The sequence below is a fragment of the Scomber scombrus genome, chromosome 10 (assembly GCF_963691925.1).
Source record: "Scomber scombrus chromosome 10, fScoSco1.1, whole genome shotgun sequence".
In the NCBI taxonomy this organism is placed as follows: domain Eukaryota; kingdom Metazoa; phylum Chordata; class Actinopteri; order Scombriformes; family Scombridae; genus Scomber; species Scomber scombrus.
The window spans coordinates 29,944,682-30,016,770 of record NC_084979.1 but is presented as its reverse complement, the minus strand read 5'-3'; the positions used below and the strand labels follow the sequence as shown (position 1 = coordinate 30,016,770).

The 72,089-nt window shown below is 35.5% G+C and overlaps 3 protein-coding genes and 3 long non-coding RNA genes across 6 annotated transcripts; 5 read left to right on the top strand and 1 right to left on the bottom strand.

The window, feature by feature from the left end:
- Nucleotides 1-11,561: 11,561 nt before the first annotated feature.
- Nucleotides 11,562-15,680, bottom strand: LOC133987202 (uncharacterized). The gene is made up of 6 exons (XM_062426488.1): nt 15,620-15,680; nt 13,565-13,939; nt 13,091-13,255; nt 12,002-12,103; nt 11,875-11,915; nt 11,562-11,705 (listed from the first exon to the last, which is right to left on the bottom strand). Exons 1-6 carry the CDS (start codon nt 15,657-15,659, stop codon nt 11,562-11,564), a joined length of 867 nt encoding a protein of 288 aa, XP_062282472.1. The 5' UTR covers nt 15,660-15,680.
- Nucleotides 15,681-41,563: 25,883 nt separating this feature from the next.
- On the top strand, nt 41,564-48,510 carry LOC133988152 (uncharacterized). The gene is made up of 7 exons (XM_062427704.1): nt 41,564-41,603; nt 42,898-43,272; nt 43,582-43,779; nt 44,490-44,588; nt 45,163-45,200; nt 45,302-45,430; nt 47,756-48,510. The coding sequence occupies exons 1-7, from the start codon at nt 41,564-41,566 to the stop codon at nt 47,876-47,878; spliced, it is 1,002 nt and encodes a 333-aa protein (XP_062283688.1). The 3' UTR covers nt 47,879-48,510.
- Nucleotides 48,511-54,418: 5,908 nt separating this feature from the next.
- Nucleotides 54,419-58,730, top strand: LOC133987200 (CMRF35-like molecule 8). The gene is made up of 7 exons (XM_062426486.1): nt 54,419-54,473; nt 56,197-56,577; nt 56,887-57,009; nt 57,426-57,521; nt 58,025-58,062; nt 58,351-58,479; nt 58,590-58,730. Exons 1-7 carry the CDS (start codon nt 54,434-54,436, stop codon nt 58,728-58,730), a joined length of 948 nt encoding a protein of 315 aa, XP_062282470.1. The 5' UTR covers nt 54,419-54,433.
- LOC133988274 (uncharacterized) lies at nt 57,496-58,901 on the top strand. Its single transcript, XR_009925609.1, has 4 exons — nt 57,496-57,521; nt 58,025-58,062; nt 58,351-58,479; nt 58,590-58,901. It is a non-coding gene; the product is annotated as an uncharacterized LOC133988274 (long non-coding RNA).
- Nucleotides 58,902-63,061: 4,160 nt separating this feature from the next.
- On the top strand, nt 63,062-65,448 carry LOC133987134 (uncharacterized). The gene is made up of 4 exons (XR_009925560.1): nt 63,062-63,147; nt 63,778-63,815; nt 63,917-64,045; nt 65,300-65,448. It is a non-coding gene; the product is annotated as an uncharacterized LOC133987134 (long non-coding RNA).
- Nucleotides 65,449-68,052: 2,604 nt separating this feature from the next.
- On the top strand, nt 68,053-69,668 carry LOC133987127 (uncharacterized). The gene is made up of 4 exons (XR_009925559.1): nt 68,053-68,073; nt 68,906-69,001; nt 69,407-69,444; nt 69,546-69,668. It is a non-coding gene; the product is annotated as an uncharacterized LOC133987127 (long non-coding RNA).
- Nucleotides 69,669-72,089: the final 2,421 nt, after the last annotated feature.

Sequence of the window (72,089 nt, the reverse complement as noted above, 5' to 3'; positions counted from 1 at the left end):
GATGCCCATATAAGTAGAATCCGTGGGTTTATTTTTCCCAGCATGCACCTGAAATTTTCAAGGTGGCGCTGCTCAGATCCGATACTATTGGCCTCCGAGCAGCAGTCCACAAACCAATGGGTGACGTCACGGATGTTACGTCCATTTCTTATATACAGTTTATGTTTGTGACCAAATATCTGCAAACTAATCACATTCCTAAAGTTTGACTTTGTTTTTGGTGCCATGAAGCAAATATTAACATGTTAACACACTAGACTAAAACTACTAAACATCAGCATTGTAAGCGTGTTAGCATGCTGACCTTTATTTCAAATCCCTGCTGTACACCTGGTGACCTTTCAACTATCAAATATTTAAGATTATTTATCTTTACAAAAGGTTAAATTTGTCTTTAACAAGTCATTTTATTTTATGTTTTTATTTGAAAACTCACATGCTACACACAAGTAGCCCTGTTTAGGCTAAATGGAAGACTGCTGTTATTGTAACACTCTGTTAGCTGGATCGACAACGGCTCATAATATGAAGGCTGAATGTTTCTAACACTGTAGTTCTCTGCTTGTATCAGGGCATTATGGACAAAGCTGCAAATCAATGACTGTTACTGTAATATTTAAATCTCTTTATGTGATATCATCCACTATTAGAGGTATGTGATTGTCAGTTTTGTTTTATTTCTATTGTTGCACTTTCCTTTATTTTATTATGTCATTTCTGTCACTTGTTGCTCTATGTGCAATATTTTAATGCAAATCACTCTGTGCTTAAATCTGTAACATGCCGTAATTATTATGGATTTTAATAAATTGCTACGATATGTTTGACCTATACTGCAGTTGTTGTTATTCTCATTATTAATATTGTTTTTAGAGTTTATTTGTTTTTATTTGATTGCACATTAAAATAAACAACAACATGATACAAGAAAAGTAATACATGCAGAATATTTTGAGTTTGAGAAAATAAAACAATAAAGAGAAATGTGCAGAATGAGCTGATAAAACTCCTCTGGTGAGACATACAACATGAAAACTGGTAAAATGTTTCTTTGTTTAAACAGAACATACAACAGATTATTAGATTATGTGTTGTAGTTGTTTCTATTGGCAGAAGATCCACATTATTGGAGAAAACAGGAGTTCCTCATGTTAATAGAATGAACAGTACCAGTGTGAGTAAACTATTCTGAGCTGGTTTAATCCAGTAGTGTCACTTTGCTTTAATTATATCTCCTCTTTGGTTGGTTGGTTCATGTTTGATGAATGTGATGTTTATAAGGTGAGAGGTCAGTGCAGCAGCTTCCTCTGTGTGTTTGTGTGTCTGATGTGAGCTGGTGTCTGAGGACAAACTGCTCATGTTGCTTTTTGTTGGATGAATATATAGATGAAATAAAATCTGATGTCAAACCAAAAATGTTTACTGCGTTGTCTTGAGGTGTATTCTCCGCCCCCTGCACTTCTCCGCCACCGAGAGAAGTGGCGGAGAAGTGCATGGCCTGCACTCCTCCTCTCGTCAGCGTAGAAGTCTCGTCAGTGGATAGGTGCAGGGCCCCGCCCTCCTCCCACGTGGTTCTGTCCAACCAATGATCGAAAAGAACATAGGATGCAGGAAAACAGATGACAAACACTTGAAGCAGGAGGTTTGAACACTTTATGTGAAAATGAATGAAATCTTTGCGACCGTCCTGTGTCTTTTATCGTTGGCTGAAGACGTGACAGGTAAGTTCAGACTGCATTAATGATAATTTAATGTGCTTCCTCATATTTTCTTTCTAATAATTGCACCCTTTTTATTTTTATTATTTGGGTTTAATTTTTTTGTGTGTGTTAAATTTATATTTTCTGAAAAGTTACCACTAACATTTCACTACACATTGTACTGTGTATAATTGTGTTTGATAATTATAGTCTGTTTTTATATGTTCATATTTTCATACCTTTATATTGTTTTTAAAACATTTAAAAATAAATAGGCATACAATTTTAAAAGTAAGTATTTAGGATTTTTGATACTTCAGGAGAGATGAAATAGAGACATAGGAACATTTTGAAACTAGAGACTTATTATTGGTTTGATCCATTAGTGTCACTTGGCTGTAATTATATTCTCCTATTTTGTAAAGTTGGTACATGTTTGATGAATGTGATGTTTAAAAAAGTGACAAGTGAGAGAGGAACTCAGTCCTCAGGAAAGGCGTGTCCGAGTTCAGGGGCGGAGTTTGTCAGTCTATTTATATACAATCTGGTAACCAGATTTCTAACGGCGATGCGACGACTCACTTCATGGGGACTAACCAGAGTGAGTCAGTGTGCAGAACACACCGTAAGAACACTTCTGCAGTAATCAACTGCTGTAGCGTCACCGTAGTTGTTAACTGACACAGAGGTGCAGAACACGCGCATGCTGCAGGAGATTTCCAGGATAGGATATAAACCGTAGTTTATCCAAGTCAGAGAGACAGTAGGACAAACACTTGAAGCAGGTGGTGTGAACACTTTATCTGAAGATGAGTAAGATCTTCGTGATGTTTCTGTGTCTCTTATTGTTTTCTGAAAACCTGACAGGTAAGTTCAGACTGCATTCATGTTAGTTTAGTTTGCTTCTTAGACAAGTGCTGTTTATGATTTGTGTTTTGTGGATGGAACAAGACACCTGTAGTGATATTACAGTTAGTTAATTTGTTCATAATGGCTGTTTGATCCAGATGAAAGCAGCTGTAGAGGTATAGAAACTGCACTTTTTGGCAGGTAGTCACTTTTTGGCACGACACCTGTCTGAACTAATCGATCGATAGGCCTAATGGTCTCGAATTTATAGTAAAACACACGGAAAAACTGATTTTGCACGGGCACTGCACTAGTAGTAGTAATAAAAATAGAAGATGAAATAGAGACATAGGAACATTTTGAAACTAGAGACTTATTCTGAACTGGTTTGATCCATTAGTGTCACTTTGCTGTAATTATATTCTCCTATTTTGTATAGTTGGTACATACAGTTTGATGAATGTGACGTTTAAAAAAAGTGAGAAGTCACACTGAGGTAACACCATGGTAACACTGAGAGGAACTCAGCATAGACATAATAGCTCCACCTCCCATAACCCCGGTGTCAAAGCTGTGCAAGCGTTTCTGAAAACGTGACAGGTAAGTTCAGACTGCATTCATGTTAGTTTAGTTTGCTTCTTAGACAAGTGCTGTTTATGATTGTGGATGGAACAAGACACCTGTAGCTACTGCTACGGACTATTGTGGACTTGAGCAGAGGTGTGTTGGTGTGCTGATGTTTTTATTTGTGCTCTGTAGCATTAGAGTGACATTGATCTGATTTACTGGCTTTCTCTCTACCTCTGCACCTTTCTTTTTCACTCTCTCTGTGGTGCTCTCAGCTGTCTCTGTTCCTCTCCTCTTTTATAAAAAATAAGTCTTGAAGCCGACAGCAGAGTGTAATTTTACTTTTAACGTGAACAAAAGGAAAGTGTTATCCCCTTCTCTCAGTAATGTGATGTCAGGGTTGCACAGATCTGATCATTTTACTGCTGACTGCCTGAATACTGTGATCACTATAAGATCCCTCGCTCCTCTGCATGTTGGTGCGGCTCCAGCCTCGCAGCCTAAAACACCATCAAATGAATGAGAGGACTGACCAATTACCAATGCAGCAATGTAAAAGTGCAGGACAGAAACATCTCAAAAAACGGAAGTGGAGAGGTGTGTCCCTTTGTGCCCCTTAGTTTAAACAGAACATACAACATTATGTTATGTTTTGAAGTTGTTTCTATTGGCAGAATATCCACATTATTGGAGAAAACAGGAGTTCTTAATGTTAATAGAATCAACAGTACCAGTGTGAGTATAGTCATAAAAATAAAAGATGAAATAGAGACGCAGGAACATTTTAAAACTGGAGACTTATTCTGAGCTGGTTTGATCCATTAGTCTGATTTTACTTTAATTATATCTCCTCTTTGGTACTGTGGGTACTGTAATTATGTTCACTGAAGAATAGTGGCCAAATTAATGCACTTGAGAACGGGCGAAGTTCCTTGACAGTGAAAGTGAGCCGCAGTGTGAACTCTTGCCCGGGGGAGCAGGCCCACCCATTTTGACCCAGCCCCATAGTGAGTAGTGAGTGATTTCGGACACAGCATTAGTTTTCATTCTAGCGGTTCATCAAATAAGCAGCCTGAAGAAAGCTTTGAGTGAAAGCTTCTCAGCCAATCAGCGCCTTCTACCCCGAGTCACCAGCAAGGCAAGTAACAGTTAGGCTAACGTTAACGTTAGTGTCTGGCTGTCTGTATGCACATTTTCTGGAGGGAAAAATAATATTGGCAGTAGAGCAGAGGTAATTTATGATAGTGTTTTATGTGTTATAGGAGACGGGGTTCAGTCTTCTTGCTGTGTTCAGCATGAAACCCCGCCGTCTCCTGCTGTAACAAGCCCCAAGTCCCACAAGCAAATTTGAATTGAATTGTGTGCATGTGTTATTTATCAGCTATCTCGGATTGTTATGCTGTTGTTTCTATGGTTAGATATGTTATTCATTTAATTATTCTGAAGAAATAAGCTACAGCATAAATAATTTTGGATCGTTTTCCTGCTGTTTGTGTTTATCAGCTGTATTGGATTCAATGCTGCTGTTATTTCATGTCGATACCGTTCTTCTGTCATTCTGAATGTATAAGAAACAGTTAAATACTTTTGACAGTTCCCTGCCCGCCGTGCTTGGTAAATAAATGGAGAGAGAAACAGACCCCTCCAAATATATAATTCCGTTTCAGTCTTTTTGTGTATTGTGAACGTCCAAGAGAGATAAATGAAGCTTATTGCCTCACATCTGAAATGTACACACTGCTTTTTGTAAGACGTGTATTTTATATTTTAAAAGCTTGTTATATTATCCATTGTGTCAAATCTTCATCTGAAAAGTTACTAAAGCTGTCAAATAAATGTAGTGGAGTACAAAGTATATAGTAGCATGACATGGAAATACGGTACAGTAATTGAGTAATTTCCACCACTGATCAAGGAGAAGTTGTTCTTATTTACTTGTACTTTATATGGAAGTGCGTCTGTGCTGTTAAAAAAGGTAATATTTCTGCTGCCAATATGGAGAGAAAAAACAATTACACAACCAATAACCTCTTTGAGTGTACATTTGGGTGTGTCAGTGTTATAAAAAGATGATCCTTGATAACAGTGTGGAGTGAGAGACATGAAAAACCAGAGAAAACAATTGATTGAACTGTTTCTTTATTATATTGAAGGAAACAGCAAAAGCAGACCTTACTTGTATGTTTTAAAACATCTAAATGTTTATGTTTGTTTCCTCAGGAGTTTTTCACGCCATTTGCCCAACTCAGCCAATAGTGGCAGAAGAAGGCGATGAAGTCACTCTCCCCTGTCATCTGGACCCACCGATCGACCTGACTGATTATACATCAGACTGGGAGAGAGTCGACCTCAAGGAGATAGTGTACTCCTATCGACATAAGTGGCACCACTATGATGCACAGGTGAAGAGATACAGAAACAGAACCACCTTCAACCTGGATGGGTTGACCAGAGGAGACGTGACACTGCGGATCTCCTCCGTACAGCTGGATGAGAGTGGACCATACAGATGTTTTGTCCCAAAACTAAATGCCCGCTGTGCCTTGAACATCATCGTTGGTGAGCAAGTTGAATTTAACACTTAACAAATCATTTAAGGATTATTTTTCATTTAAACTCTATAGAATAAAAATGCAGAAAATGTAGACTTTTATTTTGTCTTGTATCTCATTTGAAACAGTACCAAAGGGCCAACTGAACACGTCAAAGACAGGTGGTGACGTCAGCACAACCAGACCTCCAGCGACACATGTGACCAAGACAAACATTAAAGGTAAATGTCTTTGAGATGATGGAGAAAACAACAGTTTCTTTAGCACACTTCCTCTTTCTTTGAGTGCATCATTGTGGGATTATGTCATTAAAATGTGCAGAATAGGTTAGATAGATGTTATACTACACTCACACACATACAGCGGTAATTTTCCACATGTGTAAAATGTGATTAAATTGCATTTTGGTGTTGTTAACAGGAAGTCAATACTATTAACACTATTTTCTGCCTCCCTGGTGAATTTTTTTGACGGTACTCTGAAGTGGATACATTTCCACTATATTAATGGATTATTCGTTTGGTCTGTAAAATGTAAAAGATGCAACCTTAAATGTCTTGTTTTGTGCTGAGCAAAAGTTCAGTTTACTGTCATAGAAGACTAAAGAAGCCAGAAAATATTCATATCTAAGAAGAAAGAATCAGAGAATTTGGGTTGTTTTTTTTTTTAAACAACTCAAAACAATTTGATCACAATAGTTTGTGACTATGTTCCTGTCGATTGACTAATCCGTTAATCGTTGCAGCTGTAGTAACAGTACATTATGAGCTCTATCAGTTTTATGCGGCACATGGTTGTGAAAAGTGTCCAGAGGAAGAAGAGTGGTTTGAAAGTAGTTTGATATCATTTGTTTGAATTCAAATCCAGTGTTGACTCTCAATCCCATCAAATCTTATCAGGTTTATAATTTCAACATTTGCACCTGAAAATGAGCCGAGCAGCATCATATGAAATGTATCTGACACAGCTGATGCTTGCTGTATATTACCAGTTACTGAATTTCACACATGTGGTTTCCTTTCTGTGTTGTGTGGTTAAATAAACTGAACAGTTCAAAGACTTACAACGTCACTCATGTGTCTGACTCATAAATGCATCATCAAACATCTTCTCCAACATTCATTTCAGATGGTGAAAACACGACAGCTATTGCCATGTATGCCTGTCTTCCTCTTGTTGCCGTTCTCTGCATCATCGTTGGAGTTCTGTTTAGACGTGAAATCATCCGTAAGTTATAAAACAAACTTCTGCCCCCACAGATCTTTACTATTAACATTAAAATCTATGTTCTCATGGACCGGGGCAGAGCAAAGGTAAATTATTGGAACTTTAATCCACATATACCCATGATGAGATGTGATTCATTTATACTCTACTGCTTTACCCACACTGTGATTTCCTTTTAACAAGAGTCTGTTCTCTGTTCTCACAGGTATGATAGTGGAGAGGCTGAGAGGGAAGGAGGAGGCAAACAGACCTGGAGAGATAGAAGAACTGCAAGTAGAGTGTAACATCTGCAAGTAACAGAAATGTGATGAGGATCTGTTCAGTGCTGCAGCAAACGGCCCGAAGGGGTTGTGGTGTTTGGTGGACTTGCTGCTGGAGTGAGAAAACAAACAAAGATTATTACTTGACAAAAAAAACCATCATACCTCTGTATGTTGATTAGAACAAGTTTATACAATCAGATATAACAACAAAAATTAAAATGAAAAAACTTAAAATAGCCAAAAGCCATTTTATAAAATAGTTTTAATTATGTAATAATAATAATATATAAAGAAAGTTACAGGATAAATTCAATCTCAAATGGGAAGCTAATTCAATAAGATATTTAGGCATTAATTTGACTAAGGATCTCTCAAAACTATCACAGGCAAATTATGGTCCACTGTCCTCAAAAATAAAATCTGATTTGCACAGATGGAACCTCATCCCCTTTCTCAGTTTGAATTCAAGGGTAAGTGCAGTCAAAATGAATATCCTCCCCCGCCTATTATACATTTTAAGGACTCTACCAGTAGAGGTGAACGACAATCAGTTCAGGGAATGGGATAAATGGATTTCCCGCTTCATCTGGCAGGGAAAGAAGCCACGGATTCGGTTTTCCACTTTACAACTAGGAAAGGAGAACGGTGGGATCGCACTTCCTTGTTTAAGAAACTATTACTATGCCTCACAACTTATTCCCTTACTGCACTGGTGCAGCAGGGAATACAAGGCCAGGTGGAAAGAATTAGAATCTGGTTTGAACACTACTTTTCCCCTTGAAGCCACAATTGCTGATAGAGGACTTGCAGCTAAATTGGAAAACATAAACAACCCCTGGATTAATCAAACACTGAAAATATGGCAGAAAGTAGTTAAAGATTGTGGAATCCAGAAGATGCTAAAACTTTTCAGATGGTGTGCCTATGACACAGATTTTTTACCCAATAGGGGAGATAAAAGATTCGTGTCCTGGGTCGAGAAGGGTCTTACAACCTATCTCTCCTTTACACACAAAGGCGCAATACAAAGTTTTCAGTGTTTAAAGGCCAAGCATGATATACAACAAAATGACTTTTTCAGATTCCTCCAAACTCGAGATTATTTCAACCAAAATTGTAGAACTATAGACTTATCAGCAACAGAATTAGCATTCTACAAAATCTTGAAATCAGCCTCCAGCTCAACTCTTAAAAAAAGCATTTCTAGATTATATGACTCACTTTTGCATGCTACTAATGAAAATACACTTCATATTAAAGACAAGTGGGAAAAAGAGGGAGGAATGAAGCTGTCTGAGGAAGATTGGGGGGAGATTTGCACTTTTCAGTGGTCGTCAACAAACTCAATGGACTGGCGGGAGCACTGTTGGAAAAATGTTATAAGATATTTTAAGACCCCGTATCAAGAAAAGTACAAGAATACAAACTCAAATTGCTGGAGAAAATGTGGTTCCTCAGAGGCAAACCATTTCCATGTATTCTGGGGATGCCCCAAACTGAATCAATACTGGAGTGGCATCCACAACACATTAAATACAGTGTTTAAGTGTCAGTTTCCCCTCAATTTCGAAAATCTGTATCTGGGTCGTGTTGTATGTGTGACACTAAGGAGGGATATAAAGCTGCTTCAGGCCCTTTTGGCCGCAAGTAAAAAATCCATCACCAGAAAGTGGTTAAATCCATCTCCACCTACAATTAATGATTGGCACGGAACAATTCTGGAAATTTTCAAGATGGAAAAGTTGACCTATTGTCTGAGGACCCAAAAAGATAAGTTTGACCAAATTTGGGAAAGATGGATTGAATTCATAACTCCAACCCGAGCAGACTTTGTATGATCCCTCTGAAGTACATATTCATTTATTTTCCACCTTTTCCTGGATGAAAACTTAAATATGTAAGCTCCTTCACTTAATTGTATATAGTTATCATTTCAAGACTGTAAGTCTGTTGTTTACCGAATGATAACCCCAGGTATGCAGGCTGTGAACATGTGGGTAAAAGGGAGGGTCTTATGTGTGAGTTAGTACTGTACCTGAATGTACTAAACCTTCTATACTCGACGGACTATACAACAACAAGTTTCCAGGATTATAAATATGGAGGTTCATGAAGGACCAAATGGATGTTCCTCTATCACACAATCTCTGACTCCAGCAGACTTTTTTATATGAGTACCTGTATGCACGACTGGATGGGGGAAAATTTTGAAAAATTGGAATAGGTTTATGGAAATCTTTGATTTTATATCTTTATGCTGATGTTTGTTTGTAAATGCCTTTTCCAAACAAAATAAAAAATTACAAAAAAAATAATAATATATAACCTTTTTTATTGTCATTTCTGGGCCAAAATATGAAGGAGTATTTTACATATGCCAAAAAGTACACATTTTTAATATCTTAATCATCATCTCTTTAATAAACTAGGATTTATACATAACGTATCATATCATAGACAAGGCCGTAGCCAGGATTTGTCAAATACCGAGGTCAAAAATAAGACCAAGACATGTATTTTAATTTGCTGTAATCCATGATGTATTTATACCACTTTCTTGCTGTGTATTTCTCAGTCATGGTCACTCTTGTGGTCCGGTTCTTTCTTATCATTTCCAATTTTGCAACTTAAATCAACTCCTATTTCAGTATTCTACAATTTCCATGGTTGTATATTAAAAATGATAACTGCAATATATTATTTTTCTTTGTTTGTTCTTAAAATGTGGAATGGAGCACGGCCTGCTGGGAAAGGGAGAAAAGGGCTTGTCCAATGAATGAACAGTTTGCAAAATTGGGTCAAGTCCAATTAACAATATTTTTTCTGGAAGTGAGCATTATATAACTGCGACTTAAAAATCTCCAGTAATATGCTGTGTATATTTGTGAATTTGTGACAAATCTGCTGACGAAGCGCAACACAGCTGGAGCTGTTCGGTAAGGGAAACCAGTTGAATTGGAAACCAGTTGGGACACCGGGGCCGGTGAAAAAATTCCCGGTGGATTTCAAAGCCTCACACCGCCGCTGGCTTTATAGCCGACTACTTTCATTTTGACATGGCAGCGGTATCTGCAAGAACGTGTCACGTGAAGGTCCGTTGATGTAAGGATAATTGTGTCGTCGGCTATTTTCACAATGAAACGAAACTTCAAGAAAAAAATACCGAGGACATGACCTCGGTGTCCTCAATGGTAGCTACGGCCATGGAAGCAGCAGGAGCATGCGGAGAAAGTTTGAGATTTAAAACACTGCCAGGCGTGTGTGCGCTAGTGATTTCAGTACCAAATCTGATAGAGCTGCAAATAGTGCCTTTATTCAGATTTTCAGCATGAACCTAAGAATATGCCACTTTCGAATAAAACTCCTATTGGGACCCAGCAGTCTGCACCTCTCTCTCTCTCTCTCTCTCTCTCTCTCTCTCTCTCTCTCTCTCTCTCTCTCTCTCTCTCTCTCTCTCTCTCTCTCTCTCTCTCTCTCTCTCTCTCTCTCTCTCTCTCTCTCTCTGTGTGTCTGGAAGCCTATATGGTGTTATTTCTGTGCCACATGTTGTCATTATGTACTTCGCTCATGTTACATTTTTGGTCCTGCAGGGGGCGTTGCGCTGTGCTTGCTGCTGCTTAGTCTCTCTCTGGCGCCCTCCCTCCACCTCTACCTGTATTCTCTCTCTCTTTTTTTTTTTAAAGGAAGAAGCACCTGAGAGCAATTGTAATCATCTGAGGGAGGATTTGAGGAGGAGTAGAAGGAATCCTCATTTTGTTTGTTACTTTGTTTGTGAGTACTTCATTGTTGATTCGAAAATAATAACTGTATTTCTTGTGGTTAATTTTGAGGTCTGAACATCTTTTCCATGTGTTGTTGTCTCTAGTTGAGCCTGTTTTTAAAGGGACTGTAACAATGCAGTTTATGTAGATGTTAATATTTTAAATGACGTGGAATAAGAATAACTAATTTACAGTTCAGTTCTTTATTGCCCCATTAAAGCACAGTTCCAGCAAGGCAGCATTAAAACACAAATACAATAATGAAACAGTAGGACAATCAAATACATTAAAAGCAGTGATACTATACATTATACAAGGAAGGATGCATGTTAACAACAAAGAAAAACAGCAACAAGGAGAATAACGATAATACAAATAAACTGAGTAAGCAAAAGTCAGTTTATAATGTATTTGAATTAAGATCACTTGTTACACATGGGATGAATGAAAGATTGAACCTGTCGTAAGAGGGTTTTAAGTTATGAAGCCTGTACTGAGCATCTTCGCCTCTACACCAGTCGGGCCAATGCCAACACCGGTGTCTGCTGACAGACCGACTGTAACCTTCACTGGACGAGCAGAGGCTGAAGCAGTGGCTACTATTTCTTTGTGACACAATTTATCCAAATACAAAAACAAGTATTATATTTGCTGTCCCAGTGTGGAGTACACGTCATGAGCCATTGTGGTTGTATTGAGGGTCTCGTAGGTGGAGGATGGATTGTAGTTTTCGTAGACAGGCTCCGCCAATTTGGAGACTTTAGCACAATTCTCATAGATGACAGACTGAAAAAAACAACAGTATAATTTACCAAGGTGACAAGGAATGATAATATACATGAGATATACACAGCCATTTTAACAGCTCAGACACTCCTCTGTTATTTAAACATTTTGAGCACAGATACCATGATGTAAAGTAAAAGAGGAAAACAAAAGGTTGGAAAATATTCACCTCCATATTTGTGTCGGTTAAGTAGACCCTGCTGTTCAAATCTGTGGAAGACAAAGTACAACAAAGGTTTTTTCATTGCTCTTGATTTGTGATTATATAAGGAGTTAAAACAGGAAGGGGAACTCACCACTGGAGCTTTTTCTTTTTATACACTTGTACAGGAGCGGTAGAAAAACAGCCAACAGGACAACAACCCCAGTCACAGAAACAGCCACATACAAGATGTTACCTGGATGAGAAACACAGTGTTCAAATTAGTTACAGAGAATATTATGTTTTATTATGTAATTGACTAACATTAAAAATCTTTACTAAAAAGTCTAAGGTACAAGGCAAAACATTTCAGGGTAGACGTTAACGACTTCTACAAAGGTGCATTTCGACAAGAAGCAGCCAATCACTGAGCTTGAAAACATTCAGTTCTTGAAATTGTGTGTATTGACTGACCATCATGTTTTAATGTTAATTTACTTAGTTAAGGGGTTCTTGCTATAGTATGGGTTACTATAATAGTCCAATAGGACTTTTTGCAGTATATCAACACCTGGCGCACCTATTACCTGAAAACCATTCCAGGTGGCCATGAAGCTGGTTAAATTTAGTTTTTTCTTAAGACTTTGTTATTTTATAGTTTTGATTACTTACCAGTATGTTTTTCTACATATTTCCTTGTGTTATTTTGTAGATTTGATTCAGTATGTTTTATAATGTATAAAATAGTAAAACAATAAAATAAAGAAAGAAACAAAAACTCTTGAATGAGTAGGTTGAGTCCAAACTTTTGACAACCTGCATAAATTGACTCCAGCCTAACAGCAACTGAGGTGAAGGAAATTACTCTGTGTTCAGTCCGTCTCACCTCAACAACACTGCAAACACTCAGCGTTTTGGACAGTGATGTCTTTCCTGGAGCTAATGATGCATCAGAGAGGCTGCTCTCCACTGATTAACGTTAATTAATTAAGTTAACTTTTGGCTTTAACTATCAGTTATGTTTCATATATTCATCAATATGCAAGGTTATTGATTTGCAGAGATGATAATAAGTTGCGTTGTAGGCAAACTTTTTTCTACATAAATAATTGATTTGGAATTGATAAAGAATACCAATAAAATCTTATCAATTCTGATCCCTAGTACTTATGGAAAAAAACACATTTAACTTATCTCGGAGAGCCCTCTGTCTTATTGAGGTTATCCTTAAAAGTAAATGTACCTCCAGTTGTTGTCTCAGTTTGCTGCCGGTTGGTCGTTTTAGGGGAAGATGAAGGTTCTGTGCTTCTTCTGAAACTCTGTGTTGTTGTTGTTGTTGTTGTGGAAGCTGATGGGGCCGATGTTAAAAAGGGTCTAGTAGTCATCTTTGGTGTTGAAGTGGACGGACCTGTGAACAATAAAAAAGACACATTGATACAAAATAAATCCTGATGAGAGAAATAAAATGTTCTTTTATCTGACCGGCTGTTTAAAAAATGATGGCAACATTTAAATTAAATAATCAGTATATCATTTTTATTTCTAAAAACACTGATACAGTAAATGGACACTAACTATCAATCTCCACAGTGATTAGTTAGACCAAATATCAGATTATTAAACTACTGTCAACTGCAGTCAGAAGAATATGTGAAAACTTTTCTCTGACCTCCAGAAACATGAAGAAACATTTTCATGACTTTCAGTAGAAACTCACCATCTGTGACGATGATCTTAAACTCCTGGTATGGATCTATAAAGAATTTATCCAAAGCACAGGTGTAACGTCCAGAGTCAGATTTGTTCAGATGTGTGATGGTCACATACAGACGACTTCCTGTACGTGTGGTTTTATATCTCATGCTGTATCTGCCTCTTTGAGCACTGACACCATCCATTTCAAGAATGCGTTCTGCTTGAACACAGTCATTATACAATTTAGGACTGGTTCTTTCTTCAGATTTGTGTTTACAGAAGTACCTCCTGTCTCCAGTCTCTGTAAAGTTACATGGAACTGTGATATTTTGTCCTTCAGTTTTTGTAAAACTGGGGAGTTTTGCATTGATGAGACCAATGTTTCCATCCTGCAGCACTGCTGGGGGAAAAAATCAACAGTCAATATTTCACTTTTACATTGATCCAGAGTCACACTGGGAGCTGCCCAGTTCAACCAGTCTGTGACTTGATTTAGTTTCTGTCAGGAAGGACTCGATGGACGCAGCATAAATTCTGACATTTTTCCAATGATTTGATTCAATTTTAATGTTTTCAATTACATCTTTGTCCTCATTAACTTTACTTCTGCTGCTGTCTTTAATTCTCATAAACTATTGTACTTCCTTTTAAAAACATTTTGTTCTTGATGCCTTTTATGTTTTATGTAAAGTACATTGAATAGCCTGTTGCTGAAATGTGTTATTCAAATAAACATGCCAGTATAATCACTTGTTCCTTCTATTTCAGCAACATAGTATAAACTCCCACTAACTACATCTTTATAAATATCAGAAATGCTCACTTTTGTCTCATTTAGTTTGTGTGTGTATAACCATAAGCATAAAACTCACTCTGTAATGTTAGTTTGTAAGAAGAGCCAGTCATAGTTATAAAACTCAACGCTGTAAAGTAAGTTTCTACCCCTAAAGGGGGTTTAGTTCAGAGGCATGCATTGGTGGTTATTAAAGTTTTAATGATGTCATAGATACTCTAAACTTGGAGGGGCAATTCCTAGGACATTTACCTAAAGGGAGAGAAAAGAGTTTGCTTGTTCTTGAAGTTCTGTGTAACTGAAAGCATTGAGACGAAATGCAAAGTAAATATATTACATAAAAAACAGAAAAGAAAAAAACTCAAAAGAAAAGGAAGGACAAAAGTAAAGTGTTCCGCTTCACAGAAGTGCGGTTTCTGTGGCTGCTTAGCAGACATTCTTGACGTCAGGCATTGCGACACTCGCTGTATGTGTGAAACAAGTCTAAAAATGTGTGAAGGCGTGGGAGTGTCTCTATTTTAGACTCAACAGTCTATGTGGTGTCTTAAACAGAAGAAGCTAAAATTGGTAACTATTGCTTGTACTCAGTTTTGGCCAAATGAAATGGTGAAAGTTAGACTTTGTCTGAAATAATTTCTTTTTTTACAGGTATTTGTTTTATCAATCCACCACATGATTAGGTCTTTCTGATAATAATGTACTTAAGTTATAAAACACAGGAGGGAATTAGTGAGGAACTGAAAAGACCTTCAGAACTCTGACATAACTTTTAGTTAAAAAAAACTTACTGCATTACAAGATAAACAGTTATGTTTGTGTTAAAAGGGTAAAATATACAAGCTGCAGCTTCAACCCACACCTGTTTTAAGTGTGATGTCAAACTAACACAGAGACTCAGACAATGACTGAACTGAAAACCAAAACCTACAGTATATAGACATGAGATGATTACAACAGGACACAGGTGAGTGAAACAAGACACAGGTGAAACACATAAGGAAATTAACTAAGGTGGGAAAACACAGGACGTAAAACTAACTACACAAGGAGAACATATCTTCAAAATAAGACATAAACTAAACAACAGAGATGTGACAGTGTGACTATACCTAATAAAAACATACCTAGTTATTACATGACCGGCTTTATTACATTTAAAACTGGCAAAATTATGTTATAGGCCATTATTAATTTATTGGCTGCTACACTGTGTAACACCAGTAACACCTTTACACATGGCAACACATTTTACTCAGCAACAACAGACGGGTAATTGGTACTTACCTGATAAGAAGCAGAAGAGCAGAACAGGGTGGATCTTCATTCTGAAGTTGTTTCTGATGAAGAAAAAATATTTAAAATGAAACTATGACTTCTGTCTTCGTACAATTTATGTAGTTCCTCACTTTAAGTTCCGCATGGCACCACGAAGTTGCAACACAGTCAACACAGTTTCCTGAACTCCCATGCATTCTTAGAAATGAGCTAAATACGATCTTCCTTGCTTATAATAATTAATTCAAAATGGTGACTTTGATGTGCCTGGAAATGCTCTGAGAGGTAAGTGAAAAAAATTCTGCTGAATTGTTTTTTTTTTCTCCTCCTGTGCCTATAAACAGGTAAAACAAATCTGTATCATATGCCAGTAAAGTTTTTTTAAAAAAAGGGGACCATTTTTTCCAAGTTGTAATATTTTAAGTTAAAAATAATGTTTTTCAAAGTTCTGCTAAAACAGTAGATTGTCTTTTGTGTGGTCACTGTTGTAATGCTCATTTTGGCTCATGTCTTAATTTCTCACTACATTCCAAAAACAAGTTGCATATATTGTGTGTTACCAAGTTATATAACATTACTGTCATGTCTGTCTTTTAGGTAGAACTTCATTTATAATCAGTGCTAAACTTTATGTTAACAGTTTAAAGATTCAGTACAATGAAAATAGCATTTTTCAGTCTGAGTGCATTTTGTAACAGAAGGTATGTTGATGTAAACTTGCCTAAGAACCAATCTGCTTCCTTGAAGAGATTATATAATCTACTCGGATTACCTTGATTAGCCCATTAGTCAATTTGTCAATAGGTGTAAAGGATATCAGTTTGTTATTCCACAAACAAGTAATGGAAGTAGTTTGCACCAATATAGTCAATAGGAGTGGTTCAAAAACAAGCAAAAGGGACAATTCATCACCTTTTAGCACAGATTAAGCAATGCTAATCTCTCATAGCAACCGATGAATGTGCTCACATTTGAAAGCTTTATATGTTATGATACTAAACTGGCATTTCTTTCAATGAACAGGAGTTTCTATAATTGGCTGTGCTCAGAGAGGGTGCACAAATACATTTATAACAAATGAAATGATACATATGGAAAAATGACCATCCACACACTAACATTATACTAAGTCTTTAAGGCCTCAGTCTGAAAGCATCCGATAGCATCTATATTGATAGCATAAAACAACCTGCTTTATCAGAAAACCTAATTTACGGAAGTAAAGAGTTGTGGAACACCTCTGGTTTTGTTGCAATGTTCTTTTAGCTTTTCTGGCGAACAACTGTAGCAACATGTGGTAAAAAACCCCGTCACTTCTGGTTTCTATTGTTTGCAACATTCTGTAGAAAACAACAACAGCAACAATGAATTTCAATCCAATGCAGCATATTATGAGCATGTGAACATGTAGAGTTTAGATTGAAAACATGTATAATAAGGTATAGTCCAAAAAAACAACAGCCAAAATATGTTTTACTGTTCATATTTATTTACTGTTCATACAGTCGTTATGTCTTCCAAAACTTTAGGCACAACTCATATTAACATATTCAACAATGAGTTTATGATTTTTCCTCTCTCAGTGAAGGAGAAGAGATTTGAATGCCAGATGCCAATCACAATGTAATGTTAAACCTGAGAAATGTATAATAAGTGTCTAGAAGAAATAACAGAAAGGGTCCTGTCAGTTCTGTATTTTGAATATGTGCAGAGCCTCTTTGCTGGTTGGAGACACATAACCATGGTAACCTGTGCCAACCATAAAGTGTGATCTGATTTTAAGAAATGATATATCATGCCAAGCAAATTGAAACCTTACTTGAACTAAAATGTTATAGATGTTACACCAGAGCTACCTTGGTCGTTGTCCACCATTGTCTGTTTGTTATTGTTGTGGTCGTCAATACTGCATTGCATTGTGGGATATTTATGCTGGCATAGTGTCCACCGAAAAAATTCAAACTGTTTTAGAGCATGTTAGTGCAGCTCGTCTATCTTAGTGTAGAGTAAAGTTGATTCTGATCCCTGGTGGCTGGATTGAGGTTCTGGTAGGTGGAGTCTTCACATCTTGGGACTGAAGGCCAATTTTCATAGTTGACAAACTGATTAAAGTGAAAAAAAAGACAAAACAACTTAATCTCTATGACAGTACACCACAAATACCATCAGAGCCAGAATACTGATACCAAATACTTTTTAATTTAATAACATGTACCAGTAATAGAAGCAAATATCAATGAGGAAAACAAGTATATATACAACTAACTTAAATACTTTATTTCTTTCTCCTCTCCTTTTTTCATTGCCATTACCTACTGAATGTAATAGTGGAAAGCTTAAAGGACAGGTTCAGAGTTTCTCAAGTTTTTCTTAAAACAACAGTCTGGTGTTCATATGAACAGTGAAATGTGTTTTCAATGTAAAGTGATGGAGGACAAAATCCACAGTGAGTAAAAGTAGATGATCAGCTTCTATTCAGCTTCATCAGTCTGAGTTAGTCATATCAAGTGATATCTGACATATTTACAGTCTCTTTAGCATCAAATTCCCTATTAGTGTTTCCCTGTTGAGCTGTGGTGGAAGTATAGTAACAAAAAGAGAGACTTTGGTACTAAAAACACTGTAATGTTGAAACGTATCTTCTTGATTTGACTCATTTGGACATATGGGAGGGTTACTTTTAAAATGTATACCCCTACAGATTACTGATTACATGTCCTAAAATGTAATCTGTAATGTATTCCCTTGGATTACTCAAGTAAAGTAATGTATTCTAAATACTTTTGGATTACTTTTAGCTTACTTCAAAATCGTCTAGTTGAACGTGTTTATCTGAGACACTGATTTTAGTTAACACTTGCTTCAGAGAACGATCTTATTCCTGTCTTCAGAGAAAAAGTTATGCAAATGTGGAACGTTTTGTCCTGCAACTGATTAAAGAAAAATGACATAAAAGAGTGAACATTCCCCAATTTATTTTACCTTTATTAATTTCCACAGCTCAGAAATTAGGGAAATTAAAATTTTGATTATTAAAATGAATGAAGAAAAAATTGGGCTCCAGCAGCAAGTTCACGCCCTCTAGAGAGTAGCGCAGTTGGCTAAATCAGTCACAATAGCACAGTTCAGCCACCAGATGGAGACAAAAACCGTGTGTCGCATTGAGGACAACGAGGCAGGCTGTCTTCAATTCATCCCCCATGCCATGTAAATAAATGGAAACTGGCTTGAATCGACTCAAAATGATCCAGAGACATTGGAGTAGCTGTTACTGGGAATATTATGCGACCAGACACAACTTTTAATCATAAAAACAGCGAAGGTATGACATCATTTGTAGTTGTAAATTTACAATGGGAAGTTTGTTTGATTTTTTTCTTTGACGGTTTATTCCGCGAGTTACGGTGTCATGACTATATTCGTGCTTGTTTAGCTGCCCTGAGACGTTTTTAATTAATGGGGGGGGGGGGGGGGGAGCTGTTACTTACGGAGCCCGTAAAGAATCATGGTAAAAAAAACCGAAATGGTTCATATAACCTATGTGTTCCCTCAGCTGAGAGTTTGACACACATGATGCTACTTTCAAAGGAGATGATCAGGGGGAAAGGCTTTTTAACTTGGGTAAAGTTAGAAAGAGATTGGCAGATTCGAACTTCAGCGATCAATAGCTCATAAACGAAACATTGTTAAAACATAAAAAATGTCTCTTTCCTATCGTAGTAAGGTAGACTATTGACTACAAACTCATTTTCGCCAAAACGAGTCGTCATCCAGGCTGCAGGAAGTATATTGCTCTCTATGCGCTGCGGGCGGAGAGGCGAGCGCTTAGGGACCGTCTACAAAGTGCAGTACCAAAGCAAAAAATATTCAATGTCTCCACTTTTATTCACTGTAGTCTCACCAAATTCACTCCACACACCAACGGTCACCTGATAATCACACTACAACAGTTATTTCAGAAAAATGTGTTTTTGCATATTTTTGGGGAATTTTATTGTGAAAAATCGTCAATAGCGTTAATATTATACAGTGTAGGATGACCAAAATCATGCTACACAACAAGGGTCACCTGATAATCATACTACAACAGTCATTTCAGAAAAAAAATCTTTTTGCATATTTTTGGGGAATTTTATTGTGAAAAATCATCAATAGCGTTAATATTATACACTATATACTCACCAAAATCATGCTATACAACAAGGGTCAACAGATAATCGGACTACAACAGTTATTTCAGAAAAATGTGTTTTTGCATATTTTTGGGGAATTTTATTGTGAAAAATCGTCAATAGCGTTAATATTATACAGTGTAGGATGACCAAAATCATGCTACACAACAAGGGTCACCTGATAATAATACTACAACAGTCATTTCAGAAAAAAAATCTTTTTGCATATTTTTGGGGAATTTTATTGTGAAAAATCGTCAATAGCGTTAATATTATACACTGTATACTCACCAAAATCATACTATACAACAAGAGTCACCAGATAATCGTACTACAACAGTTGTTTCAGAAAAATGTGTTTTTGCATATTTTTTGGGAAATTTATTGTGAAAAATCGTCAATAGCGTTAATATTATACAGTGTAGGATGACCAAAATCATGCTATACAACAAGGGTCACCTAATAATCGTACTACAACAGTCATTTCAGAAAAATGTGATTTTGCATATTTTTGGGCAATTTTATTGTGAAAAATCGTCAATAGCGTTAATATTATACAGTGTAGGATGACCAAAATCATGCTACACAACAAGGGTCACCTGATAATCGTACTACAACAGTTATTTTAGAAAAAAGTGTTTTTGCATATTTTTGGGGAATTTTATCGTGAAAAATCGTCAATAGCGTTAATATTATACACTGTATACTCACCAAAATCATGCTATACAACAAGGGTCACCAGATAATCGTACTACAACAGTCATTTCAGAAAAATGTGATTTTGCATATTTTTGGGCAATTTTATTGTGAAAAATCGTCAATAGCGTTAATATTATACAGTGTAGGATGACCAAAATCATGCTACACAACAAGGGTCACCTGATAATCGTACTACAACAGTTATTTTAGAAAAAAGTGTTTTTGCATATTTTTGGGGAATTTTATCGTGAAAAATCGTCAATAGCGTTAATATTATACAGTGTAGGATGACTAAAATCATGCTACATAACAAGGGTCACCTGATAATCATACTACAACAGTCATTTCAGAAAAAAAATCTTTTTGCATATTTTTGGGGAATTTTATTGTGAAAAATCGTCAATAGCGTTAATATTATACACTGTATACTCACCAAAATCTTGCTACACAACAAGGGTCACCTGATAATCGTACTACAACAGTTATTTCAAAAAAATGTGTTTTTGCATATTTTTGGGGAATTTTATTGTGAAAAATCGTCAATAGCGTTAATATTATACACTGTATACTCACCAAAATCATGCTATACAACAAATGTCACTAGATAATCGGACTACAACAGTTATTTCAGAAAAAATTGTTATTGCATATTTTTGGGGAATTTTATTGTGAAAAATCGTCAATAGCGTTAATATTATACAGTGTAGGATGACCAAAATCATGCTACACAACAAGGGTCACCTGATAATTGTACTACAACAGTTATTTCAGAAACATTTGTTTTTGCATATTTTTGGGGAATTTATCGTGAAAAATCGTCAATAGCGTTAATATTATACACTATATACTCGCCAAAATCATGCTATACAACAAGGGTCACCAGATAATCGGACTACAACAGTTATTTCAGAAAAATTAGTTTTTGCATATTTTTGGGGAATTTTATTGTGAAAACACATCAATAGCGTTAATATTATACACTGTATACTCACCAAAATCATGCTATACAACAAGGGTCACCAGATAATCGGACTACAACAGTTATTTCAGAAAAATTAGTCTTTGCATATTTTTGGGGAATTTTATTGTGAAAAATCGTCAATAGCGTTAATATTATACAGTGTAGGATTACCAAAATCATGCTATACAACAAGGGTCACCTGATGATTGTACTACAATAGTTATTTCAGAAACATTTGTTTTTGCATGTTTTTGGGGAATTTTATCATGAAAAATCGTCAATAGCGTTAATATTATACAGTGTAAGATGACCAAAATCATGCTACACAACAAGGGTCACCTTATAATCATACTACAACAGTCATTTCAGAAAAAAATCTTTTTGCATATTTTTGGGTAATTTTATTGTGAAAAATCGTCAATAGCGTTAATATTATACACTGTTTACTCACCAAAATCATGCTATACAACAAGGGTCACCAGATAATCGGACTACAACAGTTATTTCAGAAAAATGTGTTTTTGCATATTTTTGGGGAATTTTATTGTGAAAAATCATCAATAGCGTTAATATTATACAGTGTAGGATGACCAAAATCATGATACACAACAAGGGTCACCTGATAATCGTACTACAACAGTTATTTCAAAAAAAAAATCTTTTTGCATACATTTGGGGAATTTTATTGTGAAAAATCGTCAATAGCGTTAATATTATACAGTGTAGGATGACCAAAATCATGCTACATAACAAGGGTCACCTGATAATCGTACTACAACAGTTATTTCAGAAACATTTGTTTTTGCATATTTTTGGGGAATTTTATTGTGAAAAATCGTCAATAGTGTTAATATTATACAGTGTAGGATGACCAATATCATGATACACAACAAGGGTCACCTGATAATCATACTACAACAGTCATTTCATAAAAAAATCTTTTTGCATATTTTTGGGGAATTTTATTGTGAAAAAGCGTCAATAGCGTTAATATTATACACTGTATACTCACCAAAATCATGCTATACAACAAGGGTCACCAGATAATCGGACTACAACAGTTGTTTCAGAAAAATGTGTTTTTGCATATTTTTTGGGAAATTTATTGTGAAAAATCGTCAATAGCGTTAATATTATACAGTGTATACTCACCAAAATCATGCTACACAACAAGGGTCACCTGATAACCGTACTACAACAGTTATTTTAAAAAAAAAATCTTTTTGCATATATTTGGGGAATTTTATTGTGAAAACTCGTCAATAGCGTTAATATTATACAGTGTAGGATGACCAAAATCATGCTACATAACAAGGGTCACCTGATAATCGTACTACAATAGTTATTTCAGAAACATTTGTTTTTGCATATTTTTGGGGAATTTTATTGTGAAAAATCGTCAATAGCGTTAATATTATACAGTGTAGGATGACCAAAATCGTGCTACACAACAAGGGTCACCTGATAATCGGACTACAACAGTTATTTCAGAAAAATGTGTTTTTGCATATTTTTGGGGAATTTTATTGTGAAAAATCGTCAATAGCGTTAATATTATACAGTGTAGGATGACCAAAATCATGCTATACAACAAGGGTCACCAGATAATCGGACTACAATAGTTATTTCAGAAAAATGTGTTTTTGCATATTTTTGGGGAATTTTATTGTGAAAAATCGTCAATAGCGTTAATATTATACACTGTATACTCACCAAAATCATGCTATACATCAAAGGTCAACAGATAATCGTACTACAACAGTTATTTCAGAAAAATTTGTTTTTGCATATTTTTGGGGAATTTTATTGTGAAAAATCGTCAATAGCATTAATATTATACAGTGTAGGATGACCAAAATCATGCTACACAACAAGGGTCACCTAATAATTGTACTACAACAGTTATTTCAGAAACATTTGTTTTTGCATATTTTTGGGGTATTTATCGTGAAAAATCGTCAATAGTGTTAATATTATACAGTGTAGGATGACCAAAATCATGCTACACGACAAGGGTCACCTGATAATTGTACTACAATAGTTATTTCAGAAACATTTGTTTTTGCATATTTTTGGGAAATTTTATCGTGAAAAATCGTCAATAGCGTTAATATTATACAGTGTAGGATGACCAAAATCATGCTATACAACAAGGGTCACCAGATAATCGGACTACAACAGTTATTTCAGAAAAATGTGTTTTTGCATATTTTTGGGGAATTTTATTGTGAAAAATCATCAATAGCGTTAATATTATACAGTGTAGGATGACCAAAATCGTGCTACACAACAAGGGTCACCTGATAATCGTACTACAACAGTTATTTCAGAAAAAATTGTTTTTGCATATTTTTGGGGAATTTTATTGTGAAAAATCGTCAATAGCGTTAATATTATACAGTGTAGGATGACCAAAATCATGCTACACAACAAGGGTCACCTGATAATCATACTACAAAAGTCATTTTAAAAAAAAATCTTTTTGCATATTTTTGGGGAATTTTATTGTGAAAAATCGTCAATAGCGTTAATATTATACAGTGTAGGATGACCAAAATCATGATACACAACAAGGGTCACCTGATAATCATACTACAACAGTCATTTCATAAAAAAAACTTTTTGCATATTTTTGGGGAATTTTATTGTGAAATATCGTCAATAGCTTTAATATTATACACTGTATACTCACAAAAATCATGCTATACAACAAGGGTCACCAGATAATCGGACTACAACAGTTATTTCAGAAAAATGTGTTTTTGCATATTTTTGGGGAATTTTATTGTGAAAAATCGTCAATAGCGTTAATATTATACAGTGTAGGATGACCAAAATCATGCTATACAACAAGGGTCACCAGATAATCGGACTACAACAGTTATTTCAGAAAAATGTGTTTTTGCATATTTTTGGGGAATTTTATTGTGAAAAATCGTCAATAGCGTTAATATTATACACTGTATACTCACCAAAATCATGCTATACATCAAAGGTCAACAGATAATCGTACTACAACAGTTATTTCAGAAAAATTTGTTTTTGCATATTTTTGGGGAATTTTATTGTGAAAAATCGTCAATAGCATTAATATTATACAGTGTAGGATGACCAAAATCATGCTACACAACAAGGGTCACCTAATAATTGTACTACAACAGTTATTTCAGAAACATTTGTTTTTGCATATTTTTGGGGTATTTATCGTGAAAAATCGTCAATAGTGTTAATATTATACAGTGTAGGATGACCAAAATCATGCTACACGACAAGGGTCACCTGATAATTGTACTACAATAGTTATTTCAGAAACATTTGTTTTTGCATATTTTTGGGAAATTTTATCGTGAAAAATCGTCAATAGCGTTAATATTATACAGTGTAGGATGACCAAAATCATGCTATACAACAAGGGTCACCAGATAATCGGACTACAACAGTTATTTCAGAAAAATGTGTTTTTGCATATTTTTGGGGAATTTTATTGTGAAAAATCATCAATAGCGTTAATATTATACAGTGTAGGATGACCAAAATCGTGCTACACAACAAGGGTCACCTGATAATCGTACTACAACAGTTATTTCAGAAAAAATTGTTTTTGCATATTTTTGGGGAATTTTATTGTGAAAAATCGTCAATAGCGTTAATATTATACAGTGTAGGATGACCAAAATCATGCTACACAACAAGGGTCACCTGATAATCATACTACAAAAGTCATTTTTAAAAAAAATCTTTTTGCATATTTTTGGGGAATTTTATTGTGAAAAATCGTCAATAGCGTTAATATTATACAGTGTAGGATGACCAAAATCATGATACACAACAAGGGTCACCTGATAATCATACTACAACAGTCATTTCATAAAAAAAACTTTTTGCATATTTTTGGGGAATTTTATTGTGAAATATCGTCAATAGCTTTAATATTATACACTGTATACTCACAAAAATCATGCTATACAACAAGGGTCACCAGATAATCGGACTACAACAGTTATTTCAGAAAAATGTGTTTTTGCATATTTTTGGGGAATTTTATTGTGAAAAATCGTCAATAGCGTTAATATTATACAGTGTAGGATGACCAAAATCATGATACACAACAAAGGTCACCTGATAATTGGACTACAACAGTTATTTCAGAAAAATGTGTTTTTGCATATTTTTGGGGAATTTTATTGTGAAAAATCATCAATAGCGTTAATATTATACAGTGTATGATGACCAAAATCATGCTACACAACAAGGGTCACCTGATAATAATACTACAACAGTCATTTCAGAAAAAAAAGCTTTTTGCATATTTTTGGGAAATTTTATCGTGAAAAATCGTCAATAGCGTTAATATTATACAGTGTAGGATGACCAAAATCATGATACACAATAAGGGTCACCTAATAATTGTACTACAACAGTTATTTCAGAAAAATTTGTTTTTGCATATTTTTGGGGAATTTTATTGTGAAAAATCGTCAATAGCATTAATATTATACAGTGTAGGATGACCAAAATCATGCTACACAACAAGGGTCACCTAATAATTGTACTACAACAGTTATTTCAGAAACATTTGTTTTTGCATATTTTTGGGGAATTTTATTGTGAAAAATCGTCAATAGCGTTAATATTATACAGTGTAGGATGACCAAAATCATGATACACAACAAGGGTCACCTGATAATCATACTACAACAGTCATTTCATAAAAAAAACTTTTTGCATATTTTTGGGGAATTTTATTGTGAAATATCGTCAATAGCTTTAATATTATACACTGTATACTCACAAAAATCATGCTATACAACAAGGGTCACCAGATAATCGGACTACAACAGTTATTTCAGAAAAATGTGTTTTTGCATATTTTTGGGGAATTTTATTGTGAAAAATCGTCAATAGCGTTAATATTATACAGTGTAGGATGACCAAAATCATGATACACAACAAAGGTCACCTGATAATTGGACTACAACAGTTATTTCAGAAAAATGTGTTTTTGCATATTTTTGGGGAATTTTATTGTGAAAAATCATCAATAGCGTTAATATTATACAGTGTATGATGACCAAAATCATGCTACACAACAAGGGTCACCTGATAATAATACTACAACAGTCATTTCAGAAAAAAAAGCTTTTTGCATATTTTTGGGAAATTTTATCGTGAAAAATCGTCAATAGCGTTAATATTATACAGTGTAGGATGACCAAAATCATGATACACAATAAGGGTCACCTAATAATTGTACTACAACAGTTATTTCAGAAAAATTTGTTTTTGCATATTTTTGGGGAATTTTATTGTGAAAAATCGTCAATAGCATTAATATTATACAGTGTAGGATGACCAAAATCATGCTACACAACAAGGGTCACCTAATAATTGTACTACAACAGTTATTTCAGAAACATTTGTTTTTGCATATTTTTGGGGTATTTATCGTGAAAAATCGTCAATTGTGTTAATATTATACAGTGTAGGATGACCAAAATCATGATACACAACAAGGGTCACCTGATAATAATACTACAACAGTCATTTCAGAAAAAAAATCTTTTTGCATATTTTTGGGGAATTTTATAGTGAAAAATCGTCAATAGCGTTAATATTATACAGTGTATACTCACCAAAATCATGCTATACAACAAGGGTCACCAGATAATCGGACTACAACAGTTATTTCAGAAAAATGTGTTTTTGCATATTTTTGGGGAATTTTATTGTGAAAAATCGTCGATAGCGTTAATATTATACAGTGTAGGATGACCAAAATCGTGCTACACAACAAGGGTCACCTGATAATCGTACTACAACAGTTATTTCAGAAAAATTTGTTTTTGCATATTTTTGGGGAATTTTATTGTGAAAAATCGTCAATAGCGTTAATATTATACAGTGTAGGATGACCAAAATCATGATACACAACAAGGGTCACCTGATAATCATACTACAACAGTCATTTCATAAAAAAAACTTTTTGCATATTTTTGGGGAATTTTATTGTGAAATATCGTCAATAGCTTTAATATTATACACTGTATACTCACCAAAATCATGCTATACAACAAAGGTCACCAGATAATCGGACTACAACAGTTATTTCAGAAAAATGTGTTTTTGCATATTTTTGGGGAATTTTATTGTGAAAAATCGTCAATAGCGTTAATATTATACAGTGTAGGATGACCAAAATCATGATACACAACAAAGGTCACCTGATAATTGGACTACAACAGTTATTTCAGAAAAATGTGTTTTTGCATATTTTTGGGGAATTTTATTGTGAAAAATCGTCAATAGCGTTAATATTATACAGTGTAGGATGACCAAAATCATGCTACACAACAAGGGTCACCTGATAATAATACTACAACAGTCATTTCAGAAAAAAAAGCTTTTTGCATATTTTTGGGAAATTTTATCGTGAAAAATCGTCAATAGCGTTAATATTATACAGTGTAGGATGACCAAAATCATGATACACAATAAGGGTCACCTGATAATCGGACTACAACAGTTATTTCAGAAAAATTTGTTTTTGCATATTTTTGGGGAATTTTATTGTGAAAAATCGTCAATAGCATTAATATTATACAGTGTAGGATGACCAAAATCATGCTACACAACAAGGGTCACCTAATAATTGTACTACAACAGTTATTTCCGAAACATTTGTTTTTGCATATTTTTGGGGTATTTATCGTGAAAAATCGTCAATAGTGTTAATATTATACAGTGTATACTCACCAAAATCATGCTATACAACAAGGGTCACCAGATAATCGGACTACAACAGTTATTTCAGAAAAATTTGTTTTTGCATATTTTTGGGGAATTTTATTGTGAAAAATCGTCAATAGCATTAATATTATACAGTGTAGGATGACCAAAATCATGCTACACAACAAGGGTCACCTAATAATTGTACTACAACAGTTATTTCCGAAACATTTGTTTTTGCATATTTTTGGGGTATTTATCGTGAAAAATCGTCAATAGTGTTAATATTATACAGTGTATACTCACCAAAATCATGCTATACAACAAGGGTCACCAGATAATCGGACTACAACAGTTATTTCAGAAAAATGTGTTTTTGCATATTTTTGGGGAATTTTATTGTGAAAAATCGTCAATAGCGTTAATATTATACAGTGTAGGATGACCAAAATCGTGCTACACAACAAGGGTCACCTGATAATCGTACTACAACAGTTATTTCAGAAAAATTTGTTTTTGCATATTTTTGGGGAATTTTATTGTGAAAAATCGTCAATAGCGTTAATATTATACAGTGTAGGATGACCAAAATCATGCTACACAACAAGGGTCACCTGATAATCATACTACAAAAGTCATTTAAAAAAAAAATCTTTTTGCATATTTTTGGGGAATTTTATTGTGAAAAATCGTCAATAGCGTTAATATTATACAGTGTAGGATGACCAAAATCATGCTACACAACAAGGGTCACCTGATAATCATACTACAACAGTCATTTCAGAAAAAAAAAATCTTTTTGCATATTTTTGGGAAATGTTATTGTGAAAAGTCGTCAATAGCGTTAATATTATACACTGTATACTCACCAAAATCATGCTATACAACAAGGGTCACCAGATAATCGGACTACAACAGTTATTTCAGAAAAATGTGTTTTTGCATATTTTTGGGGAATTTTATTGTGAAAAATCGTCAATAGCGTTTATATTATACAGTGTAGGATGACCAAAATCATGCTACACAACAAGGGTCACCTGATAATCGTACAACAACAGTTATTTCAGAAAAATGTGTTTTTGCATATTTTTGGGGAATTTTATTGTGAAAAATCGTCAATAGCGTTAATATTATACAGTGTAGGATGACCAAAATCATGATACACAACAAGGGTCACCTGATAATCATACTACAATAGTCATTTCAGAAAAAAAAACACTTTTTGCATATTTTTGGGGAATTTTATTGTGAAAAATCGTCAATAGCGTTAATATTATACAGTGTATACTCACCAAACTCATGCTATACAACAAGGGTCACTAGATAATCGGACTACAACAGTTATTTCAGAAAAATGTGTTTTTGCATATTTTTGGGGAATTTTATTGTGAAAAATCGTCAATAGCGTTAATATTATACAGTGTAGGATTAACAAAATCATGCTATACAACAAGGGTCACCTGATAATCGTACTACAATAGTTATTTCAGAAACATTTGTTTTTGCATATTTTTGGGGAATTGTATTGTGAAAAATCGTCAATAGCGTTAATATTATACAGTGTAGGATGACCAAAATCATGCTACACAACAAGGGTCACCTGATAATCGTACTACAACAGTCATTTCATAAAAAAAATCTTTTTGCATATTTTTGGGGAATTTTATTGTGAAAAATCGTGAATAGCGTTAATATTTTACACTGTATACTCACCAAAATCATGCTATACAACAAGGGTCACCAGATAATCATACTACAACAGTTATTTCAGAAAAAAAAATCTTTTTGCATATTTTTGGGGAATTTTATTGTGAAAAATCGTCAATAGCGTTAATACTATACAGTGTAGGATGACCAAAATCATGCTACACAACAAGGGTCACCTGACAATCGTACTACAACAGTTATTTCAGAAAAAAAATCTTTTTGCATATTTTTGGGGAATTTTATTGTGAAAAATCGTCAATAGCGTTAATATTATACAGTGTAGGATGACCAAAATCATGATACACAACAAGGGTCACCTGATAATCATACTACAACAGTCATTTCATAAAAAAAATCTTTTTGCATATTTTTGGGGAATTTTATTGTGAAAAATCGTGAATAGCGTTAATATTATACACTGTATACTCACCAAAATCATACTATACAACAAGAGTCACCTGATAATCGTACTACAACAGTTGTTTCAGAAAAATGTGTTTTTGCATATTTTTGGGAAATTTATTGTGAAAAATCGTCAATAGCGTTAATATTATACAGTGTAGGATGACCAAGATCATGATACACAACAAGGGTCACCAGATAATCGGACTACAGCAGTTATTTCAGAAAAATGTGTTTTTGCATATTTTTGGGGAATTTTATTGTGAAAAATCGTCAATAGCGTTAGTATTATACAGTGTAGGATGACCAAAATCATGCTACACAACAAGGGTCACCAGATAATCGTACTACAACAGTTATTTCAGAAACATTTGATTTTGCATATTTTTGGGGAATTTTATCGTGAAAAATCGTCAATAGCGTTAATATTATACAGTGTAGGATGACCAAAATCATGCTACACAACAAGGGTCACCTGATAATCATACTACAAAAGTCATTTAAAAAAAAAATCTTTTTGCATATTTTTGGGGAATTTTATTGTGAAAAATCGTCAATAGCGTTAATATTATACAGTGTAGGATGACCAAAATCATGATACACAACAAGGGTCACCTGATAATCATACTACAACAGTTATTTCATAAAAAAAACTTTTTGCATATTTTTGGGGAATTTTATTGTGAAAAATCGTCAATAGCTTTAATATTATACACTGTATACTCACAAAAATCAATCTATACAACAAGGGTCACCAGATAATCGGACTACAACAGTTATTTCAGAAAAATTTGTTTTTGCATATTTTTGGGGAATTTTATTGTGAAAAATCGTCAATAGCGTTAATATTATACAGTGTATACTCACCAAAATCATGCTATACAACAAGGGTCACCAGATAATCGGACTACAACAGTTATTTCAGAAAAATGTGTTTTTGCATATTTTTGGGGAATTTTATTGTGAAAAATCGTCAATAGCGTTAATATTATACAGTGTATACTCACCAAAATCATGCTATACAACAAGGGTCACCTGATAATCATACTACAACAGTCATTTCAGAAAAAAAATCTTTTTGCATATTTTTGGGAAATTTTATCGTGAAAAATTGTCAATAGCGTTAATATTATATAGTGTAGGATGACCAATATAGTGATACACAACAAGGGTCACCTGATAATCATACTACAATAGTTATTTCAGAAAAATTGGTTTTTGCATATTTTTGGGGAATTTTATTGTGAAAAATCGTCAATAGCATTAATATTATACAGTGTAGGATGACCAAAATCATGCTACACAACAAGGGTCACCTTATAATTGTACTACAACAGTTATTTCAGAAACATTTGTTTTTGCATATTTTTGGGGTATTTATCGTGAAAAATCGTCAATAGTGTTAATATTATACAGTGTAGGATGACCAAAATAATGCTACACGACAAGGGTCACCTGATAATTGTACTACAATAGTTATTTCAGAAACATTTGTTTTTGCATATTTTTGGGGAATTTTATTGTGAAAAATCGTCAATAGCGTTAATATTATACAGTGTAGGATGACCAAAATCATTCTACACAACAAGGGTCACCTGATAATCATACTACAACAGTTATTTCAGAAAAATTTGTTTTTGCATATTTTTGGGGAATTTTATTGTGAAAAATCGTCAATAGCGTTAATATTATACAGTGTAGGATGACCAAAATCATGCTACACAACAAGGGTCACCTGATAATCATACTACAACAGTTATTTCAGAAACATTTGTTTTTGCATATTTTTGGGGAATTTATCGTGAAAAATCGTCAATAGCGTTAATATTATACACTATATACTCGCCAAAATCATGCTATACAACAAGGGTCACCAGATAATCGGACTACAACAGTTATTTCAGAAAAATTAGTTTTTGCATATTTTTGGGGAATTTTATTGTGAAAACACATCAATAGCGTTAATATTATACACTGTATACTCACCAAAATCATGCTATACAACAAGGGTCACCAGATAATCGGACTACAACAGTTATTTCAGAAAAATTAGTCTTTGCATATTTTTGGGGAATTTTATTGTGAAAAATCGTCAATAGCGTTAATATTATACAGTGTAGGATTACCAAAATCATGCTATACAACAAGGGTCACCTGATAATTGTACTACAATAGTTATTTCAGAAACATTTGTTTTTGCATGTTTTTGGGGAATTTTATCATGAAAAATCGTCAATAGCGTTAATATTATACAGTGTAAGATGACCAAAATCATGCTACACAACAAGGGTCACCTGATAATCATACTACAACAGTCATTTCAGAAAAAAATCTTTTTGCATATTTTTGGGGAATTTTATTGTGAAAAATCGTCAATAGCGTTAATATTATACACTGTTTACTCACCAAAATCATGCTATACAACAAGGGTCACCAGATAATCGGACTACAACAGTTATTTCAGAAAAATGTGTTTTTGCATATTTTTGGGGAATTTTATTGTGAAAAATCGTCAATAGCGTTAATATTATACAGTGTAGGATGACCAAAATCGTGCTACACAACAAGGGTCACCTGATAATCGTACTACAACAGTTATTTCAGAAAAATTTGTTTTTGCATATTTTTGGGGAATTTTATTGTGAAAAATCGTCAATAGCGTTAATATTATACAGTGTAGGATGACCAAAATCATGCTACACAACAAGGGTCACCTGATAATCATACTACAAAAGTCATTTTAAAAAAAAATCTTTTTGCATATTTTTGGGGAATTTTATTGTGAAAAATCGTCAATAGCGTTAATATTATACAGTGTAGGATGACCAAAATCATGATACACAACAAGGGTCACCTGATAATCATACTACAACAGTCATTTCTTAAAAAAAACTTTTTGCATATTTTTGGGGAATTTTATTGTGAAATATCGTCAATAGCTTTAATATTATACACTGTATACTCACAAAAATCATGCTATACAACAAAGGTCACCAGATAATCGGACTACAACAGTTATTTCAGAAAAATGTGTTTTTACATATTTTTGGGGAATTTTATTGTGAAAAATCGTCAATAGCGTTAATATTATACAGTGTAGGATGACCAAAATCATGATACACAACAAAGGTCACCTGATAATTGGACTACAACAGTTATTTCAGAAAAATGTGTTTTTGCATTTTTTTGGGGAATTTTATTGTGAAAAATCGTCAATAGCGTTAATATTATACAGTGTAGGATGACCAAAATCATGCTACACAACAAGGGTCACCTGATAATCATACTACAAAAGTCATTTTAAAAAAAAATCTTTTTGCATATTTTTGGGGAATTTTATTGTGAAAAATCGTCAATAGCGTTAATATTATACAGTGTAGGATGACCAAAATCATGATACACAACAAGGGTCACCTGATAATCATACTACAACAGTCATTTCATAAAAAAAACTTTTTGCATATTTTTGGGGAATTTTATTGTGAAATATCGTCAATAGCTTTAATATTATACACTGTATACTCACAAAAATCATGCTACACAACAAGGGTCACCAGATAATCGGACTACAACAGTTATTTCAGAAAAATGTGTTTTTGCATATTTTTGGGGAATTTTATTGTGAAAAATCGTCAATAGCGTTAATATTATACAGTCTAGGATGACCAAAATCATGCTACACAACAAGGGTCACCTGATAATAATACTACAACAGTTATTTCAGAAAAATTTGTTTTTGCATATTTTTGGGGAATTTTATTGTGAAAAATCGTCAATAGCATTAATATTATACAGTGTAGGATGACCAAAATCATGCTACACAACAAGGGTCACCTAATAATTGTACTACAACAGTTATTTCAGAAACATTTGTTTTTGCATATTTTTGGGGTATTTATCGTGAAAAATCGTCAATAGTGTTAATATTATACAGTGTAGGATGACCAAAATCATGCTACACAACAAGGGTCACCTGATAATTGTACTACAATAGTTATTTCAGAAAAATGTGTTTTTGCATATTTTTGGGGAATTTTATTGTGAAAAATCGTCAATAGCGTTAATATTATACAGTGTAGGATGACCAAAATCGTGCTACACAACAAGGGTCACCTGATAATGGAACTACAACAGTTATTTCAGAAAAATTTGTTTTTGCATATTTTTGGGGAATTTTATTGTGAAAAATCGTCAATAGCGTTAATATTATACAGTGTAGGATGACCAAAATCATGCTACACAACAAGGGTCACCTGATAATCATACTACAAAAGTCATTTAAAAAAAAAAATCTTTTTGCATATTTTTGGGGAATTTTATTGTGAAAAATCGTCAATAGCGTTAATATTATACAGTGTAGGATGACCAAAATCATGATACACAACAAGGGTCACCTGATAATCATACTACAACAGTCATTTCATAAAAAAAACTTTTTGCATATTTTTGGGGAATTTTATTGTGAAAAATCGTCAATAGCGTTAATATTATACAGTGTAGGATGACCAAAATTATGCTATACAACAAGGGTCACCAGATAATCGGACTACAACAGTTATTTCAGAAAAATGTGTTTTTGCATATTTTTGGGGAATTTTATTGTGAAAAATCATCAATAGCGTTAATATTATACAGTGTAGGATGACCAAAATCGTGCTACACAACAAGGGTCACCTGATAATCGTACTACAACAGTTATTTCAGAAAAATTTGTTTTTGCATATTTTTGGGGAATTTTAACGTGAAAAATCGTCAATAGCGTTAATATTATACAGTGTAAGATGACCAAAATCAAGCTATACAACAAGGGTCCCCAGATAATCGTACTACAACAGTTATTTCAGAAAAATGTGTTTTTGCATATTTATGGGGAATTTTATCGTGAAAAATCGTCAATAGCGTTAATATTATACAGTGTAGGATGACCAAAATCATGATACACAACAAGGATCACCTGATAATCATACTACAACAGTCATTTCAGAAAAAAAATCTTTTTGCATATTTTTGGGGAATTTTATAGTGAAAAATCGTCAATAGCGTTAATATTATACACTGTATACTCACCAAAATCATGCTATACAGCAAGGGTCACCAGATAATCGGAGTACAACAGTTATTTCAGAAAAATGTGTTTTTGCATATTTTTGGGGAATTTTATTGTGAAAAATCGTCAATAGCGTTAATATTATACAGTGTAGGATGACCAAAATCATGCTACACAACAAGGGTCACCTGATAATCGTACTACAACAGTTATTTCAGGAAAATTTGTTTTTGCATATTTTTGGGGAATTTTATTGTGAAAAATCGTCAATAGCGTTAATATTATACAGTGTAGGATGACCAAAATCATGCTACACAACAAGGGTCACCTGATAATCGTACTACAATAGTTATTTCAGAAAAAAAACTTTTTGCATATTTTTGGGGAATTTTATTGTGAAAAATCGTCAATAGCGTTAATATTATACAGTGTATACTCACCAAAATCATGCTACATAACAAGGGTCACCTGATAATCATACTACAACAGTCATTTCAGAAAAAAACTTTTTGCATATTTTTGGGGAATTTTATTGTGAAAAATCGTCAATAGCGTTAATATTATACAGTGTAGGATGACCAAAATCATGCTATATAACAAGGGTCACCTGATAATCGTACTACAATAGTTATTTCAGAAACATTTGTTTTTGCATGTTTTTGGGGAATTTTATTGTGAAAACACATCAATAGCGTTAATATTATACACTGTATACTCACCAAAATCATGCTACACAACAATGGTCACCTGATAATCATACTACAACAGTTATTTCAGAAAAAAATCTTTTTGCATATTTTTGGGGAATTTTATTGTGAAAAATCGTCAATAGCGTTAATATTATACACTGTATACTCACCAAAATCATGCTATACAACAAGGGTCACCAGATAATCGGACTACAACAGTTATTTCAGAAAAATGTGTTTTTGCATATTTTTGGGGAATTTTATTGTGAAAAATCGTCAATAGCGTTAATATTATACAGTGTAGGATGACCAAAATCATGCTATACAACAAGTGTCACCTGATAATAATACTACAACAGTCATTTCAGAAAAACGTGTTTTTGTTTATTTTTGGAGAATTTTATTGTGAAAAATCGTCAATAGCGTTAATATTATACACTGTATACTCACCAAAATCATGCTATACAACAAGGGTCACCAGATAATCGGACTACAATAGTTATTTCAGAAAAATGTGTTTTTGCATATTTTTGGGGAATTTTATTGTGAAAAATCGTCAATAGCGTTAATATTATACAGTGTAGGATGACCAAAATCATGATACACAACAAGGGTCACCTGATAATCGTACTACAACAGTCATTTCAGAAAAAAAATCGTTTTGCATATTTTTGGGGAATTTTATTGTGAAAAATCGTCAATAGCGTTAATATTATACAGTGTAAGATGACCAAAATCATGCTATACAACAAGGGTCACCAGATAATCGGACTACAACAGTTATTTCAGAAAAATTTGTTTTTGCATATTTTTGGGGAATTTTATTGTGAAAAATCGTCAATAGCGTTAATATTATACAGTGTAGGATGACCAAAATCATGCTACACAACAAGGGTCACCTGATAATCGTACTACAATAGTTATTTCAGAAACATTTGTTTTTGCATATTTTTGGGGAATTTTAACGTGAAAAATCGTCAATAGCGTTAATATTATACAGTGTAAGATGACCAAAATCATGCTATACAACAAGGGTCCCCAGATAATCGTACTACAACAGTTATTTCAGAAAAATGTGTTTTTGCATATTTATGGGGAATTTTATCGTGAAAAATCGTCAATAGCGTTAATATTATACAGTGTAGGATGACCAAAATCATGATACACAACAAGGATCACCTGATAATCATACTACAACAGTCATTTCAGAAAAAAAATCTTTTTGCATATTTTTGGGGAATTTTATAGTGAAAAATCGTCAATAGCATTAATATTATACACTGTATACTCACCAAAATCATGCTATACAGCAAGGGTCACCAGATAATCGGAGTACAACAGTTATTTCAGAAAAATGTGTTTTTGCATATTTTTGGGGAATTTTATTGTGAAAAATCGTCAATAGCGTTAATATTATACAGTGTAGGATGACCAAAATCATGCTACACAACAAGGGTCACCTGATAATCGTACTACAACAGTTATTTCAGGAAAATTTGTTTTTGCATATTTTTGGGGAATTTTATTGTGAAAAATCGTCAATAGCGTTAATATTATACAGTGTAGGATGACCAAAATCATGCTACACAACAAGGGTCACCTGATAATCGTACTACAACAGTTATTTCAGAAAAAAAACTTTTTGCATATTTTTGGGGAATTTCATTGTGAAAAATCGTCAATAGCGTTAATATTATACAGTGTATACTCACCAAAATCATGCTACATAACAAGGGTCACCTGATAATCATACTACAACAGTCATTTCAGAAAAAAACTTTTTGCATATTTTTGGGGAATATTATTGTGAAAAATCGTCAATAGCGTTAATATTATACAGTGTAGGATGACCAAAATCATGCTACACAACAATGGTCACCTGATAATCATACTACAACAGTTATTTCAGAAAAAAATCTTTTTGCATATTTTTGGGGAATTTTATTGTGAAAAATCGTCAATAGCGTTAATATTATACACTGTATACTCACCAAAATCATGCTATACAACAAGGGTCACCAGATAATCGGACTACAACAGTTATTTCAGAAAAATGTGTTTTTGCATATTTTTGGGGAATTTTATTGTGAAAAATCGTCAATAGCGTTAATATTATACAGTGTAGGATGACCAAAATCATGCTATACAACAAGTGTCACCTGATAATAATACTACAACAGTCATTTCAGAAAAACGTGTTTTTGTTTATTTTTGGAGAATTTTATTGTGAAAAATCGTCAATAGCGTTAATATTATACACTGTATACTCACCAAAATCATGCTATACAACAAGGGTCACCAGATAATCGGACTACAATAGTTATTTCAGAAAAATGTGTTTTTGCATATTTTTGGGGAATTTTATTGTGAAAAATCGTCAATAGCGTTAATATTATACAGTGTAGGATGACCAAAATCATGATACACAACAAGGGTCACCTGATAATCGTACTACAACAGTCATTTCAGAAAAAAAATCGTTTTGCATATTTTTGGGGAATTTTATTGTGAAAAATCGTCAATAGCGTTAATATTATACAGTGTAAGATGACCAAAATCATGCTATACAACAAGGGTCACCAGATAATCGGACTACAACAGTTATTTCAGAAAAATGTGTTTTTGCATATTTTTGGGGAATTTTATTGTGAAAAATCGTCAATAGCGTTAATACTATACACTGTATACTCACCAAAATCATGCTACACAACAATGTTCACCTGATAATCGTACTACAACAGTTATATCAGGAAAAAAAGAAAAATGTGCATATTTTTGGGGAATTTTTTTTTTTGAAATATCGTCAATAGTGTTAACATTATACAGTGTAGGATAACCAAAATCATGCTATACAACAAGGGTCACCTGATAATCATACTACAACAGTCATTTCAGAAAAACGTGTTTTTGTTTATTTTTGGAGAATTTTATTGTGAAAAATCGTCAATAGCGTTAATATTATACACTGTATACTCACCAAAATCATGCTATACAACAAGGGTCACCAGATAATCGGACTACAACAGTTATTTCAGAAAAATGTGTTTTTGTTTATTTTTGGAGAATTTTATTTTGAAAAATCGTCAATAGCATTAATATTATACACTGTATACTCACCAAAATCATGCTACACAACAAAAGTCACCTGATAATCATACTACAGCAGTTATTTCAGAAAAATGTGTTTTTGCATATTTTTGGGGAATTTTATCGTGAAAAATCATCAATAGCGTTAATATTATACAGTGTAGGATGACCAAAATCATGCTACACAACAAGGGTCACCTGATAATCATACTACAATTAGTATTTTGTGTGCACGTTATAGCTACATTGTGGCCACAATTTAATAAAACGTTAGCACGAGTTAATTAAATGTGCTCACGTTTTATTAAATCGTGCGTACGAGTTAATAAAACGTGCGCTCGATTCCGTCAACATTAAAAAGATATTGCATGATCCTTTACGGGCTCCGTAGTTACTCCCCACCCAATGGTTATAATTTACATCACCCGACCAGCTAGCTAACGCTTATTAGCCAACTTAAGTCAAGATGCTTCTTCAAATTAGACGTGGAGTCTCTCGATGCTGAAAGCAGTTTCGTTGATGGTAAGCAAAGCTTGCACTGCACTTTGATGTTACGACCTTTACCAGGTGTGTAAGTAAAATGTTCTCTGTATTTCCATGCCAAAAAGGCATTTTTGTCCTCCTCCTCTTGGTCGTTCATGTCATTTGGAGTTGTGTGGAAAGTGCTCTCGCTTAATGATTTGCAGCGTGCATAATGCCACCTGCATCCGCACCGTGCAACCTGCGTGGTGCAGTAAAGTAATCTTATAGTAATCTTTTTTAAGAAAGTAACTGTGTTCTGAATACACCAATTTCAACTGTACATATAACGGAATACAGTTACTCGTATTTTGTATTTTAAATACGTAACGCCGTTACATCCGTTACTCCCCAACCCTGCATTTGGATGACTGATGCTTCATATTAGCTTCAGAAAAGGCAAGGCAAGTTTATTTGTAAAGCGCATTTGAACAACAAGGCTGGTTCAAAGAACTTTACATTAAACATAAAAGGCATCAAAAATGCATTTAAAAATTAGTGTTAGATGGTGTTAAATTGGAAATAAATATAGGCTAAAATAGATGGACTTTTAAATACATTCTTGCACATGGATTTTGTCCCCCATCACTTACATTGTAAGTACATCATGGAGGGGTCTTCTAGTTGTCAGTATGAACAGTAGGAATGATTACAGCAAGACAAATTTGACTGTTTTAAGACAGATGTGAAAAAATGTGAGCCTCTAATTGTAATTTTAGTAGGTTTTGCAGCCTGTGCTATCATCTTTTACAGTTTTGATATCTTTTCACAGTGTAGTATAATCATTTTTAGACACAGAGCCAGCAGAGATATAAACAACTAAAATAAAAGTCAGCTCGATGTTTGTGAGGTGAGAGTTTACACTGAAGTTCCAACCTGTGGATCAGAAAGGGAATCCCTTGTATTTGGTTCGTGTACATTATTTGAATGAAGTACAGATAAGACGGGAAGGTCGCTCACCATCAGCATTCCTCTTTGTCTTCCATCTGTAAAGCAGGAATAGCAAAACTGCCAATAATGCAACACTGCTCACTGTCACACATATGGATACAACCAGCGGGTTAACTGAATGAGATAAAGAGGTAAACGGGTCAAAAGGAGAGAAAAACAATTAACACATGTAAATTACTTAATAATTCTTATGTATTGACCTTTAACAGGAGTGTGTTGTATATTATTTAATTGTGTAGTAAACGCCACCGTCACTTCTCAATCAGGCTTAAAAAAGTCTCGACTTCTGCAACTCCTGTTATGTGGAAGTCGGTCAGTCTCCTCTGGTTCATGTTGCAACAGTGCGTTGATACCAAGAGCAGAGACCATATCTCCCTGATACTGGCCTCCCTCCACCTTTTAAAGGGAATATATAGTACTATAACAACATTATGTGCAATTCAACACCTCCTGCTTACCTGTTTATGTGAGTTTCTGTCTCACATGTAGACATAGACACATATGGGAGAGAAACACACTAAACAACTATGATGCATTTATATCAAAAAAACGAAGGATCAATGTTTCTGCAAACTGCATCAGAGTTATGAGTGTGCTGCCGTCCTATTTTAAAAAAATTCAACTTTTTAGGGCTGCAACTAGCAATTTTATTTCCTTCTTTCGTCTATAAACGTCAGAGAATAGTGAGAAATGTGCATTATAATTTCTAGGATCCCAAGGTGACGTCTTCAAATGTCTTGTGTTCGGTTAACTTCATGAAACTAGTTGCACTAATAGGTGCAGCTCTAAAACCTTGCATGTATACATACATGCAAATTTGTATGCAAACTCAGACCTGCAGTATAAATAGAGAGACTAAGAGGAGGAGGGCAGAGCTGTGTGCATGTTTGTGTTGGCTTAGAGGAAGGAACTCCATCATTTAGAGAAGTGAGTGATAAGTTCCTGGTTTGCCAGTGAAGACAGAAGAGAGGATAAAACCATCAGAGCGTCAACATGACAGTTCATCACACTTTGATCTGCTTTTTCTTCCTCAGTGAGTAAATTCACTTCCTATTTCTTTCTCTTTATTATGTTATATTCTTTATGTAAAGTTGCTGAGTAATAAATGTTAACACTTTCGTACTTTCTCTGTGGTTGCACTTGATGAACAGTGCACTTGTTACTTCCTCAAAATAATCCCTTAATCTGTAAGATTTTACTCAGCACTTTCCGTAATTGATTTTTTATTTTTATTTTTGCGGACACATTTTTTTAAAATTTCAGTTCATTTGACAGTTTGTGACTGTAAGTCTTTATTACAGTGACAGTAGAGAGTAGACAGGAAACGGAGGGAGGGGGTCGGGGAGGTAACATGCAACAAAGGCCTGCTGCCGTAATTGAACTGCGGATGTTGTGGTTGTGTTGAGTCTTGGCCAATCCCAAAGTTCTTCTTTTTTTAAGAGAGTTAGGGTTTCCTTTTGTTGTATTTTTTGACCATATTCATTACAAAGTGTGTATTCTGTTGTTTCAATCTGTTTTAGCTGAACTGCTTTTGATACTAACTTTCTGCAACATTTAACAAACAAAAAGAAAAAGAAAAAGAGAACCTATTACTATTGTGACAATATTGTATGGATGACTTTTGGTGCTTTCACAAAACATTTTCTATGTGTACATGTGCATTGTGACACTGGGAGCATGTGTGATGCAGCAGCTTGAACCCCAAGACAAGTTTCCCATGTGAGACAATAAAATACACATTATCTAATTTACACATGAAGATTGTTGATAAATACTCATCAGTAATGTGGATATAGTGACTAAGTGGGTAAAGAAATAATAGAACAGTTAGAATAGTCTGTTTAGTAGTGCAGCCTTTAAAACCAAGAAAACACAACACTAATATCACGATATAAAGATATCCAAAATATAAAACAATATCTAGTATCATATTGTGATATTAATATAATATTGATATGTTGCCCTGCTTAAAGCTGGGGTCCTTTTTTCAATTAAGCTAATACAATTTTTAATAAAATGTGCTTTACATAAAACATAAAAGGCATTAAATTAAATGCAAAAGAAACACAATACTTCATAAAAGGCATCTGGAGAATTAAAAGACAGTAGATGAAATAAGTAAAGTTAATGAGGACAAAGATGTAATTTAAAACATTTAAATTGAATCAAATCATTGGAAAAATGTGAGAATTTATTCTGCGTCCATCGAGTCCTTCCTGACAGAGACTAAATCAAATCACAGACTGGTTGAACTGGGCAGCTCCCAGTGTGACTCTGTGGATCAGTGTAAATGTGAAATATTGACTATTGATTTTTTTCCCCAGCAGTGCTGCAGGATGGAAACATTGGTCTCATCAATGCACAAATCCTCAGTTTTAGAGGAACTGAAGGACAAAATATCACAGTTCCATGTAACTTTACCAGGACTGGAAGCAAGAAGTACTTCTGTAAACACAAATCTGAAGAAACAACCCGTAAATTGTTTAATGACTGTGATAAAGCAGAACGCATTCTTGAAATGGATGGTGTCAGTGCTCAAAGAGGCAGATACAGCATGAGATATGAAACCACAAATACAGGAAGTCGTCTGGATGTGACCATCACACATCTGACCAAATCTGACTCTGGACGTTACAGCTGTGCTTTGGACTTACCTGTCGCAATAGATCCATTCCAGGAGTTTAAGATCATCGTCACAGATGGTGAGTTTCTACTGAAAGTCATGAAAATGTTTCTTCATGTTTCTGGAGGTCAGAGGGAAGTTTTCATATTTTTCTGACTGCAGCTGATATTTTAATAATCTGATATTTGGTCTAACTAATCACTGTGAAGATTGATAAATTAAGTGTCCATTTACTGTATCAGTGTTTTTAGGAATAAAAATGATATACTGATTATTTAATTTAAAAGTTGCCATTGTTTTTTTAAGCAGCCGGTCAGATAAAGGAGCATTTTATTTCTCTCACCAGGATTTATTTTGTATCAGTGTGTTTCTTTTTTATTCTTCACAGCTCCGTCCACTTCAAAACCAAAGTTGACTACTAGACCCTTTTTAACATCGGCCCCATCAGCTTCCACAACAACAACAACAACAACAACAACAACAACAACAACACAGAGTTTCAGAAGAAGCTCCACACCATTTTCTGCTCAAACCACCAACCAGTCTGAACAGGAGCAAACTGAGAAAACAACAGCTGGAGGTTCAGGTACATTTACCTTTGAAATGTTTCTTTAGTAAACAAAAACCCCCAAATATGTTTCATATTTTAAGTTCATCAAAGTAGCCACTGTTTACCTTGATGACAGCTTTGCACAATAATGATCAATATCATTACCAGCTTCACCTGGAGTGATTTTCTATTAACAGGTTTCTATTAATGTGTTTGAGACCATCAGTTGTTTTGTGTCAAGGTAGTGTTGGTATGCAGCAAATAGCTCTATGACATAATACTATAAACTGCTCAAGTAAGTATAAAAACAATAGTTTATCATTACTTTGAGACATGAAGGTCAGTCGAGCCAGAAAATTTCAAGAATTTCTTCAAGTCCAGTTGCAAAAAATATGAGTATCGTCCCAGGAAAGGAAGACCAAGAGTTTTCTCTGCTGCAGAGGATAAGTTAATTACAGTTACCAGACTCAGAAACCACCAATTGACAGCACCTCCAAGCAGAGCCTGCACCAATGCTTCCCAGAGTACATCAGTAGCAGATGCATCTCAACAGAAGCTGTTCAGATGAGACCAACATATTTCATGGCTGAAATGTGTCAGTCTAACAATAAAGTAGTTATTTACACTACAAGTGTTGCTTGTGCTTTGACCTATTCAGTCTTTTTGCCTTCTTTGTCCACCTTGGAAGTGGGCGAGGTGACAGAAACCTCAACTCTGCTTCTCTTCTACTGTTCAATCTACAACAGGTGTGCTGCTGTACGTGGGTCTGACTCTGTTCATCATCGTGCTCCTGTTCTCAGTGGCTCTGCTGATATTCTGCAAGAAAAGATCATCTAAACCCAAAGGTGAACATCAAAAACTGTTTCTCCCAAACCTAACCAACCACCAGTTTTTACTCAGCTGAACGGATAATTTTCAGCGTATTGTTTCAAGACAAACTTTTCAAACTTGGTAAATTAATGCATAACAGATAGGTAGGTAGATAGATAGATGGAAGACTTTCTCCTGGTCATATGAAAAGAGAATTGAGTGTGGAGATTATACAAAGAGTATCATGAAGCTTACATTTAACTACCTGATTGATTTGATTGTCCTAAAGTCAGGTGTAAATTTGCTTCACACACCTTTTTAAAGTTTGGGTTATCAAGCTCTGGTTAACTATAATAACTGCCCTTCTAGCTGCTCCTATTTGTAGACTAGTGGCTAAAAGGAGAAAATAGTTGAAAAACCAACAAAATACACAGTATTCAGTTATCAGAGTCAACAGGATGACGGTGTCGCTATGTGTGAAAATGTTTCTTAATCTGTCATCAGTCAAGTTTCTTCAGAAGCTCAAAGAGGAACAGGCAAAAGTGTTTACTTCCTCTTTTGACAAATGTTTTAGCATGTACTTATTCTTCTGAACCTCGTGTTTTTCAGAACATCCCGAGGAAACAGAGTATGCCAATTTCACAGAGGTGAGTTTAAGTGAATTTGTGACATCTGAGCATCGTTAGCGTTTGTGAAACCAGCTGATATTAATACAAACCAAACCCGTCCTCTTCTTCTTCTGCTGCAGGCCAGCCAAGTGCACGAGGAGATCAGAGAGGGCGACGGACAATGCAGATCTCCTCCTGTGGAAAACTCAGTTGAAGCCTCAGTTGTCTACAGCGTTGTCACTGCTACATCATCCCATCCTCTGAGCAAAGTAAGAAAAAACTGGCAGCATTTTAGCTCTGTGGTCAGAAAACTGTAGTGTTAACCACATCATGGAGACTTTCTTTACTTATCCAGAGTTAAAGTTGTAACTAAGTACATTTATTATAATACTGCATTTGTACTTTATATTACTACACACAATTTCAGAGGGAAATATTGCACTACATTTATTTAAAAGCTTTAGTTACTTTTTAGATAGAAGTGAGACTATATCTATGGTTAAAACATGCTGTGACCATTTCATACCTACCATGAAATCTATGCAGAAGTCTGTCTTTTTGCACTCTATGGTTGAGCGCTTTTAAAAGGAGTAAGAAGGCCTCAACCTGTGCGTTCCTTGGCATGTGTGTTAGTGCTTGTGGACTCTGGTGGCTCATTCCAACGTCAGATCAATGAATGATGCTACCTCCAGAGTGTCGGACTGACTCATTCCGCTTTGTACAGCCATGCATGCTAAAATCCCTCTCAGTGTAAGCAGGGGTCAAGCATGGACCTTGAGGTCACAGTAAAGGCTGCACTATCATCTTGGCAGAAAGACATTATGGGCCCCATCTTGCGGTCGGCGCACAGCGGATGGCGGGCGTGGCGCATGTGTCTTTGTTAGTTTCCCCCGATGCAGTTGTCATTTTCTCGCACTGCACCCACGTTGTCTAAATAGCAAATGCACTTGCACCAGTCTGTGCACCTATGGGCGTGTTGGTCTCTAAATGAGTTGTGGTCAGGCGCATTGGTGGCGCGTTGCTATTTTGAGGCAGAGGAAAGCGATTACGCTACTGACCAAAAAAAAAACTGGTCTAAAGTCACTGGCGCGTATGACACTGTTATTTAAGGGGCGCATCACGAAGAGTCCAATATGCTCTTAGATAGGCGGGTGCGCAGCACGCAGACACTGTGCTTGTTACGCACACACGGTTGCGCAGCAGCACACAAACATAAAAAACATCACAAATAAAAGGACCACAATGTGAATTCGTATTATGATGTACATCAACATATTCACAATGACATGCCACTATGTATCACAATCAGTCAATCGCAGTAATGATCAATGAAACTGTCAATGTAGTCATGTGACCAATCCTGGTAAATCCGCCATCAAACTAACAATCTCTCAAGGTGACAGCGAGCCTGGATATTAAAGGGAATGGGAGATGACACTCTGATTGGTTTACCGCGTGTTACGCCCAAAACACGCCTATGATGAATGAGGGGACTTAAGTCCGACCCTTTTAGACCATGCGCCTGGCGCAGTGACCATTTTTCATAAGGACACGCCCCAAAGGCACTTGCACCACGCGCTTCATGCCATCCGCTATAGATCGTTAAAATAAGGCCCTATGTTTCGCTCCTTGAGATGGTGAAGGCAACTGTGGTGTTTTGGGGAAAGCAGGAGTCACTTTGATAACAGTGGCGCAGCATTTGCTGTAGCACCCAAGGTCAGAGGATATCACTGTCTGACTCCCTAAACCCACAGATGGGTAACTGCGTTTCCTCGTTTCTAGAATAAGGAACCAATAGGCTAATTCCATTACTGTAGATGCATTGAATATGACCATTTATGGGCATCGAGTATTCATGGTACTATCTGTGAAGGCTTAAAGACGATCAACGGAGGAGAGTTTCCGCAGAATCGTGGTGGCATCATGCATTAGACGAGTGTATTGATATTACTTTGATTCTCCTCGTCCAAGCTTCAATAAACACTTTCGGCGTAAGACATCCTTGACTCCTGTACACTTTTCTCTACTGCTGAGGTTAACCATTGAAAACAAATTCTCCATAACAACAATATCACCCACTGTGCTCAATAACAGCAGAATCTCGCCCTGTCTCAACCCAAGCATGAAGTTCTTAATCACATCATATAAATGAATCATATTCCTGTCTGTTCTTCACACAGTGTTTCCTCATTAAAAATATGAGTTACATGTTATAACGTGATGCTTTCTTTCTTCTTTTGGTGTGACAGCAATATGCTTCCCTGAGTCTGTATGTGAATTGTTATTAATTAAACCATAAAGACGAGCCTGTTTTGGGCCATGTGTGCATGATTGACAGCTATCTCAGCCAATAACTGTATATGGTGGTTGCTCTCTGCTCGTCCCGCCTCAGCTTCACCACCTTTAGGTTTCCTTGTTCCAAACAACTGGCTTTAGCACAAGATGATAATTTGCAAAGTCTGTCACAGCTTTAGGCCTCTGTCGGTTATTTAAAGAAAAGAAAATGTAATCAATTACTGAAGTAGAAGGTTTAAGTTGCTATTAAGACTAAAACAGTATAACATATAACATTTGAGCTCTTTCTTTTCTTCCAGGCTGAAGATGACTCCAGTGATGTCGTCTACACTCAAGTAGATTTTTCCAACAGAGCTGCCGCCTCACGCAGCAGCGCCCCCAGTGTTCAAGCCGATAATGTTATCTACTCTGCACCTCGGTAACGCACTGATACCAAGGACGTTTCATAGTCCCTGTACCCAACTAGCACTTCACCTCAGCATTAGTTTTAATGCTGTTGACATCCTGTTTACTCTCTAAGTGACAAACAGGTCAACAGGTTGTGGTTTGGATGAGTATCACTCACACAGGAAACACTTCAGTCATTAATAACAACAGGATGCTTCAAGTTAAGATTTACTTTTACTACTTCAGTAAACCTAAAAGAAGCTCGAAGAGAATAGAAAGAATATATTTTAATGTCTGTGAATGATATTTGTCTATTAAGCTCACTGTCTGTGAGGTCTACATAATAATAATGATCCAGGTTGAATGTTTCTGCTTACATTTTCAGTTTTATGACATTTATTTGGTGTATCTTCTGCCATCAGTCACCACTTTTAAATCCTTGCTAAAGACCCACTTTAATACAAGCGCCTTTGTTTCCCCTTAATTTTTAATATTATTATAAAATTGTTTTAATTTTGTCTGTTCGTTATCGCAGATTTATTTTTGGTTTTATAAACGTTGTCCTACATTTCTCTGTAAAGCACTTTGGTCATCAACACCTGTTGTTTTTAAAAGTTCTCTGTAAATAAATTTGACTTGATTTACTTCACCAACCTTTCAACAATGTCATTCACACAATGTGGATCATCAGAAATTATGATTATGTTAATGGTCCCAAAACTCCAGAGAAGTGTTTGAAGAACGACTTATTTGCAATTGAACGACTCCTGCACACTTGTACTTATGAGTTTCTGGCTCAAATGTAGACATGGACACATATGGGACAGCAGCACACACATAACTATGATGCATTCATTTCAACAAACGAAGGATCAATGTTTCTGCAAACTGTATCACAGTTATGAGTGTGCTGCTGTCCCATTGTTGAAATATTAAACATTGCAGGGCTGCAACTTAACAATTTCATTAATGATTCTGCTTATTATTTCCTTATTGTGTCTATTAACGTCAAAGAATAGTTAGAAATGTGCGTTATAATTTCTAGGATCCCATGTTGATGTCTTAAAGTGTCTTGTTGTGTTTGATCAACAGTCCAAAATCCAAAGAAATTGAGTTTACGTTCATATATAACACTGAAAAGCATCAAATCAATCATCACATTTGAGAAGCAGCAACCAGCATGTTTGTTATCTTTGCTCAACAAAATCACTAAAATGATTATTTCATGATGAAATTAGCTGCACTAACTGTTGCAGCTCTAAAGCCTTGAATATACTTGCAGACCTGCAATATAAATATAGACTGAGGGGAGGAGGGCAGAGCTGTGTGCATGTATGTGTTTGTTTGGAGGAGGGACTCCATCATTTAGAGAAGTGAATGAGAAGTTCCTGGTTTTAAGACAGAAGAGAGGATAAAACCATCAGAGCCTCAACATGAAAGTTCATCACACTTTGATCTGCTTTTTCTTCTTCAGTGAGTACATTCACTTCCTATTTCTGTCTTTTATGTTATGTTCTTTATTTAAAGTTGGCGAGTGATACGTCTTTACACATTTCTGTGGTTAAACATGATGAACAGAGTAACTTTCAAATGTAAATCATTAGCAACACTTGTTGTAACATTGAAGGTTTTACACACTGAGAATTTTAAAGTTACTGACTTTTTACATTTTTGAATGTAAACAGGTTTTAATTGAGTTCATTTGACAGTTTGTAGCTGAAAGTCTTAACAGTGAGAGTAGAGAGAAGACAGGAAACAAGTGATGTGTGGGGGGAAGTCTGCTGCCAGAATTAAACTACGAATGTTGTAGTTGTTAGGTGGCATCTTGCCCTTTCGGCTCAATTAACTTCCCCTTTTTAGAAATGAGAAAAACAACTTTCAACCAGTAAATAATTACTCGTCATGTGGAGAAACTCTGAAAAATAATTTATCAATTTGTATTCTAATGATTGTGATTCTTAACAATAGTGAATGTTTGACATGCATTTAGCAGCAATCAACAGCAATGAATAAGATTGTCTGTTTCAAAACAAGAGAGGACGTGTTACTACAATATGAGATCTAATGTTAATTAAATGTCAAAGAAAATAAGATAAAAAAGCACAGTTCTGTTCAGCACAGATCACACAAACACGTATCTAAAATGTTTAGTTGGATGTAGACATTTTCTCATTGTTCGATATTTTTTGCTCAGTTAGGTCCTAATGGAGGAGAATAACCTTTAATTAATGGCTAATTTTTAATATTGTTCACTCAACATGGATATCTATATATTTATTTTCAAATTTCTGCAACACTTAAAATAAGGAGATTAACAGTTATGTTCAGTGGTTTGAATCAAATGATATCACTGGGGAAATGTTAGAATTCATGCTGTCTCCATGAAGTCCTTCCTGACAAAGACTAAATCAAGTCAAATCCAGGCGGGGAGTTCCGGTCCTCTGAAATGAGTCCAACGCGGAAGTAATTTAAAACTGCATTCTATCAAAAGGCCACCAGGGGGAGACCGTTTTGGTGTCAAAAGGAATCCCTCGTCTCTATACAAGTCAATGGAGAATTCACCAACTTCTCACTTGATTTCTAACCTCAGTAAACGTTTTCAAAATGTGTTTATGGTCTCAATCGCTAGTTTAAAGCCTTCTTCAATGCAGTATGATGTTCATTTGTGAAATTTTGGCCTCCCTGATTTTATATGTGACGATAAAGCAGGGTATGCATTAGGGCGTGGCTACGTCGTGATTGACAGGTTGATTGGTTCACAGGTTCAGGAGGGCGCCTCATGCTCCTCCTGATGCCCATATAAGTAGAATCCGTGTTTTTATTTTTCCCAGCATGCACCTGAAATTTTCAAGATGGGTGACGTCACGGATGTTACGTCCATTTCTGATATACAGTCTATGGTCAAATCACAGACTGGTTGAACTGGGCGGCTCCCAGTGTGACTGTGGATCAGTGTAAATGTGAATTATTGAGCATTGATTTTTTTTCCAGCAGTGCTGCAGGATGGAAACATTGGTCTCATCAATGCAGAAATACACATTCATACAAAAATTGAAGGACAAAGTATCACAGTTCAATGTAACTTTACCACGACTGGAAGCAAGAAGTACTTCTGTAAGGACAAATGTGAAGAGAAGATTTTTGAAATGGATGGTGTCAGTGCTCAAAGAGACAGATACAGCATGAGATATAAAACCACACATACAGGAAGTCATCTGGATGTGACCATCACACATCTGACCAAATCTGACTCTGGACGTTACAGCTGTGCTTTGGACATACCTTTCTCAATAGATCCATACCAGGAGTTTAAGATCATCATCACAGATGGTGAGTTTCTACTGAAAGTCATGAAAATGTTTCTTCATGTTTCTGGAGGTCAGAGGAAAGTTTTCACATATTTCTGATTGCAGTTGACAGTAGTTTAATAATCTGATATTTGGTCTAACTGATCACTGTGAAGATTGATACAGTAAGTGCCCATTTACTGTATCAGTGTTTAAAAAAAAAAAAGATGAACTGATTATTTCAATTAAGTGTTGCCATCATTTTTTAAGCAGCCGGTCAGATAAAGGAGCATTTTATTTCTCTCATCAGGATTCATTTTGTATCAGTGTGTTTCTTTTTTATTGTTCACAGCTCCGTCCACTTCAAAACCAAAGATGACTACTAGACCCTTTTTAACATCGGCCCCATCAGCTTCCACAACAACACAGAGTTTCAGAAGAAGCTCCACATCTTCAAAATTTTCTGCTCAAACCACCAACCAGTCTGAACAGGAGCAAACTGAGAAAACAACAGCTGGAGGTTCAGGTACATTTACCTTTTTTACATTTTTCTTTAGTAAACGAAAAACCCAAATATGTTTCATATTTTAGGTTCCTCAAAGTAACCGCTAGTTTGCGTTGATGACATGGAATAATTTTCTATTAACAGGTTTCTATTAATGTGTTTGAGGGAGCTTTCACACCACTAGTTTGATTATTTGGTCCGCACCAGGCAGTAACATTTTTACTATGTAGCATACATGTGGTCCGCGTTCACACCTGCAAACAAATCAAAATTGGTCCGACTGACGTTCCCTCATCTTCTGTAAGGTCGGCATTTGGTGCGTAGTCAAGCGGACCGAGACCACTTCTTTTTGAAGGTCTTGGTCCGCTTGATTTAGTGCGCACCCGAGTGCGATTGATGCTTTCACACCAACGAAAATGAACCGAGCTAAGAGCTTTTGGTCCGAATGGACTGTTTAGTGCGCACCAACTGCTGCTGGTGGGAAAGTGCTCTGAGACCATCAATTGTGTTGTGTCAAGGTAGTGTTAATATGCAGTTTATAGCTCTATTCAACTATTGTAGTAATCCATACTATGACAGAAACTGCTCAACTAAGTAAAGGGAAATAATAGTCTTTATTTTAAACTTTGTTTTATACTTTTTGACTGGTACTTTATGTAATGACAAACTAAACAATGGAGAGTCGTTGTAGACCACAAACCTGTTCTACTGTTCAAACTACAACAGGTGTGCTGCTGTATGTGGGTCTGACTCTGGTCATCATCGTGCTCCTGTTCTCTGTGGCTGTGCTGATACACAAGAAAAGAGCCTCTAAACCCAAAGGTGAACATCTAAAACCATTTCTAACAAACCACCTGCTTCTGTGCCTCAAACAAACTTTCATGTGAAACAAATGTTCTCACAAATTGCAGTTTGTACTCAGCTAGTCCATTTTCAAGAAATATAATGTTCCATAATGATCCAGACAGAGACACAGTGTGTCTTCACAATAGGTTCAATTTCACCACATTATGTTCAGGAGGACTTTTACAAGGAAAATAGATTTTGAGTTCCTGATCAATTTGGATTTGTCCATGTTGGTTAGTGTTTGATTTACCACAAACTGTCCAACTGCCAAATTCACATAAATGCAGCCGGCTTCACATTTGTGCTGAACACACCTACCTTGACTAATCTTCAGTGTTCTTCAGAAGCTCAAAGAGGAACGGGAAAACATTGGGTCAGAAAAGGTTTAAGTGTCTCTCAGATGTTTCAGCATGTACTTATTCTTCTGAACCTCGTGTTTTTCAGAACATCCTGAGGAAACAGAGTGTGCTAATGTCACAGAGGTCAGTCTAAGTGAATTTTTGACATCTGAGCATTGTTAATGATTGTGAAACCAGCTGATATTAATTTTTTTTAAATCTGTCCTTTTCTTCTTCTGCTGCAGGCCAGCCGAGTGTACGAGGAAATCAAAGAGGGCGGCTCCTCCTGTGGAAAACTCAGTCCTAACCTCAGTTGTCTACAGCTTGGTCCCTGCTGCAGCATCCCTTCCTCTGAGCAAAGTAAGAAGAAACTGTGATCCGTCAGTTATGTGTATTTAAAGAAAATAAAATGTTATTAAGACTGAAACAGTCTACATATAAACCTTGAGCTCTTCGTTTTCTTCCAGACTGAAGACGACTGGAGTGAAGTCGTCTACACTCGGGTTGATTTTTCCAACAGAGACGCTCACTCAGCAGCGCCCCCTCTGGTCATCTGATCTACTCTGCGCCTCGAAAACGCACTAATGCCAGAATAGTTTCGTAGTCTCTGGAGTCAACTGTGTCAACTTCACCCCAGCAGTTACTTTAAAACTACTGACATCCTGTTTACTCCCTGAGTGACAAACAGGCCAACACAGTATTGATGATTATGTTAATAATTAACCCCAGAGAAGTGTTTGAAGCTCTGGAAACCAAATGTCTTAATGTGGAATTGAACGACTCCTGCTTATAAGTTTCACATGTAGACATGGACACATACGGCAGAGAAGCACACTCATAACTACGATGCATTTATTTCAATAAATGAAGGATCAGTGTTTCTGCAAACAGTATCAGAGTGTGCTGCTTTCCTTTCTTTCTTTTTTTATATTCAACCTTTTAGGGCTGCAACTAGCAATTCCTTTTATTAACTATTCTGCTGATTTTTTCCTTCTTTTGTCTATAAACTTGTGGTGTTATGTCCAATCAACAGTCCAAATCCAAAGAAATCTAGCTTACTATCATGTATGCCACTTAAAATCAAACAGACAGAGGAGTATGTTCAGCTGCAGACTTCTGTCTCTGTCATGTTCAACAGACAGGTTGAGGAGGTCCTTTGTCCCCAGGGCCATCCAGCTGTTCATCTCCACACAGAAGGGGAGGGGTGAGATGGACTTTTGGTCATGATTCTGCCTCATTCTGCCCCCACCACATCATGCCAGTCTACAACCACACTGTCTTTTTCTTTACTGGCTATATTAGCCCCTACACACAAATGTTTTTATTTTCATTATAATTTTGGGACTTTCACCGACTGTGTTGTCCTCATTTTAACCAGTGTTAAAACTATCAATTCATAACGGAAATAGTTGCACTTAATGTTGCAGCTCTAAAACCTTGCATGAATTTGCATGCAAACTCAGACCTGCAGTATTAATAGAGACTGAGAAGAGGAAGCCAGAGCTGTGTGCATGTTTGTGGTTGTTTGGAGGAGGGACTCCATCATTTAGAGAAGTGAATGAGAAGTTCCTGGTTTTAAGACAGAAGAGAGGATTAAACCATCAGAGCGTCAACATGAAAGTTCGTCACACTTTGATCTGCTTTTTCTTCTTCAGTGAGTAAATTCACTTCATATTTCTGTCTCTTCATTATGTTATATTCTTTATTTAAAGTTGGGGAGAGACATAGTCACACATTTCTTTGGTTAAACATGATGAACAGAGTCACTTTCCAATGTAAATCATTAGCAGCACTTGTTGTAACATTGAAGGTTTTACACACTGAGAATTTTAAAGTTACTGACTTTTTACATTTTTGAATGTAAACAGGTTTTAATTGAGTTCATTTGATAGTTTGTAGCTGAAAGTCTTTATAACAGTGAGAGTAGAGAGAAGACAGGAAGTGAGTGATGTTTGGTCTGCTGCTGGACTCAAACCAAGGATGTTGTGGTTGTTATATGGCGTCTTGGCCTTTAGACTACCGGGTCACAACTCTTGTTCTAACTGTGTTTGTTTTATATGAAGCAGAATTCAGTTTCTTTTTGTTGTATTTTTTGACCATATTTATAACAAAGTGTGTGTTCTGTTGCTTCAGTCTGACTGTTAACTGCTTTTGAAACTACTTTTCTGCGACATTTTGCAAAAAAAGAGAGAAAGAGAAACGTGTGAGTATCAGCTGAAGTCAGTCAGCATCTCAAGAATACAAAGTGTGTGATCACAACTTTTTAAAATTTGTTTTGATGGTTGTTGAACCATTCAGTTCCCCTTTGTAGAGATGAGAAAAAAAAAACTTTCAACCAGTAAACAATTTTTCGTCACGTGGAGAAACACTGAAAAATAATTTACCTATTTGTTTTCTAATGATAGTTTGTGATTCTTTAAAGTTTCCATTAACAATAGTGAATGTTTGACTACCTTTAAAACCATGAAAAGACAACACCATGCTATATATTGATATTACAATATCCAGAATCTAAGATGATATGTAGTCTCATATCATGATATCAATATAACATCAATTTATTGCCCAGCCTAAAGCTGGAGGCCTTATTTCAGTTTAGCAAATAAAATCTAGAATAAAATTGATAACAACAAATTGGCACAATGAGTCAGACTCTGATCAACAACCCACATTAAGTCTTCTTCTTATCTAACTTATAAACATGAAAACATGTCTTGTCCTGCAGCTTAGCTTGTTGAACGAGCAAACAAACATTAACTGGGAAAAGAGATTTAGCCGACCAGATCACTAATTAATGCTGCAGCATGTTAACATAGCTTCATTCTTATAATACAAAACTGTTAAATACATAATTTAAAAATATGTTGACATTACTTTTAACTGTAAAAAGGGATAATTAGATGTGATTTCACTTCAATGTTTCTTCTTATTAAAATCCAAAAGACAAAGTAACACATGTATTGTAAAAGCTGTAGTTAGTGAGAGTGTATTATGTTGCTGGAATAGAAGGAGAGTGATTATACAGGAAAGTTTATTTTTATAACACATTTCAACAGCAGGCAATTCAATGTGCTTTACATAAAACATAAAAGGCATCAAGAAAAATGTGGAAAAAGTACAATATTTAAAATAAAAGTAAATATAAATAAAATAAAAGACAGCATATAGAATAAGATAAATTAATGAGGACAAAATGTAATTTAAAACATTAAATCAAATCAGATCTTTGGAAAAATATGAGAATCTATTCTGCATCCATCGAGTCCTGACAGAGACTAAATCAAGTCAAACCACAGACTGGTTGAACTGGGCAGCTCCCAGTGTGACTCTGGATCAGTGTAAATGTGAAATATTGACCGTTGATTTTTTTTTTCCAGCAGTGCTGCAAGACGGAAACATTGGTCTCATCAATGCACAAATCCCCATTTTTACAAGAACTGCAGGACAAAGTATCACAGTTCCCTGTAACTTTACAGAGACTGGAAGCAAGAAGTACTTCTGTAAACACAAATCTGAAGAAACAACCAGTCTTAAATTGGTTAATGACTGTGATCAAGAAGAACGCATTCTTGAAATGGATGGTGTCAGTGCTCAAAGAGGCAGATACAGCATGAGATATAAAACCACAGGTACAGGAAGTCGTCTGGATGTGACCATCACACATCTGAACAAATCTGACTCTGGACGTTACACCTGTGCTTTGGACAAACCTTTGTCAAGAGATCCATTCAAAGAGTTTAAGATCATCGTCACAGATGGTGAGTTTCTACTGAAAGTCATGAAAATGTTTCTTCATGTTTCTGGAGGTCAGAGGAAAGTTTTCACATTTTTCTGACTGCAGCTGATATTTTAATAATCTGATATTTGGTCTAACTAATCACTGTGAAGATTGATACATTAAGTGTCCATTTACTGTATCAGTGTTTTTAGAAATAAAAATGATATACTGATTATTTAATTTAAGTGTTGCCATTGTTTTTTTAAGCAGCCGGTCAGATAAAGGAGCATTTTATTTCTCTCATCAGGATTTATTTTGTATCAATGTGTTTCTTATTTATTGTTCACAGCTCCGTCCACTTCAACACCAAAGATGACTACTAGACCCTTTTTAACATCGGCCCCATCAGCTTCCACAACAACAACAACAACAACAACCACAAACCAGTCTGAACAAACAGCTGGAGGTTCAGGTACATTTACCTTGAACTTAAATAAACAAAAAACCCAAATATGTTTCATATTTTAGGTTCCTCAAAGTAGCCTCTGTTTACCTTGATGATAGGTTAGAACAATAATTGTCAATATCATAACCAGCTTCATGAAGTCTTCATCTGGAATGATTTTCTATTAACAGGTTTCTGTTAATGTGTTTGAGACCATCAGTTGTGTTGTGTCCAGGTAGTGTTGGTATGCAGCAAATAGCTCTATTAAACTATTGTAGTAATCCATACTAAGACAGAAACTGCTCAACTAAGTAAATAGAAATAATAGTCTTTGTTTTAAACTTTGTTTTATACTTTTTGACTGGTACTGTATGTTATGACCAACTAAACAATGGATAGTCGTTGTAGACCACAAACCTGTTCTACTGTTCACACTAGAACAGGTGGGCTGCTGTATGTGGGTCTGACTCTGGTCATCATCGTGTTCCTGTCCTCTGTGGCTGTGCTGATACACAAGAAAAGAGCCTCTAAACCCAAAGGTGAACATCTAAAACCATTTCTAACAAACCATCTGTTCATGTGCCTCAAACAAGCTTTCACATGTGAAACAAATATTCTCACAAACTGCAGTTTTTACTCAGCTCATCCGTTTTCAAGACTAATAATGTCCCATAATGATCCAGGCAGAGATACAGTGTGTATTCATAATAGTTTTAATTTCACCACATTATGTTCAGGAGGACTTTTACTAGGAAAATAGATTTTGAGTTCCTGATAAATTTGGATGAGTCCATGTTGGTTAGTGTCTGTGTCAGTCTGTGTTCATTTACCTCAAACTGCCAAATTCACATAAATGCAGCCAGGTGTAAACTTGCTTCACATTTGTGCTGAACTCACCTACCTTGACTAATCTTCAGAGTTCTTCAGAAGCTCAAAGAGGAACGGGCAAAAGTATTTCGAGGAACGTTTTGGTCAGAAAAGGTTCAAGTGTCTCTCAGATGTTTCAGCATGTACTTATTCTTCTGAACCTCATGTTTTTCAGAACATCCTGAGGAAACAGAGTGTGCTAATGTCACAGAGGTGAGTCTAATTGAAATGTTGACATCTGAGCAGTGGTGTGCACAAGGGTGGGGCAGGGGGGGCTGTCACCCCCCTTCGTTGCCCAATTGTTGAAAAGTGGATGGCAAAAACGTGCGTTAAAGTGCCCTCTTCAGTGGCAAGAACGCGCTGTATGTGCCCTTTTTTTTTCTTTTCGCCCCTGCCCTTCAAAAAGTATGTGCACGCCACTACATCTGAGCATTGTTAATGTTTGTGAAACCAGCTGATATTAATACAAATCAAATACGTCCTTTTCTTCTTCTGCTGCAGACCAGCCGAGTGTACGAGGAGATCAGAGAGGGTGGCGGACAGAGCAGATCTCCTCCTGTGGAAAACTCAGTCCAAACCTCAGTTGTCTACAGCTTGGTCCCTGCTGCAGCATCCCGTCCTCTGAGCAAAGTAAGAAGAAACTGTGATCTGTCAGTTACGTGTATTTAAAGAAAAGAAAATGTTATTAAGACTGAAACAGTCTATTACATATAAACCTTGAGCTCTTCGTTTTCTTCCAGACTGAAGACGACTGGAGTGAAGTCGTCTACACTCGGGTTGATTTTTCCAACAGATACGCCGCCTCACTCAGCAGCGCCCCCTCTGGTCATGTGATCTACTCTGCGCCTCGAAAACGCACTAATGCCAGAATAGTTTCGTAGTCTCTGGAGTCACCTGTGTCAACTTCACCCCAGCAGTTGCTTTAAAACTACTGACATCCTGTTTACTCCCTGAGTGACAAACAGGCCAACACAGTAATGATGATTATGTTAATAATTAACCCCAGAGAAGTGTTTGAAGCTCTGGAAACCAAATGTCTTAATGTGCAATTGAACGACTCCTGCTTATGAGTTTCACATGTAGACATGGACACATACGGCAGAGAAGCACACTCATAACTACGATGCATTTATTTCAATAAATGAAGGATCAGTGTTTCTACAAACAGTATCAGAGTGTGCTGCTTTCCTTTCTTTCTTTTTTTATATTCAACCTTTTAGGGCTGCAACTAGCAATTCCTTTTATTAACTATTCTGCTGATTTTTTCCTTCTTTGTCTATAAACTTGTGATGTTATGTCCAATCAACAGTCCAAATCCAAAGAAATCTAGCTTACTATCATGTATGCCACTTAAAATCAAACAGACAGAGGAGTATGTTCAGCTGCAGACTTCTGTCTCTGTCATGTTCAACAGACAGGTTGAGGAGGTCCTTTGTCCCCAGGGCCATCCAGCTGTTCATCTCCACACAGAAGGGGAGGGGTGAGATGGACTTTTGGTCATGAGTCTGCCTCATTCTGCCCCCACCACATCATGCCAGCCTACAACCACACTGTCTTTTTCTTTACTGGCTACGTATATTAGCCCCTACACACAGAAATGTTTTTATTTTCATTATAATTTTTTGGGACTTTCACCGACTGTGTTGTCCTCATTTTAACCAGTGTTTATATCTCTGCATTGGTTGAAAGTATATTAAGGATTTAGTATTTATCTATTGCTGTTTACATTTTTGTCCTGTTATATTGTGTATTTGTATTAATAGCGTGTATTAATATGCAGTATCAGATACAGTAATTGCATCTTTTGCACTATTGTCATGGTACACATTCTGTCACCATATCACCCTACTTCACCACTTCCACTATTCGTACTTCCTGGTATCTGTAAGCATCTCACAATTCTCTTCTGTGCGTTCAATCTATCTATCTATCTATCTATCTATCTATCTATCTATCTATCTATCTATCTATCTATCTATCTATCTATCTATCTATCTATCTATCTATCTATCTATCTATCTATCTATCTATCTATCTATCTATCTATCTATCTATCTATCATTTCATAATGGTAATAGTTGCACTTAATGTTGCAGCTCTAAAACCTTGCATGAATTTGCATGCAAACTCAGACCTGCAGTATTAATAGAGACTGAGAAGAGGAGGGGCTGAGCTGTGTGCATGTTTGTGGTTGTTTGGAGGAGGGACTCCATCATTTAGAGAAGTGAACGAGAAGTTCCTGGTTTTAAGACAGAAGAGAGGATTAAACCATCAGAGCCTCAACATGAAAGTTCGTCACACTTTGATCTGCTTTTTCTTCTTCAGTGAGTAAATTCACTTCATATTTCTTTCTCTGCATTATGTTATATTCTTTATTTAAAGTTGGGGAGAGACACATAGTCACACATTTCTGTGGTTAAACATGATGAACAGAGTAACTTTCAAATGTAAATCATTAGCAGAACTTGTTGTAACATTGAAGGTTTTACACACTGAGAATTTACAGTAACCGACTGTTTAAATTTTTGCATGCAAACAGTTTAACTTGAGTTCATTTGATAGTTTGTAACTGTAAGTATTTATTACAGTGACAGTAGAGAGTAGACAGGAAGTGAGTGATGTGTGGTCTGCTGCCGGAATTGAACTACGTGTTGTGGTTGTTATGTGGCGTCTTGGCCTTTAGACTACCGGGTCACAACTCTTGTTCTAACTGTTTGTTTTATATGAAGCAGAATTCAGTTTCTCTTTGTTGTATTTTTTGCCCATATTCATAACAAAGTGTGTGTTCTTCGGCTTCAGTCTGACTGTTAACTGCTTTTGAAACTACCTTTCTGCGACATTTTGCAAAAAAAGAGAGAAAGAGAAACTTGTGAGTATCAGCTGAAGTCAGTCGCCACTTCAAGAATACAAAGTGTGTGATCACAACTTTTTAAAATGTGTTTTGATGGTTGTTGAACCATTCAGTTCCCCTTTGTAGAGATGAGAAAAAAAAGTTCAACCAGTAAACAATTTCTCGTCACGTGGAGAAACACTGAAAAATAATTTACTTATTTGTTTTCTAATGATAGTTTGTGATTCTTTAAAGTTTCCGTTAACAATAGTGAATGTTTGACTACCTTTAAAACCATGAAAAGACAACACAATGCGATAAATTGATATTACAATATCCAGAATCTAAGATGATATGTAGTCTCATATCATGATATCAATATAACATCAATTTATTGCCCAGCCTAAAGCTGGAGGCCTTATTTCAGTTTAGCAAATAAAATCTAGAATAAAATTGATAAAAACAAATAGGTACAACGAGTCACAGACTCTGATCAACAACCCACATTAAGTCTTCTTCTGATCTAACTTATAAACATGAAAACATGTCTTGTCCTGCAGCTTAGCTTGCTGCAGCACATTAAACAGCATGTTAACATTGCTTCATTCTTATAATACAAAACTACTAACTAAGTAATTTAAAAATATGTTGACATTACTTTTAACTGTAAACATTGATATTAGATGTGATTTCACTTCAATGTTTCTTCTTATTAATATCCAAAAGACAAAGTAACACATGTATTGTAAAAGCTGTAGTTAGTGAGAGTGTATTATGTTGCTGGAATAGAAGGAGAGTGATTATACAGGAAAGTTTATTTTTATAACACCGTTCAACAGCAGGCAATTCAATGTGCTTTACATAAAACATAAAAGGCATCAAGAAAAATGTGGAAAAAGTACAATATTTAAAATAAAAGTAAATATAAATAAAATAAAAGACAGCGTATAGAATAAGATAAATTAATGAGGACAAAGATGTAATTTAAAACATTAAATCAAATCAGATCTTTGGAAAAATATGAGAATCTATTCTGCATCCATCGAGTCCTTCCTGACAGAAACTAAATCAAGTCAAACCACAGACTGGTTGAACTGGGCAGCTCCCAGTGTGACTCTGGATCAGTGTAAATGTGAAATATTGACCGTTGATTTTTTTTTCCAGCAGTGCTGCAGGATGGAAACATTGGTCTCATCAATGCAGAAATCCCCAGTTTTAGAGGAACTGAAGGACAAAATATCACAGTTCCATGTTACTTCACAGAGACTGGAGACTGGAGGTACTTCTGTAAACAAAAATCTGAAGAAACAACCAGTCCTGAATGGTATAATGACTGTGATCAAGCAGAACGCATTCTTGAAATGGATGATGACAGTGCTCAAAGTGGCAGATACAGCATGAGATATAAAACCACACGTACAGGAAGTCGTCTGGATGTGACCATCACACATCTGAACAAATTTGACTCTGGACGTTACACCTGTGCTTTGGACAAAACTTTGCAAATAGATCCATTCAATGAGTTTAAGATCATCGTCACAGATGGTGAGTTTCTACTGAAAGTCATGAAAATGTTTCTTCATGTTTCTGGAGGTCAGAGGAAAGCTGATATTTTAATAATCTGATATTTGGTCTAATTAATCACTGTGTAGATTGATACATTACAGTAAGTTTCAATTTACTGTATCAGTGTTTTTAGAAAAATAAAATTAATAACGGATTATATCAATTGAAAGTTGCCATCATCTTTTAAGCAGCTGATCAGATAAAGGAGCATTTTATTTCTCTCATCAGGATTTATTTTGTATCAGTGTGTTTCTTTTTTATTCTTCACAGGTCCGTCCACTTCAACACCAAAGATGACTACTAGACCCTTTTTAACATCGGCCCCATCAGCTTCCACAACAACAACAACAACAACAACAACAACCACCAACCAGTCTGAACAAACAGCTGGAGGTTCAGGTACATTTACCTTTAACTTTAATAAACAAAAAACCCAAATATGTTTCATATTTTAGGTTCCTCAAAGTAGCCACTGTTTGCCTTGATGACAGGTTAGAACAATAATTGTCAATATCATTACCAGCTTCATGAAGTCTTCATCTGGAATGATTTTCTATTAACAGGTTTCTATTAATGTGTTTGAGACCATCAGTTGTGTTGTGTCAAGGTAGTGTTGGTATGCAGCAAATAGCTCTATTCAACTATTGTAGTAATCCATACTATGACATAAACTGCTCAACTAAGTAAATAGAAACGATAGTCTTTTTTTTAAAACTTTTTGACTGGTACTGTATATGTAATGACAAACTAAACAATGGAGAGTCGCTGTAGACCACAAATGTGTTCTACTGTTCAAACTACAACAGGTGTGCTGTATGTGGGTCTGACTCTGGTCCTCATCGTGCTCCTGTCCTCTGTGGCTGTGCTGATACTCTGCAAGAAAAGAGCCTCTAAACCCAAAGGTGAACATCTAAAACCATTTCTAACAAACTTCACATGTGAAACAAATATTCTCACAAACCGTGCAGTTTGTACTCAGCTGGTCCATTTTCAAGACTAATAATGTTCCATAATGATCCAGAGAGAGATACAGTGTGTCTTCACAATAGTTTACATTTCACCAAATTATGTTCAGGAGGAATTTTACAAGGAAAATAGATTTTGCGTTCCTGATAAATTTGGATTAGTCCATGTTGGTTGGTGTTTGATTTACCACAAACTGTCCAACTGCCAAATTCACATAAATAAAGTTAGGTGTAAACTTGCTTCACATTTGTGCTGAACACACCTTTAAAATTTTGGTTAGCAAGCTCTAGTTAACTATAATAACTGTCATTCTAGCTTCTCTTAGTTATAGATTAGTGGCTCAAATGAGCAAATAGCTGAAAAACAAACAAAATACACAGTATTCAGTTTTCTGTCTCCTGTTCATTAATTTATAACATTCAACATAAACATCAGTCATGAAACAGGAAAAATACAACAGCAGAATTACTGTGAAAGTGTGTCCAGCAACGTTTTGGTCAGAAAGGTTCAAGTGTCTCTCAGATGTTTCAGCATGTACTTATTCTTCTGAACCTCGTGTTTTTCAGAACATCCTGAGGAAACAGAGTGTGTTGATGTCACAGAGGTAAGTGTAAGTGAATTTGTGAAATCTGAGTATCGTTAGCGTTTGTGAAACCAGCTGATATTAATACAAACCAAAAACATCCTCTTCTTCTTCTGCTGCAGACCAGCCCAGTGTACGAGGAGATCAGAGAGGGCGACAGACAGAGCAGATCTCCTCCTGTGGAAAACTCAGTTGAAGCCTCAGGTGTCTACAGCTTGGTCACTGATACAGCATCCCGTCCTCTGAGCAAAGTAAGAAGAAACTGTGGCAGCATTTTAGCTCTGTGTTCAGAAAACAGTAGTGTTAACCCAGACGGGGAGTTCCAGTCCTCTGAAATGAGGCCAATGCGGAAGTAACTTAAAACTGCATTCTATCAAAAGGCCACCAGGGGGCGACCGTTTTGGTGTCAAAAGGACTTCCGTCTCTATACAAGTCAATGGAGAATTCACCAACTTCTCACTTGATTTCTAACCCCAGTAAACGTTTTCAAAATGTGTTTATGGTCTCAATCGCTAGTTTAAAGCCTTCTTCAATGCAGTATGATGTTCATTTGGGACATTTTGGCCTCCCTGATTTTATATGTGACGATAAAGCAGGGTATGCATTAGGGCGTGGCTACGTCGTGATTGACAGGTTGATTGGTTCACAGGTTCAGGAGGGCGCCTCATGCTCCTCCTGATGCCCATATAAGTAGAATCCGTGTTTTTATTTTTCCCAGCATGCACCTGAAATTTTCAAGATGCCGCTGCTCAGATCCGATACTATTGGCTTCCGAGCAGCAGTCCACAAACCAATGGGTGACGTCACGGATGTTACGTCCATTTCTTAGTCTATGTGTTAACCACATCGTGGACACTTAGTTTTCTTCTCCAAGGTTGAAATTGCTACAGCAACTTCGGTGTTAATCTTCACTTTACTCAGCAGTTAACGAGCAAGACACAGACTTCACATCACATTTACGACCTGCTGACTCTGCTCTGCTTCAATCAGCAGCAGCCTCCACTCTGTCATATACACACTAAACACCAGTGGTCCAAATATATTTACCCCAGTACTGTATTTATGTACAGATTTGAATCACTTGTAATTTGTACTGCTCCACTGCATTTCAGAGGGAAATATTGGTTTATGGTCTCTTAAAAGAATCTGTGCCGAGTCGGGGTCCTTTCACATCATCAGATGTTGTTAGCAGTTTGTTCATGTTGTGATTTAGCCTCTAAACTTCTCACATGATTTCATTTCAACAATCATTCCCAAAGATGAAAGTATCTAAACAAAAAAACTGAAAACACATTTGTGTATCAGAACTTTGTTTTTTCTTCTTTCCTCTCCCATTAATCATCTCACCACCCCTCACATTTATCTGCTGACCCTTTGGAGGGACCCCAAGTCTTTAACTGTAATACTGCATACTACATCACTCATAATACTGCAGTACTTTAACTGCAATCCATACTGGATTCAGTGTATAAGATATAAACCTTGAGCTCTTTGTTTTCTTCCAGACTGACGACGACTTAAATGAACTCGACTACACTGAGGTAGATTTTTCCAACAGAGCTGCCGCCTCACTCAGCAGCGCCCCCTCTGGTCATGCCGATAATGTTATCTACTCTACGCCTCAGACACACACTGATGCCAAAGTAGAGTCACAGCTTCTGTACTCAACTGTTACTTTACCTCAGCAGTAGCTTTAATACTACTGACATCCTGTTTCCTCCCTCAGTGACAAACAGGTCAACTGTTTTTTTCCTCTGTGACATATGATTGTTTTCAAATTTTCAGTATTATGAATTATTTTCACCACAACAATAGTGTAGTGAAAATCTGATTGTGATTATTGTTCCTTAAGTATTTTCTTCCTTTTTTACATCTGGAGAACATTTTACAAGTTTTGTTTGTCTCAGGTCTCAACTTCTGAAACTCCTGTTTTGTGGAAGTTGGTTAGTCTCCTCTGGCCTTCCTCCACTGGTTACCACTGATATATTGACAATATTTTATTTTATTCTTCATTTTATTAAAGGGAACACATTATGCTCTTTGTGGTTTCCTGTTATTTATATACTGCTATGATGTTGAATATATATGTTAAACATGGTTAAAGTTACAAAACTCAGTTAATGTAAAAGTTAATGTATGTATAAATGCTGTAACCTTCTCTGAACTCTTTGTTGTGATGACATATTTTCAATAAATAAAGGATTGTTGTTTCTGCAAACTGCATCAGAGTTATGAGTCTGCTATTTTTCTATTTTTTAAACAATCAACCTTTTAGGGCTGCAACTAGCATTTTAGTAACAATTCTGCTGATGATTTCCTTCTTTTGTCTAAACATCAGAAAATAGTGAGAAATGTGTTTTATAATTTGTAGGATCCCCTGATGATGTCTTCAAATGTCTTGTTGTCTTATAGTTTACTTTCATTTGTGACACTGAAAAGCATCAAATCTTCAAACTTGAGAAGCAGCAACCAGCATGTTTGTTATTTTTGCTTTACAAAATGACTTTAATGATGATTTCATAATGAAAATAGTTGCACTAAATGTTGCAGCTCTAAAACCTTGTATTAATTTGCATGCAAACTCAGACCTGCAGTATTAATAGAGACTGAGAAGAGGAAGCCAGAGCTGTGTGCATGTATGTGTTTGTTTGGGGGAGGGACTCCATCATTTAGAGAAGTGAACGAGAAGTTCCTGGTTTTAAGAAAGAAGAGAGGATAAAACCATCAGAGCCTCAACATGAACGTTCGTCACACTTTGATCTGCTTTTTCTTCTTCAGTGAGTAAATTCACTTCCTATTTATTTCTCTTCATTATGTTATATTCTTTATTTAAAGTTGGCGAGTGATACATTTTCACACATTTCTGTGGATAAACATGATGAACAGAGTCACTTTCAAATCTAAATCATTAGCAGCACTTGTTGTAACATTGAAGGTTTTACACACTGAGAATTTTAAAGTTACTGACTTTTTACATTTTTGATTGTAAACAGGTTTTAATTGAGTTCATTAGACAGTTTGTAACTGAAAGTCTTTATAACAGTGAGAGTAGAGAGTAGACAGGAAGTGATGTGTGGTCTGCTGCTGGACTCAAACCACGGATGTTGTGGTTGTTATATGTCGTGTTGGCCTTATTTACGTTTAACAGATAAAATCTAGAATAAAACCGATAACAACAAATTGGCACAATGAGTCAGACTCTGATCAACAACCCACATTAAGTCTTCTTCTTATCTAACTTATAAACATGAAAACATGTCTTGTCCTGCACCAAACAGACATTAACTGGGAAAAGAGATTTAGCCGACCAGATCACTAGTTAATGCTGCAGCACATTAAACAGCATGTTAACATTGCTGCTTGTTTCATTATTGTTCTTCAAAGTCCCTGTAAAGTGTAACACCTGTAGACTGCCAGCTAATGTCAATCACACACTGATACACAAACAAACCAACTGAGACAAAAAGAAGCATTACTGTTCCCCTTTTTTCTTAATTTTAATAATACAAAACTTATAGCAATATATTTAAAAATATGTTGACATCATTTTTGACAGTAAAGTCGGATAATTAAAAAACAAAGTAACTAATGTATTGTAAAGGCTGTAGTTAATGGGAGTGTATTATGTTGCTGGAATAGAAGGAGAGTGATTATACAGGAAAGTTTATTTTCATAACACATTTCAGCAACAGGCAGTTCGAAGTGCTTTACATAAAACATAAAAGGCATCAAGAAAAAATGTAAAAAAGAAATACAATACTTACTACATTTAAATTGAATAAAATCTTTGGAAAACTATGAGAATTTATGCTGCATGCATCGAGTCCTTCCTGATAGAGACTAAATCAAGTCACATCACAGACTTGTTGAACTGGGCAGCTCCCAGTGTGACTCTGTGGATCAGTGTAAATGTGAAATATTGACGTTGATTTTTTTCCCCCAGCAGTGCTGCAGGATGGTTTGTTCAAAAAAAAAGAAAAAATTCCCAGTTATAAAGGAACAGAACGGCAAAGTATCACAGTTCAATGTAACTTTACCACGACTGGAAGCAAGAAATACTTCTGTAAGGACAAATGTAAAGAGAAACTTCTTGAAATGGATGATGACAGTGCTCAAAGTGGCAGATACAGCATGAGATATAAAACCACACATACAGGAAGTCGTCTGAATGTGACCATCACACATCTGAGAAAATCTGACTCTGGACGTTACAGCTGTGCTTTGGACATACCTTTCTCAATAGATCCATACCAGGAGTTTAAGATCATCGTCACAGATGGTGAGTTTCTACTGAAAGTCATGAAAATGTTTCTTCATGTTTCTGGAGGTCAGAGGAAAGTTTTCACATTTTTCTGACTGCAGCTGATATTTTAATAATCTGATATTTGGTCTAATTAATCACTGAAGATTGATACATTACAGTAAGTTTTAATTTACTGTATCAGTGTTTTTACAAAAATAAAATGAATAACGGATTATATCAATTGAAAGTTGCCATCATCTTTTAAGCAGCCGATCAGATAAAGGAACATTTTATTTCTCTCATCAGGATTTAGTTTGTACCAATTTGTTTCCTTTTTATTCTTCACAGCTCCGTCCACTTCAACACCAAAGTGGACTCTTAAACCTGTAACATCGGCCCCATCAGCTTCCACAACAACACAGAGTTTCAGAAGAAGCTCCACACCTTCAACATTTTCTTCTCAAACCACCAACCAGTCTGAACAGGAACAAACAGCTGGAGGTTCAGATACTTTTACCTTTGAAACTTTACTTAAGCAAACAAAAAACCCAAATATGTTTCATATTATAGGTTCCTCAACGTAGCCACTGTTTGCCTTGATGACAGCTTTTTAACAATAATTGTCAATATTATACCGTCTTAGTTGTGTTGTGTCAAGGTAGTGTTGGTATGCAGAAAATAGCTCTATTCAACTATTGTAGTAATCCATACTATGACAGAAACTGCTAAACTAAGTAAATAGAAAAACAATAGACTTTATTTTAAACTTTGTTTTATACTTTTTGACTGGTACTGTATGTAATGACAAACTAAACAATGGAGAGTCATTGTCGACTACAAACCTGTTCTACTGTTCAATCTACAACAGGTGTGCTGCTGTATGTGGGTCTGACTCTGGTCATCAGCGTACTCCTGTCCTCTGTGGCTGTGCTGATACACAAGAAAAGAGCCTCTAAACCCAAAGGTGAACATCTAAAACTATTTCTAACAAACCACCTGTTCATGTGCCTCAAACAAGCTTTCACATGTGAAACAAATATTCTCACAAACTGCAGTTTGTACTCAGCTAGTCCGTTTTCAAGACTAATAATGTTCCATAATGATCCAGAAAGAGACACAGTGTGTCTTCATAATAGTTTAAACTTGACCAAATTATGTTCAGGAGGACTTATACGACGAAAATAGATTTTGAGTTCCTGATAAATTTGGATTAGTTATGTTAGTCTGTGTCAGTCTGTGTTTTCATTTCTTCAGAAGCTCAAAGAGGAACAGGCAAAAGTGTTTCCAGGAACGTTTTGGTCAGAAAAGGTTTAAGTGTCTCTCAGATGTTTCAGCATGTACTTATTCCTCTGAACCTCGTGTTTTTCAGAACATCCTGAGGAAACAGAGTGTGCTAATGTCACAGAGGTGAGTCTGATTGAATTTGTGACATCTCAGCATCATTAGTGTTTGTGAAACCAGCTGATATCAATACAAACCAAATCCATCTTCTTCTTCTTCTGCTGCAGGCCAGCCCAGTGTACGAGGAGATCAGAGAGGGCGACGGACAGAGCAGATCTCCTCCTGTGGAAAACTCAGTTGAAGCCTCAGGTGTCTACAGCTTGGTCACTGCTACAGCATCCCGTCCTCTGAGCAAAGTAAGAAAAAACTGGAAGCATTTTAGCTCTGTGGTCAGAAAACAGTAGTGTTAACCACATCATGGAGACTTTTCTTCTCCAGGGTTGAAGTTACCACAGTTGTTACTCAGCAGTTAACGAGCAAGACCAATATCCAGTATCAACCTTATAATAGTTATGCACTCTTACTGCAATCCTTACTGGATTCAGTGTATAAGATATAAACCTTGAGCTCTTCGTTTTCTTCCAGACTGAAGACGACTGGAGTGAAGTCGTCTACACTGAGGTTGATTTGTCCAACAGAGCTGCCGCCTCACTCAGCAGCGCCCCCTCTGGTCAAATCGATAATGTTATCTACTCTACGCCTCAGACACACACTGATGCCAAAGTAGCATCACAGCCTCTTTACTCAACTGTTACTTTACCTCAGCAGTAGCTTTAATACTACTGACATCCTGTTTCCTCCCTCAGTGACAAACAGGTAAACAGGTTGTGGTTTGGATGAGTATCACTCACACTGAAAAGGTTTTTTTTCTCTGTGACATATGATTGTTTTCAAATTTTCTATAGAAATCGCAGTAACATGTTTTTGCAAACGGCATCAGAGTTATGAGTGTGCTGCTTTTCTATTTTTGAAATATTCAACCTTTTAGGGCTGCAACTATCTATTCATTTTAGTAACAATTCTGCTGATGATTTCTTTTGTCTAAACATCAGAAAATAGTGAAAAATGTGTTTTATAATGTGTAGGATCCCATGGTGATGTCTTCAAATGTCTTGTCTTATAGTGTACTATCATTTGGGACACTGAAAGCAGCAACCAACATTGCTTGGTATTTTTGCTTAACAAAATTACTTTAATGATGATTTCATAATGAAAATAGTTGCAGCTCTAAAACCTTGTATTGATTTGCATGCAAACTCAGACCTGCAGTATAAATATAGACTGAGGGGAGGAGGGTAGAGCTGTGTGCATGTTTGTGTTTATTTGGGGGAGGGACTCCATCATTTAGAGAAGTTAGTGAGAAGTTCCTGGTTTGCTAGTGAAGACAGAAGAGAGGATTAAACCATCAGAGCCTCAACATGAACGTTCGTCACACTTTGATCTGCTTTTTCTTCTTCAGTGAGTAAATTCACTTCATATTTCTTTCTCTTCATTTTGTTATATTCTTTATTTAAAGTTGGGGAGAGACGCATAGTCACACATTTCTGTGGTTAAACATGATGAACAGAGTCACTTTCAAATGTAAATCATTAGCAACACTTGTTGTAACATTTTACACACTGAGCATTTATAGTAACTGACTTTTTATATTTTTGCATGCAAACAGTTTTATTTGAGTTCATTTGACAGTTTGTAGCTGAAAGTCTTTATTACAGTGACAGTAGAGAGTAGACAGGAAGTGAGTGATGTGTGGTCTGCTGCCGGAGTCAAACCACGGATGTTGTGGTTGTTATGTGGCGTCTTGGCCTTTAGACTACTGGGATGCAATTCTTGTTCTAACTGTGTTTGTTTTATATGAAGCAGAATTCAGTTCCTTCAGTCTGACTGTTTCGGCTTAACTATTTTTGAAACTACCTTTTTGCAAAAAAAGAAGAAAAAAATTACATCAAACAGAGGTTTCAATTTAGTAAATAAACCTAGAATAAACCAATACAGTGGCACAAGGAGTCATAGATTCCAAGCAACAGCTCCCATTAAGTCTTCTTCTTATCTAACTGAACATGAAAACATGTTGATAAACTGTCTTAAATAGAGTGAATATATTGTTGGTCATATTGGTATGTTGGTAATGGAAATATACTATACAGATCTATTTCTAATGCATTTTTGTAACACTTATATCATAGCATGATAACTGTGTTAATGAATTTATTAAAAAAATGTTGTTGATGATCTTTTGTTAGTCAATAATTTGAATAAGGGGCAATAAGTTCATCATGTTAAAGTTGAACCACAACCTCATGAATCTTTTACCTCTCGTTGGCTGTCTCCTGTTATTTGCTCCACCAGGTCAGTTGTGTGTCTCAGGATAAAACAATGATATGATGAGCAAGTAGGCAGTTTCAAATGTTGTTTTCTGCTAAACCATTTCAGATTTCCACTCCATTACAGGAAACAGAAAGTGAAATAAAAGCTTCAGGGAAGTTTTTTTATATACTTTGCTTTTTAGCAGACAGCTCCCCCTGCTGTCCATAAGGTGCTTCTGCGCCTCAGTTCAAACCTGTTCATACCCTCCCTCCAGTCTTTGGGCCATTCCTCCTCATCAGGGTTGGGAAGGTTACTGATTAATAGCTACCTTATTTAAAATGTAATAACTAATGTAACTATGTAATTCACTTAATCAAAGTAACGATAAGTATACACCTTAAGCACCTAAATCTAAGTTCAGGTGTTTTTTTATGGATGCTGACATGATTTATAAGGGAGATCAT

Coding starts and splice junctions, on each gene's coding strand:
- LOC133987202 (XM_062426488.1), bottom strand. CDS start 15,659: ATGAAGATCCACCCTGTTCTGCTCTTCTGCTTCTTATCAG. Junction 12,104..13,090: donor AACTGAGACAACAACTGGAG/GTACATTTACTT, acceptor TTTCTCATCCAG/GTAACATCTTGTATGTGGCT. Junction 11,706..11,874: donor TAACCGACACAAATATGGAG/GTGAATATTTTC, acceptor TGTTTTTTTCAG/TCTGTCATCTATGAGAATTG.
- LOC133988152 (XM_062427704.1), top strand. CDS start 41,564: ATGACAGTTCATCACACTTTGATCTGCTTTTTCTTCCTCA. Junction 41,604..42,897: donor GATCTGCTTTTTCTTCCTCA/GTGAGTAAATTC, acceptor TTTCCCCAGCAG/TGCTGCAGGATGGAAACATT. Junction 43,273..43,581: donor TAAGATCATCGTCACAGATG/GTGAGTTTCTAC, acceptor TATTCTTCACAG/CTCCGTCCACTTCAAAACCA.
- LOC133987200 (XM_062426486.1), top strand. CDS start 54,434: ATGAAAGTTCGTCACACTTTGATCTGCTTTTTCTTCTTCA. Junction 56,578..56,886: donor TAAGATCATCGTCACAGATG/GTGAGTTTCTAC, acceptor TATTGTTCACAG/CTCCGTCCACTTCAACACCA. Junction 58,480..58,589: donor CATCCCGTCCTCTGAGCAAA/GTAAGAAGAAAC, acceptor GTTTTCTTCCAG/ACTGAAGACGACTGGAGTGA.